This window comes from Oryza sativa, chromosome 1, assembly GCF_034140825.1.
Source record: "Oryza sativa Japonica Group chromosome 1, ASM3414082v1".
Taxonomy (NCBI): domain Eukaryota; kingdom Viridiplantae; phylum Streptophyta; class Magnoliopsida; order Poales; family Poaceae; genus Oryza; species Oryza sativa.
Genome location: NC_089035.1, coordinates 20,411,712 through 20,464,045, shown reverse-complemented (window position 1 = coordinate 20,464,045; position 52,334 = coordinate 20,411,712). Strand labels below are relative to the sequence as shown.

The window sequence follows — 52,334 nt, the reverse complement described above, 5'->3', positions numbered from 1 at the left end:
GTAACAAATGATTTTATTACTCATTAGACATCCGACGATCGAAAATATCCGATGACTCGAATCCAACGGCTCCCCACCACTCTCCGGATCCGATCCAGATCGGATTGCCTCCCCTCCTCCCCCAGCAAAATCACGCGCTCCATCTCGCCGCCGCCACCCCCTCCGCCCACCGCTCGCCGAGGCCACCCCCTATCCGCCCGCCGCCCCTCCGACCATCGCATCGGTCTGCGCCGCCGGGACAGTTACCGGCCGGTTCCCCGCTGCTCGCGCGCCTCCGCCCATCTAACCGATCAGCATCGCCACCGACGATGATCTCCTCCGCCGCAGAAAGGTACAGATCCCCTCACCCATCCCTAATATGTCACCTCTCTTCCCATATGTCCCCGACGCCGTCGATCTTTCAATTTTAATATGGTGCCAATATTCGGCGTCGTCACATTCAATAATATGGTGCTGACATAATTTACATGTTTAGGAAAAAAAACTAATGCAGTAAACACAATGATTCATTGTTATTGGCAACGATCGCCATCTCAGAATCAATGGTAATTTACCCTGAATGATTTGTCTCTGTTCTTCTATTTTTGGTGGTGCTGTTATAATTTACATGTTTAGAAAAATTTGTCTCTGTTCTTCTATTTTCGGCGACATAGTGCGTGCTTCGGAACTATCATAATAGAGCTATTCGGTTATCAGAACTATCATAATACATTTAGTCGTCCCATTTTCTGATGCTTGCTACATTTTGAATGTGAGCATCTCTATCACAGGTACTGTCAAGTTGCCAGGTTATAGCCGTGAGAGTGTATGAAATTTGAGATGAATGGCTGTCTTTAGTAACTATATCATGTTGGCAGTAACTGATCCTCGGCCGGCAGAGTGGATCGTCATCATCGTCACGGCTCACTGATCTCCTCCGACAACCAACCGCCTCCGCCTCCGCCTCCGATCCGTACTCACGCCACGATTCACCACCCACTGCCAAGTCCTTGCCCATCGTGCGTGCTGCCATCTCTCTCCAAGGTGAGGCATGGAAACATTCTCTTGTGTCAATAACTTTTAATTTCCTACGGTGCAATTCTATTGTCTTACTTAAATTTCCATGTTAGCAAACAAATGCCTGCGCGTTGGGTTGCAACATGTAAAAATTGTACACCAATTTAAACCCAAACAGTAAGATAATATTAAATAATTGTAGCGGAAATAATAATTATATCACATGTTTGTAGTTATCATATGATGTTAATACAAACAACGAAAAATGTATATAATAGCCTGTGACATTTGGCTTGAGGCAATTCACAGTGCTTCATACATGCAGAAGTGGCTACTAAATGGGCCATGCTAGCTAGGTAAATCCTAAATGCTAATAGATGAACAATGAATACCTTGTTTCATCTCAGAACACTGAATACCTTGTTTCATCTCCAAGGGAATATCAACATCACACTAAACCCTCAAACGATGCACTGATCCTGATCCGCCTAAACCCTAGCCGGTTTCTCTCCAAATTTGCTTTCATGGAATCTGCCTGTGCTCCTGTAAAGTTTAACTATTTACTGATGTTTTGCATTCTAAATGATTCATCCAGTACAGTAGATATTGTTGTTGTCGCTTGAAGAAAATTATGTTCAGCATATACCCGCACAACTCTCCCATTATGTTTGTCATTAGAGCCCACGCTAACTGCTGGTAGTATAAATCCAGCTATATGGTCAAATTACTGGACAGCAGGCCTGAAACTCTCTGGTATCACCGAACATTTTTGCTTTATGTGAACAACCTGAAATGGATCAACGTGCAGCACACGACAACACTAAATATTACTTCTAGGATTCTCTAATGACAACTGAATTCTGTTTGGATGGCAGTACCTAAAATTATGTACAAGTGTTCTTTTTGTTAAGTTTGTTGAAATTTAGATTTGAATTGGTCTATATGAACCATATAATAAGTGCATTAATTAACTCATTAACTACGCTATTTGGATTATGTATTTGCGTAACTTTGATGAGGGATGAGCTTCAGGGTGGTCTCAACTTGAGGTGAGGACGACCTTTAAATGGTTCTGCATTCCTGCATGTACTCAGTTTAATTCACATGATTGTTGTTTTTTAGAAATATAATTTTTGTTTGGCAAATATGTAAAAGAAAGTGGTCAAAATCCATGTCTGATTATACAAGTATTGGCGATATTCAGTTATATAAAAAATCACACGTGATAATTTTTGCGTACACGGCACAACGTATACTATACCTGGGGCGGATCCAGGAACAAAAAAATTGGGGGTGCTCAATTACATAGTTTATTCAATCTCCAGCCATCTAGAGACCTTTAGTTTATCATTTATGATGAAAAAATTGAAGGGGGTGCTCCAGAGGGTATCCATGGGTCTTGTGGGTGTAGGGGGGACTCGAGTCCCCCTCTGCACCCACGTTGGATCCGCCCTTGACTATACTCATATACATATAAAAAAATAAAATGGACTATCCGTTTTAATATGAATACAAAAAATTCCAAAATTAAACTATTTATCAAACGCGTGGCAAAAATTAAAAGATACGCGTGACATTATCCAGAAAACGTGCTTAACATGGCACAGGAAATCTCCATCAGAGCCCCATTCTTTATTTCCACTGTATAATAAAAAGATAAGACATATAGACTGTATAATCCATATTCATACGGTCTAGAGAACAAATTAAAGTTTAAACCATATATCGTCGTGGCAATGGAAAAATAATTGTTCTCGACAAATCCACTTTATAATGGTGTTGCCGGCCCACCCTCCGTTGACGACCACAGTGTTTCCATCCTTCGCTGACAACCACCTCGCTGTCATGCCGCCACTGGGAGTCCGGGACTCCTCGCCTCGCCCTAACTCTTCTCCCCCAACCTCTCCAACAATTTCATCAAACCCTATCCTCTCACAAGCGTCGCCGTCTTCGTGTCGCCTCACTGAGCCTCCACCGTCAGGTCGCCATGACTCCGTCTCTTCATTGTCTCGTGTGCCATGTTATCAGGATCCATACCGCCAGTCGTAGCCCAATGCCACTACGCTTCTGAATCAAAGTCGGCGACCCCAGTTCTCTTCTTCGCGTGCTCCCTGTCTCCGCTTGCGGCCTGACGCATCGCTATCCTGATCAAGATTGGCGACACCAATCCCCTTCGCGACCTCCCCCTGTCATCCTTGCGCCGCTCAGCCACAAGAGCCGCGTCCGGTAATCGATTCGGCAAATCCGCCATGGAGGCGACGACGGTTGGATTTGGTGGAATCAGGATCTAGGGCCTTGCCGCAAGCCACCTCCGACACACGCGATAATTTGTGCGTACACATCACAAAGTATACTATGCTCGTACATATATAAAAAAAAAATTAAAATGGACTATCCGTTTTAATATGAATACAAACAAATTCCAAAAATAAACTATTTATCAAACATGTGGCAAAAATTAAAAGAGACGCGTGACATTATCCAAAAAAAAGGTGCTTGACATCGCACAGAAAATCTCGATCCGAGCCCTCCTTTATTTCCACCGTATAATAAAAAGATAAGGCATATAGACCGCCAAAGAGAAATCAACTCTAGATGGGACATGAAGGAATCTAAAGTACGCTTGGCATCCAACGCTCACAAATATAGTTCCCTCTTCTCTGTAGTTTCTACGATGAGTCTACAGTAGTTGATAGACGGCCTAAGGCAACAATTTTTGTACATCTATTGATGTACTAGCAAAATGAGTGCGAAAGCAACATTCCTAGCGGCGCACGAGAATTTCTTAAGTGTACTGCAAATGCTAAACATTAGGATAGTTATTTACCTGCAGGGTATATTCTATATATGTATCATATGCTTTATTTTGTGGCTGCAACAAATAATGGAATAATTCTATATTTTTAACATATTTTTAAGCGTATATTGCCCTTTTATATTGTATACTGAACTGATTATATATAATTAAGTATTGTAAAGTTTTATGGTCCCCACGCAATATCATATAGAACTTTACATGAAATATATTTGATGTATGATATGAATTGAATTAAAGTTCAAATGCACATCATATAAAAATATTTTTTGCTAACATGAAATTTGAAAAATTATTAAAGACAAATATAATTGCACCGTAGAATTTAGCACAGGCATATTACTATTAGCATGGGCATATTACTTGTAAGAAACGAGAAGATTTCTTGTCAAGCATAACTTTAGCAACGCAGAGGCTGAAGGCTTATTTTCCACGGTTTGATATCATTGATATTATGACCAACTAATTTTCGCACAAATTTATGCGCAGTCAGATTGTTGTCTGTGCAAATCATATAGGGTAGTAGCTAGCAAGCAAAGTTATATTAAAGAGAAGCCCGCATCTTTTTTTTTCAAATGTTAAAATGTTAATAATCTTTATGATGCTTAAAGATTCTTTCTAACTATATACTTTTTTCCTAAAGAAAAAGCATCCGTAAGCCGTTTATGTCCTATCCCAAATCATCTAGGTGGTCCTTTAAGACTTGCTTGCATGGACAAAAGCCGAGGACTTTTATTTGCATGTTTGAACTTTGGGGTATAAAACTATACTGAGATCTTCGGTAACATATGGAATTAATTTTTCTATGAAATTTGATCTCCTTTTGTTTTTATTAATGACCAAATGTTTTTTCTCATGGGTGCTAGTTGTACTATTTGTTGCAATTATGGTTATCTCTTATATACTAAAAGTCCGATTAAACTTCAAGAAACAAAAACATCTAACCCTTGATTTTCATTTAAATTGGTAAACCTGCTATTTTAGGCCATTGGATTTATCTCATCAAAAGGGATCAACCAGAGCCTCCACGGTTAGTTTCGATTGATCTAACCAGAACCTCAAGCGGTACGTCGTCCTTGAGAGGAGCGTGGAAATGTACAAGATCTACATCTTAAGATTGAAGGCTAAGGAGGCCAGGGTCCTAGCTTGTCTTGGGACCCGGGCTCTCCTTTGCCCTTATAGATAACATGTCCCTCCTTGAAAGAAGTGTTGAAACTTACAAGATGTTCTTGTTGCAGCAGCACCGCCTCTTCCTCAAGCGCTCCAAGTGTTTTTTCGGCGTCACATCAGTGGCCTACCTGGGCCACACCATCTCCGGGGAATGCGTCTCCATGGACAAATAGAAAGTCCAAGCGGTATTGGACTGGCCGACCCCTCATTCGGTGCGGGCGTTCCGCGGTTTCCTCGGCCTTGGTAGATACTATCGGCGTTTCATCCAAGGGTTTGGCGTCATCGCGGCGTCCCTGACACGTGTCATGCCCAGAAATTCACGAACCAGAATTTCTAAGCTGAATGTGTATTAAACCCCTGTCCAGGGCCAGCCAGGGTACACAAACGACAATTGTTGACATACAGATCCACGTCTTACAAAAATATAAAAGATTACAAATGCAGCAGAAAAGATAAAAGCGAGCTAAGCCTGAAGACTTGACTCCTGCAGCGGGCGATTCCATTCCACAGGCATCCTTGACGGCAACGACGAAACCAACTTCTTCGAGACATCTCCAACTGAGAAGAACTTCAACTCTAGTGTGGGGGAAAAGAGAGCAAGACTGAGTACTACCCACTGTACTCAGCAAGTCATACCGGAAGAGGAGGTATGATACAGGATATATCCAAGGGAGGCTAAAGTTCTTTTGCATAAAACTAGCATTTAAAAACAGTAGTTGAAAGCAGTAAAATAGTTGTAGTAATTAATCAATATTAACCAATCACTGTCCAACGCTACACCACGTTGCAACAGGCCCAACCAACCACCTGAACTACACCAGTTCAATAGCTAACTAGGGTGAGACTAATCATGGTGAATCTGGTCGACCGCCCATAACCGCGGGCACGGCTATTCGAATAGTTTTACTCTAATCAGAGGTGTACAACTGTACCCACAAGATAGCCCCATGACACGTTTCCGTGCACCGACATGCCACCACGACATACCGGAAAGAGGCCGTGACAGGACCCTTCGCATAATCCCCTCTAACTGATCGCACCACACCTCAGGGTTCGCCCCGTCCCCAGCAGGCAACGGGCAGCCCCCCTCTCGTGCCGTGGTGAATCCGGAAGCCGATCAAACGGACGCCCCGGCCGACCCAACTCCATCACGCCCACCCTCGCCTGGGTACGTCGGCTAGAGGAAAGCTACACTACAAGCCCAGCCGTTGCCCACGTTGGCTTGTGGTAAGTACGATAAATTCTTCCAGGGCATCCCGCGAACCGGTCCTTAATCGCCATGGGCACGACTAGCAAAACCATGCACCCACAGCCCACCATGTAGTGTATATTAATTAACTAACACCATTGCGGTGGCACTAATCCAAAGCTATACCAATAATCAAAGTCTATGCATTAATGTAATTCCCCAATTGTGTACTAGTTGAACTAAGCATGGCTAAGCAATCCCTAATCCAACATCTAATCATTTTAATACCCAAGTTATCAATGGCATAAGGTAAACAATATATGGCTGAGTAGTAGGACCCATCCCACATGATATTGTAAAATAATGCAACATTTGTTAGAAATGCGGGACATTTGTAAATTGGGTACAGCATGATCAATTATAATGCATGACTTGCCTTGCTCTCGCACTGATGAGACCACAGCAACGTCTTCGAGGAACCGCGGGTCGACGAAACGGCCGAAATCTACGCGACAAACAAAGCACACAAGCAAAACATGCTATAAGTCTACTGAAACAGGAAACAAAACCATTTTTAATGGATTCTATGCATTTTTATGAATTTACTGAGACTTGAATGGACTTAATTGGAGCTCGGATGAATTAGATATGAATTTTAGAAGATTATGTGTGTTTTTACTAATAAAGAAAAGGCCTTCATAGATTTATCGCGCAATAAATAACCCCGGATGACATCAACAAGGGGAGGGGCGGCGCCGATATGCGGGCCCCACTCGGCAGTGGCTCAAAGGGGAGGAGGTGGCACCGGCTAGTGGGTGGGCCCCACCGGGCAGTGGCTCAAGGGGAGGGGGAGACGCCCGGTCGGCTCGGCGCGGCTTCAAACCGGCCGGCTGGTTAGGCGATGTGGCGGCGGCAATCGGCAACCGACGGCCATGACCGGCGAGAAGACGGCGGCGGCCGGCGACACGAGCGGCCGACGACACGGGCGGCCGGCGGCGAAGTGCCGGACGACGATGGCGGCGCGGCTCGGCGCTAGGAGGGAGAGGAAGAGGAAAAACGGGGGAGGGGGTGCCTCACCAGGGTTCGGCCGGCGCGGAAGGAGGCGACAACGAACGGCGACGGCGAGCGACGGACGGCGGGGTGCGCGGGGTGGACGAGGCGGCCCTTGACCTCGCAAGGCCAACGGCGGCAACGGAGCGGCGCGGCGACGGCACTAGCGATGGCTAGCGGTGGTTGGAGGCGGCGGTAAGCGGCAGCGTGTGGCTTGGCGTAGGGAGAGCGGTGCGGCGGCGGAGGGGGGCAACCGAGCGGCGGCCAGGATAGCTCCCACGACGGCGAAGCTAGCGGCGGCGAATGCACAGCGTGGCGGCCCTAGCTGCGACGGCGTGCGGCCGGAGCTCCGCAGCGAGCGGCGGACGGCAGGGTAAGCGACGCGGGCGCAGTGGAGAGCACGGGAGAGGGCGGCGAGTGGGGGAAAAGAGAGAGGAGTCTCAGGGGAGGCTTTTTATGGGCAAGGAAGGGACGGACGAGGCCGGGAGGCGGCCGGATTTCTCGCCGACGTGGGGGATGGAGAGAGAGAGTAGGGGGGATTCGAATTGAATCCCGCCCTTGCGGGCGCGCGCACGTGGGCGGGAGAAGGCGGGGCGTGGGGGTGGCGACGTGGGAGGCGTGTGGGCGCGGAGTGGGGGTGCGGGTGTGGAGGAAGTGGTGGCGTGGTGTGCGGGGTAGGCGGCGGCGGTTGCCGGCCGGCTGGAGGAGGAAGAAGGGGCCGACAGGTGGGCCCCACCTATCGGTGACCCAGAGGGAGGAGGGAGGGACGTGGGCCGGCGTGGGAGGAGTGGGCCGACGGCCCAAAGGAGGAAAAGAGGAAAAAGAAAAGAGGGGAAAAGGAAAAAAAGATTTTCATGGGATTTAAATAATGCACATGCTCATTTTTAATTGGTTAAAATTATTTCCAAGGCTCTGAAAATTCCACTAAAAATCATGTTAGCATATTTTGACATGTAGAACCCAAGAAAAATTCCACATGTCGATTCCGATTATTATTTGTATTTTTTTAATTTAGGGTTTCTCTCTTGCCTTTAAACAAATAATTTCTTGCAACAATTTATTAATTAAATTTTGGCTAGGGAGAATAACTTCAGGGCGTGACAACATGCCTCCTCAGGAAGGCAGCGTTCGCTTGGTCCGATGATGCGGAGCGCGCATTCCGGGCACTCCAACACACTATCACGTCTGCCCCAACACTGCAACTTCCAGATTTCGCGCAGCCCTTCATCATCGAGTGTGACGCGTCGAGTGCATGGTTTGGTGCCATCCTGCATCAAGGCGCTGGACCAGTGGCGTTTTTTAGTCGGCCGATAGCACCACGCCATCCTCGCCTTGCTGCTTATGAAAGGGAGCTCATTGGGTTGGTTCAAGCAGTTCGGCATTGGAGGCCATACGTCTGGTTGCCCATTTGTGGTACCTACCGACCAGCCAATGTGGTTCTATTGTGAGTGCATTATTTGTTCTCCAAAAATGCTCTCTTGTTGATCTATAGGCATTTTCCCAGATGTGCATCTCTTGTTCTCTTGTGGATGCATATTTGCAGGGAGCCATACTGTTTTCTTGCAGCAAGCCAAGTCTTGGTTGCAGACTTGCAGCAGAGGCAACGTGACTTGCAGCAGAGGCAACGTGATTATCTGAGTTTTGCCTAGAAACGGATAGGCGATGCAGTGATACACACCCCGCGGTTTTACCTGCACTAGATGCTGGGGCGCGCCATTGGCGCGCCGCCTGTGCACAATGCATCTGTGTAGGAACGACATGATGAGTTTTTTTTTTTTTTTTGTGCACCCTGCATATAATTGCACACGCATAGTATGTAACAGCGCGAAAATATCGAGCAGCTAGTGAACCATGGATGGTATAATACGAAGGACCGACGGGGCATTAAAGGGTATGGAACAGATACACATAGGCTGTCCATTGCATATAGCTACGACCAAAATAACTGATTACAGCACTGGAGATGTTGTTCGACCCTGGTGTCTAGTGAGAGGCACACATGCTAGCTTGGGTGCAATATTTACAAGGTAATTAGATGTCTATAGAAAGGCTATAAAGGGCGCTAATAATAAACATAGAAACAGGCTGGAGATATTTAGAAAGCCCTGGCAGAGTCACTTGGCGATAACAGGAGGATGACAGGTTGTAGCCGATGCATATTGCCTTCACAAGACATCTGCCGTTGCTTCCAGGCGATCTGTCTTGTAAAAGTGGAATATGCAAATTGTTCCAATCTGGAAGTTGTTGATTGTCACAAAACGGGTTCATCCCGATTTCAAGTTGTAGCATCTGTGGAGAACCATGGTGGATGAGGGGTGTCCAGGAATTCGTACCTTGATTTGTGCTGTCTTTTCATCGTGCAAGCGGTGCAATGTACTTCTTTGAAAATTCCTTTACTAAGTACTGGATAAAAACAGAACATTAGTTTTTAAGTGTATAGTGCAGAAAAGAGGAATGAGCTAGTGATTTTACCACTCTCCCTTCCTTCATGAATGTTGCATTTATGGCAGTCACATAAAATTTGTCTGAGGGCTGGAGGAATGGCGCAATATCTTTGATGTAGTTCTTGACTTCAGCTGATAACCTGATGTCCTTGGTGCAGAAACACATTTCGCTGATAGTGCGCCTGTTGTTGCCTGTTACAAGGGATGTGAATGAACATAGCAGTGTAGGTGAAAAGAGATGGTGATGAATATATTGAGAATATCAAGTGAACCATGTGTACTTGCAGAAGTGGATGTGCCATCATGTTTTAGCTTCCCTTTGATGCAGCATTGGATAGGCGAAGTAATTGTAGTGGCTTTCCCTGCAAGTGAAATAATGTTTTAAAAAAAAAGAAATTGACAAGAGTAGGTAATAAAGTTGATAGGCTAATGGATGCAGATATGGCAGTATACAGCAGGATGTTTTTTTTTTTTTTTGTTTTGCCAGGAGATGAGCTGTAAGATACGGTTCATTTACCTTGTGGGCTTGATGTGCGAAACGATTGTCTGGTCGGTTCAGAGTCTCTGGGTTTGTCTGGAACTGGGCATCTAAGATAACCGTCCTTTGCAAATATGATGAAATGCATCTTCGAGGTTGATAAAACCCTGAAAACGGCGGGCTCTTGAACCTGCAGACCAGTTGCTTCTATAAACTGGGCCCATCCTGCTGTCATGTACATGTTGTTAGATGCTTTCCTCAGTTCAATGTAGACCTTAAGGTGATGTGCTGTCACCAACTTTTTTGACCGTCCTTGAGTTCATATGCTTGCACAATTGCGGGTGGAATACACTGGCCAATAAAGAACATACATTAACATTGTTGTATATAGGATACTTTATATATTGAATAGGATAGTTTTGTCTTAGATTTTACCGCACAGTGCTGATTTGCCGCGGTCATCCAGATCGTGAAGAATGTTGGTGGATCCATAACTATGCAAAACAAGGTGCAGATTGAATCTGTGAATACATATTTATGTTGGGTTTTGTGTGTGTGTGTGTGTGTGTTTGCACGGGAAGATAAAGCAACGTCTGAGAAATCTAAGGATACAATAATAAGTAAAGGTGAAGAAGATTAGGCTAAGTGATGCATGCACTGCGGCTGACGATGAAGAAGAAGAGCCAATGGCTGCTATAGCAAGGTTTTAGGTACTTCTGATATATGTTTCTTTGTGAAGGTATTTAAACAGTAAGCATGATCTCTATGATATGAGGTTTAACAGAAGGAATAACTTTAAATTACAATTACACAGAGTGGGAACAAAATCATATATTGGTTAGAGGACTGGTCGGTAAGACCTTGCTATAAAGGTTGCAAACTGTGCTGTGATATTTTAAGATCCGTGTGGTATACTGATCATGTTTGGAGGACTTGAGCTTGTCTAAAAATAGTGATCACAGTAGAGGGGTAGCAACTGCTCTAATCGCCTCTGAGATTATTTTATTTATTCTAGCCTTAATTACTTTCGCATCGCTAGCTATAAACTATGTAATGATGGGCACCATAGTCTTTTGTGTTAACTTATAAGACATGTTAAATAGGCCTGCGTTACAATCGATGTATATGGATATGGTAATATATACGGTGATGTACCAGGAGAAATTTAATCAATATGTAAAACGATATTGATAGTGGAAAAAGATCGTATAGAACTTTGTGCATGACGAAGGCTGGGATCTAGAATAAATTTGCTAAGAAAAGGTATTAATATAACATATCCTTTTGTAGGCGCAAATAAAATAACAATTGATTTTGTTTGTTCTGGGTTTATAATTTTACACTTAGCAAGATTGTTTTCAGTTCATATCAGTATAGTATTTTTTTTTTATTGTCAGTGCCGTTATTCGTAGAAGACAACGGTAGTAAACTGTACCTGCAAATATGTTTGGTGATGAGAAACCGCGGGCAACTGCAGTGCATGGATTCCCTAATCCTGTGGCAGGAGAAATCATTTGGCAGTGAGTGAGGCCGTAAAAAACTGATAATTGCAAGAACCCAAAAATGTAATCAGAAGGGATCTTTATATTAGGCTAGGGTTCATATGGCAAAACATTTGTTTGCTCTATCTAGTGGATATGGATGGATTTGTGCATAGGAACCTAACAGTAAAGCTGGAGAACTCGGTTGACATGTGGGCACTTGGTGATGGCCGGCGTGTGGTGGTTGGAAATCGCAGAGCGAAGGGGTTGGAGGAGAAACAGCAAGCAATATAAACACAAATCAGAGGAAATGCTGTAGCTTTTTTTAGGGTTGGTGCGCCCCTCCCAGATGTCAGATCCAGTGGAGTAGCAGTAGCAACCCTACCAGAAAGACACCTTTTTAGATTGTGATCAGCCGTGAAGAAAGGAGATGACCGGAGAAGAGGACTCTGTTGAAACCAGCTAGGCAAATTTTCAGTAAAAAATCAAAGCAACAAATCAGCAGGGGAGAGGTTGTTAATGAGGTCCCTAAACCCTAGACCCTATGCAAATCTGAAATAGTTAAACTAAAAATCTTGCATGATAACTAAATGAATTGACCCTCCATTAGTTGGGTTTATTTAGCTACGCATAGTATATGCACATTCACGGATCATTGAACAAGTGGAAGTGGTCAAAAGGGGAAAATAGTGACGACATGTGACTCTCTTGTTAATATAAATTTGATACTATTTCGTGTGTCCTTTGGAGGTACTCAAAATGATTTTATTTTTAACATAAGAAGGTAGAGCAGCTCTACCCTATAGCCATTTTGTTGATAGAAATGAGAAGTTAGAATGTTACATGATTAAGGGGGAAATGGGAAAAGGAAAAAGAGATATAGAGGTGAGGGAACATACATTGATAGTAATTCATCCCGTTAGCATGCATTTCCATTGTTGTTTGGCCAGATTAAAACTGTTGATAAAACAGGAAAAGAAGAGAAAGCAAACAAGCTTGTAAGTGTAAAAATTATCAATAGGTCTCCCACCCTGGCCTATAGCATGTTGGAAGGCATTTCCAAAAACACCCTATTAGCATGTTAATGCACTGTAGTGAAGATCAGCATATAGCTGATTGCAATCCTGATATAATTTTTTCATCATACACAGCTTTTTCCCTTCGAAACACTTTGTTTTCTTTAGAAACTTATTATATACATGAACACGAATCTGCTCAACATAACAATTCCATAGGGAACCTAGCAACCCAATGAAAATAATACCAGCTTGTACAAAAACTGGTTATTATTGGATTAAGTTTAAATAAAGACCAATCCAGTACAACATTCAGTTCTGGTCTTTTCAATTATTTCTTATAGTTTTTTTTTTCTTTTGCACAATTCTGGAAATAATGGTACAAATCAAGGAAAAGAAACACATGGGATCCTCATGGTAAAATGGAAAATTAAGGTTCTAATTGAAATACATCAAGAACTACTGATTTGTTTGTTCTGACAGCTGGAAACATTAACCTATCAGCCTATAGGGCAGAAGAGAATACCTGAAAATAACTACAAAAATTGCAAAATAGGAGATGATGATTTTCAGTCTCAAGCATCTCATCATGTAACCAACACAAAGAACATCAACCTCACCTTTCATTGCCTCATTGGTGTCCTTATCCTAGCAACACAGAGACAATCCAAGTAAGATTATTTTAAGTTAGTCATAGTATAGTCAGAGGCTTCAGAGAATCAATTGAGAAGTTGCAACCTCAGAATTCAAGTAATAGGTTCAGCAGAATACTACAATGTTTATGTGGGTAACTGAGCCCGTAGAGTACAACAACATATATCAATAAATCCTGTATCTATTAACAGTCTGAATTTAACCTGTTTCTTTTTTAGCAAATTCAACTGATAAATAAATAGCTCTGCAAGTACTTCATGAAGGAAATCTTATGCCATCCCCCTTATCTAGAAAAAACATGTTAATTTTTTAAATCATGTACTACAAGCATTTTTAGGAACAGATAGTTGCAAATATTAAAGCTGAACATGATACACAGAGGAGAAACAATTTATGAACAACTATTACTCGATGCCCACTTCAAATTAGAATTGTGAATTTGGAAAGAACTTATTTGTAAGTCAAAATCATCTAAGCATTTTGCAACCCTGTGGAACAGTTGTACCATGCAGTTCTGAAACTGAACCTAGAGGCTTGTTTTTTCAGTTTTTCTTATCAGACAAAAAAAATTATACAGAAATCGAAAGCAGTTGCAAAGAGAGAATATCCAAAATCTACACCTTATCTGACAACTGCAGCAAACTGGTTTCATTATCATAAATACACACACACACACACACACACTCATTTCATCATTTGTCTGAAGCCCCAACTCCCTGTTCATATTTTCACATATTTATGTCAATTGTAGAATCCATTTATGTATTTATCAAATTGGAATTATGACAACAAATGTATTCAAACAAATTCCTGCTTCATAAATTCAGTTAACATAAAAAGGCAGCAGGAAGAGAAAAAGGAAAAATTGGTTCTACCTGTGTATAGGGAGGGGGATCAGATGTCCACACACGGTCATTGTTGACATCACTGCCGTTCAAGCGTGCTGGATCACCTCCACCAGAGAGCGATGAGAAGACCGCAAGGAGGCACGGTGGTCGTCCACGGAGAGTGGGGTCAGGAAGTTCATCAGGAATTTTTTTTAAAAACAATATGATTTTAATGGAAAATCGCAAAACTATAGATCAGTTAGGCGAAATCGCAAGTTTAGCACCCTGTCGAACAACCGCGGTTCGACAGGGATACCTATCGAACAACCACAGTTCGACAGGTACATGTCGAACTGCGTCAGTTCGACAGGGTAGGTGGTCCAAAAACAAATAAAAAATTACATGAACAGTATCACTACAATGCTAGGCAGGGACATATCGAACAGCCAAAGTTCGATAGGGTTGCGTGAACAGTGATGCTACAGTGCTCGCAGACACATATCGAACTGCCTTAGTTCGATAGGGTATTGTGAACAGTGTGCAACAGTGATTTTTCTCTTTTTTTGATTTTTTTAATCACCTGTCGAACTACCGCAGTTCGACAGGTACCCTATCGAACTGTGGTTGTTCGATAGGTACCTTGTCGAACCACGGTTGTTCGATAGGGTGCTAAACTTGCGATTTCGCCTAACTGACCTATAGTTTTGCGATTTTCCATTAAAATCATATTACTTTTAAAAAAAATTCCATCATCAGCTATAGCTGAAATAGATCATAAAAAAAGTAAGGTTATTGGCCAAGGCAACCCATAAATTGAACGCTGAAGATAAAGAACAATTGGTATTTATCATAACACATCTAGTTATTCTGTTCGTTCTGATGATGTAAACATCCAACCAAAACAATCTCATTCGTCCATTGGATCAAACTACATTATTCCTTAAAGACGAAGAGATAAGGAGGGGGCATGTACACAGATCATTGCGACAAAAAAGCAGATGGACCAGCTCCTTCATAGTTCGTATGCATCGATATGCTAAATGATCAAAGAGAAAAGCAGATGGAGCAGCTCCTTCAGTCAACTAACTGGTTTATCATGAGCCACCGGTTCAAATGTGCTATCAATGGGGCTCCTCCTATGTAATGGAAGCTGGAATAAACCGAGGACTTCACTTTGCAGGGACACCTCCACTTACCACACAAACTCAGGTCAATCTGCTTTTCAGACAAGCATGCTGAGAATCAGGCAAATGATTAAGCTCCAAGGCACCCATGGCAATACCGACCTTGATCATACAAGGAAACGTACATTAGCATGAAAAAGAATGAAGGAAGCATACATAACCAGTAATCATGAAGCATGGACACCCTATTTCCTCTCTCATCATCAACAAAAAAAAAACTCTTAACGCAAAGATTAATCCACTGAGATTAATCCAAGGTACCAATTTCAAGTTAAATAATCAATTGAGACCACATGAATCCTTCCACCCAAGTGCATGTATTATCCAGCTAATATAGTGGAGGTGTCAAGATTAACCAAATCAATTGGCAAGCTAATATGGAGAGAAGTCAATTGGCAATAAATAGAACCAGCTCATGAACATGAAAGGGCAAGCTCTGCTATGTAATTAACCAAATGAAGGCACACAAGCAAGAATCAACCTTACCTTGCTAGAATCGTCATAAGAAGGATATGCAACCTTTGTTTCATACAAGAATTACCTTCCCCTCTGAACCACCATCTTTTGCCTCAGTAAACAAACGGAATCCTAAATGTAAGTCGGATTCAGCGCAAAATCTAGTGATGTAAAGAAATGAGATTTTTTTTATACTTACCATTTTTACAGTCAAATATTGTCCATGGAGAAGGTGCAATAACATCAGATGCCATAGGATCGTTATGGACAGAAGAAAATACAGTCCAACCTGGTAGAATATTTTGCACAGAACAGTAAAAATAAGGAAAACAATGACAGTAAAGAGACACAGGTTTTATTGTTTGACATGTTAAAGAAATAAAGATAGTTAATTGAATCACTAAAAGTAGTACTATAATTTCGTCTTGCTCCCTTAATTTAAGAATATTTACTCAACTTTGCCATTTTACAGCCTCCAAGAAGAAACTTTTACTATCACTTTCAATATTCATATGTTGATTATTTTATGTGAAAATGATTAGAAAAACTTAACTATAACATTTCTAGAATTTTGTTTATTCTAGAGAGGGAGTACATTATAAGACGATAGTTACCTATTGAGTGCATGCGGTTACTGCAGCGGCTTAGCCTGCAAAGATATAGCCACAGATTAGCCAATAGAACAAGGACAGTTGGGTACTTTTTTATTATAATTAAACATCAACCCAAGTGATGAAGAAAATGAAACTTCTATCCAAATATGTACAACAGAGGATGGAGCATAGGACTGTAGAGGCTAGCAGTCAAACTCAGAACAAAGCATCAGTCATATGATTAATTATATTTTTACAAAAAAAGAAAAGAAAAGAAAAGGTGATGTATAAAATTACATATAGGCATCATTGTTCTCTTGTAACTTGAAAGCACGAGCATGTGCTGCATCCCATCTAAAAACAGTAAAAACTATTTAGTTCAATGATTCAATCTAAAGTAAATGATCTCATGGCATTTCATACAGCCATAACTACTGATTGTTTCCAGCACTAACAAGAGGAGGCCTTTCAAAAAAGAGGGCTAGCACAATGGTAGATAATTTGGAAATTTTATGAAATGTGTGCCAAACATTTGACAGTAGCCTTTAGAATCTACATACTGTTTTCAATGAAAAAGATACAAAAAGAGGAAAAACTTTATAAACTGAAAAAGAAAAGAAAAGGATGAGTCTAACAGTAAGAGCATTTCTCAATAAATAAACAGTGCATGAATCTCCAGTCCATTGCTAAGTAATTGACAAAATAAAGATTGATCTGCATAGCAGCTTACCTAAAAGCTTGCCATCTTGTATGTGAACAGCTAACAAGTTCATCCTTTCTTGGGGGCTGCTCACATGACAGACATCATGTTAGTGCTTTTTTGAACATAATGATTGTGTGAAATAAAATAAATAAGAAAAACTCCAACCTTTAAGGCAGATTCCATTGTCCTGATCCACCTAGCAGCTTTTTCTGAACTTCGAGCACCCAACTGAAAAGCATTGGCTGATGACAGTCAGGCTAGCTAACAATATTTTTAGGTCCATTTGGCACAGATGACATCGCACCCCACCAGCATGTGCCAAATAGAACAATAATTTACCTCCCTGGAAGTATCAGCACCAAAATTCATCTGTGGATCAGGCCATCGTCGATGACGGAGCAGCTGATCTTCTACTCGAACTCCAATACCGTAAAGTCAGTGACTTGCACTGAAAAACAAATAAATCTAGAAGTTGTAAAACAGCATGCTAAATTTTTTACCAGAAAGAGTTGTGACTTCTTAGGGACAAATGCAGTAGTACAATTTTATTAATTGCAACCTAAATCCTCCTTTACCTCACAGCAGAATAAATAATCAATGGCAATATATTTTGTTCCTCTGAATCAGTATGTGGGTAAATGCACTACCCGGTAATAATCCGCACATATTTACTAACCCACACGTCATGGTTACTGAAACATCCAGCAACTGATTTCACAGTAGATTACTTAAAAAGAGGACACTAAAGTGAAAATCCTCATCCAGTCCCAAGTCCCAAAAAAAAACTAAGACTGACATAGTCAACATAATGCAAAAAAAAAAAAACAGTGATAATCCTCATCCAGTCCCAAGTCCCAACTAAAGCGAATGAACTGAAAAAAGCTATGAAGCAGTTGCTACACTCATTGTTCCTGCTGATAAAAATAAGCTAATTGCTCTATTCCCATTTAGTATCACCTGATTCTACAGCTCCGCACGGCCAATCCACACAAGACAAGCCCAATTCGAAACAACACTAACCGTCGAATCCTAACTTACTAAGGGCAGTAGCAGTCGCAAGACCTGTGTACTGGGGAAAGGGGAACACGGGGCACATACCAGCTGGGGGATGGCCTTGGGGTTTGACATGTTGCTAGCGTCCGTTGGCAGCAGAGGGATGCGCAGAGGAGTGGAAGTGGGCCAGCGCGTTGCGATTGGGGAGTGGGTGCAGGAGCAGTTCCTTTGTGAATTCCTTCTCCTCAACTGAATAATCCAGAAATATGTAAGGAGCGAGATGAGGGAGCAAGAGGACTGACCTGAGATGCTATTCCTAGACGTCGTTGCTCAGCGCTGCCAGTCCTCCCTTGACCACATCCGCCTGGTGGCCGCCGCCATCCGCGATCTGCGACCACATCTAAATTCATGAAATTTATACATAATGAATCACGAAATCCCATGGATGTAGTTTGATTAAACTAACCTGAGAACCCCATGGAATGTTTCAAGGTTTGTTTCTTTGAAACACTGATTTTCGTGAAGCCCGTGGACTAAATGGCACCTTTTTCGACAACTCGATTCATATAGAGCAATCTAAAGCAAAGAACTTCTAGTAAACGATCAATTTAGGCACAATAAAAAAACCATCATCAGAATTTACTTGTGCTTTTGGTTATAGTACCTTGCTGAAAAGACATGATAATTTCCTGCAAGATCATCATGCTATAGTTGTATGTCCTTTTAATTCAGAGAACCAAGAGAGCAGATTTACCTTAAAAACACACAAACAAAGCAACATACTATCAGAAGAAGAGTAGCAATTAGTTTTTTTAGGTTACTAAAAGGATAAATATACATAAACAGTAGGAAAATAATTAAAAACCTTGCAACTACATTTTTTGTGCCTTTAAAATCACAACAGCATTTAGATAAGTACCGCACTTCATATATAGTAAAAATGAACTTGATCTTACCATAAACGAAAAGGAACAACTTTAATTAATATCCAAGGATAAGGCATGACTATTAATCCTACTGTTAAGATTACATGTATTCGTACCGAACCATTCAGTCAAGAAAAATGTAGCTAACCTATTGCTGGGTGCTCACTGCAGAAGCATAAGCAAGTCTAGAGAGCTGACTACAAAAGGCTTCCTTGCCCTAGCACATGGAAGATTCTTTTTCCATACTGCATAAGTGCATCAGCCATCAGGGGGAAAACAATTCAAATCAAAGGCAAAACACTATATCTTTAGAGGTAAAATTATCAAAGATCTAGCCCTAAACCAACACAAGGAGTTCTTTTACCTCTACCGGCAGGAAAAACCTTGACTGCCCGACGGCGGCAGCAGCAACAGAGACTTTTCACCGCCGAGGCCGACGCCGTCGCCCAATCCGCCGAGGTTGAGCTCCGTGTGGCGCGGCCGAGCTCCTCGTCACATCCGCCGGTCAGATCGACGTCTCCCGACCACATGGAGTCCGGATCCGGACGCCGGCGGCCGGAGGAGGCACTTGGCAGCGGCGGCGCTCGAGATGGCTGCTCGCCTCGATGATGGCGACGGCGCTCGGAGACAGCGTCGCGGCAGCGGCGGCGGAAATGGATGCGGCGGCAGCAGAGGTGGACGCGACCGAGGCGGCTGCGGTGGACGCGGCGGCGGCGGAGGTGGACGCGGCGAAGGCGGCTGCGGTGGACGCGGCGACGGCGGCGGAAGTGGACGCGGCGGTGGAGGAGAGGTGGACCCGCCCGAGGCGGCTGCGGTGGACGCGGCGGCGGCGGCGGCAGTAGACGCGGTGGCGCGAGGGGGAGACGGAGGTGGCAGCGCGTGGCGGCGACGGCGGCGAGAGAGCGGAGGGAGAGGGTGAGAGAGAGACAAGAGGGAGAAGGGGGCGACGGCGGACAGGGTTTGGCGAGTTAGGGTTAGGGGTATAGCAGGCCAAACGGGCGGCCCGGCCCAGCACGACACGGCACGCCGACGGCACGGCCCGTTAGGCACGGCTCCTGTAGCGGGCCGTGCCGTGCCGGCCCACGTGCCAAGGCCACGGCCCAAGCACGGCCCAAGAAGGTGCTGGGCCGTGCCGGGCCGGCACGGCTACTGTAGTGGCACGTGGGCTGGTAGCCGGCCCACTAGTACATGTGGCCCATAAAAATTGAAATTTGAGGGGAAAAAAAGAAAAAAGGCAGAAAAAACATAATATAAAGGAAAAAATGATAAATATAGGATAAATGTGAGGAAAATTTAGGAAATATATCATAAAATATATGGTACAAATAGGATAAAATGTGGAAAAAAATAAAAAATATGAGAAATATATGGGAAAAATTAGAAAATCGTAGGAAAAATAAATGGGCCGGTGGGCCGTGCCGTGCCGGCACGCTACAGTAAACGTGCCGTGCCGTGCCAGCCCACGGGCTGAGGCATCGGCCCAAACACGGCACGGGATAACGGGCCGTGCCGGCACGGCCCACAAGCTGGCGTGCCGTGCCGGGCCTGGGCCGGCTACAGTACTACCGTGCTCGGGCCGGCCCGGCTTGGCACGGCCCATTTGGCCAGGTATAGTTAGGGGCGTTATTTTTAGGAAAAAACCCTATACTTTTATCATTTTACATATAGGTCCCTATCCGCGATTTTTCCTATCTAAACACTGTCTGTGAGGGGCTCATATGTAATTACAGAAAAATGGAGGGCTTTTTAGAAAAAAATACCACCCCGCGCACTGTTCCAATCCGACGTGGCACGCGCATATGTCCCGATTTCGCTTAAGGCCTTCTTTGATTAGGCTTATAAGCCAACTTATCTATATCTATATCTATATCTATATCTATATCTATATATCTATACTAATATAAAAAGGAGGAGTTGCCCCCCTCCAATTCTACTGGTGAAATCACCCGGATCGATCCCTATCGTTCATCCGCATATTTCCTGATCCGTACCGTCCATCCGCATATCCTCCTCATCTCCACGCGCAAAGAGCCGAAGACCACGCGCGATGACCGCGCCGAAGACCACACAATTCGCGCGCGATGACCACGCGCGACTCGCGCTCCTCCTCCTCGCGTGTGCTATTTCCGCCACCACGCGCCGCTCTTCCTCGCTCCTCCCCCTCGCGTGTACTGCTGCCGCCGTCTCACTCCACAGCTGCCCCCGCCAACGCGAGTCGCTCCTCCTCCCTCCTCCTCGCATGTACTGCCGCCGCCGCTGGAGCCATGGATTCCCCATTTGCCGGAGGCGGAGCCAAGGTCGTCCCCCTTCTTCCACCGCCGTGGCACTCCACCGTTGCCCCCGCCGGAGCCCCGCCGAGGTGGTTCCCCCCTTCCGTCGGAGCCCCGCCCGGGATTGCCCCCGACGGCACCAGGGTGGTCTGCCCTTCCGCCAGACCCACTGTCTCACCCATATCGTCGTCGATGTCGGCTCGCCGGATTCCTTCACGACTGTGCGACCATGACTCCGGATTGGCCTCTGTCGTCTACCACGCTGCCCCTCCCCTCCCCCTCCCCCTCCCCCTCGCTCAACACCCATGCCCCCGTCTCTGCGAGAATGTCGTCTTGCCTTGTGGAGGGAGGGCAGCAATCTAATCCAAGCGAGATGGGATGGAATCCTGCCACAAGGGAGCCCCAGCGATGGTGATTGTTGGGAGGCCTAAACCCTAAGAAAAGCTTCAGAATGGATCTCCTTTCAGTGATGCAGGTACAAATACCTTCCTCCCTCCCTCCCAAATTCCGTGATAATCACTACTCCTGAGTTGAGTGATTTTCGGATTGCGAGTACGCACGCATGGCTACCTAGGACTATGCGACCGGGTGTCGTGCGGCGCCGCAACCACCCGCCAACTACACTCGCCTGACTACGCCTCTCCACCACGCGCGACGGCGCGACTCGGTCCTCATCTCCACCCCGCGTCGCTTGGTTTGGCAAAACAATATTGTCACGTCACCGGCACTTAGCGTGGCAGAAAGGTTCATATTTGAAAGTAAGTTTTGGGAAGGTTCATTTTTAAAATTAAAAATTAAAAGGTTCAATAAATGAAAAAAAACTCAGATTGGTCATAATATTTCTGACGAGCACTGAGCCTTCCAGTATGATTAGTCCAATTCCCTGTTGTAGTACCTTGGAGTTGTATGTCTGTGTCATGCTCAAGCAGCTTGACTGTTCAGCTCATCCAATTTTCAGATGATCTTAACGAATGACCGTTGCAGGGTAGAGGCATAAAAAGAACAAACAATAATTTTGTTTTTAAGATAACTCAAAAGAATATTTAGTGAAAATTTATTGCGGGTGAATATGTTAGGATCATGAGTTCCCCGTCTTAAATTCCCTCGCCGCACCAGGTGTGCCCCTTTTCAATCACTGGTACAAGGTGAGAAGAAGGATTATAAATCGTTCGCCGCGTACCTTCCCTTATACTGCTGGACTGAAATGACAGAAGTTGAACTCAATAGACATTTTTTTTTGCTTTCAGTTATATATTTATGTAATTAACAATCTTTTCAATTCAATAGTTGATAAAGAGCAAGAATGTTCATAAAATATGATTATGCACTGGTTCCGACATTTTATTACACTTCCTAATTTTTAAATGTAATTTATGTTTTATACGTGCCTTGCACGTACACAACTTCTAGTAAGCCAAAAAGTCTAAGTCTAAACAAACAAGCGGCTTTTTCGTTTGGCTTTTTTGAAGCCATAAGCCACTCTAACACTATTAAGCCAAAAGGTAGGTTGGAAAAACTTTTTTGGCTTATGTGAGGTAGATGCATGACTCCACCATTAAACTTAAGACATTAATCCACCGGCTTATAAATCATATAAGCCAATAAGCTGACTTAAAAGTCTAAGGGGCTGTTTGGTTCACATACTAACATTATCTAGACTTACCATACTTTCTTAGCTAAATTTGCTAAAGCTGAGGCCATCAAAATCCAAGCCACACTCTAGCCACCAAAATGAAACCATGCCACACTTTTTAGAGTCACTTACATGTGGGACCTAGATTACAAAAGAGGAATCTTACCACATTTGTGGGAGCTAACCAAACACTCACCTCACATGGTCAAACTTGTTTAACCTCAAGTGTGGCAAAGTGTGGTAACTTATGGCCATCAACCAAACAGCCCCTAAGCCAATAAACCTAAGCCTAAACAAATAGGGCCTAAACAAGGCAAAGCCATCATTCCTACACTGTTTCCTGGAAGGTGCAAAACCTGAGTTTCCTGCATGGTCATAAATTTTCTTGGCTCATGAACACGCTGTGAGCCTGTGAGTGTGAGATCGTGTTCTTTTCTGCCTATCACCAGATTAATAGATTATTGCCGTGTATTACTTGCTCCATGCCTCTAAAGATATATTTTCGAAAAGTTCTCTTTAGTACTCCCTCCATCCCAAAATGTTTGACGCCGTTGATTTTTTTAAATATGTTTAACCATTCGTCTTATTCAAAAATTTAAGTAATTATCAATTCTTTTCCTATCATTTGATTTATTGTTAAATATACTTTTATGTATACATATAGTTTTACATATTTCACAAAAGTTTTTAATAAGACGAACGGTCAAACATGTTTAAAAAAGTCAACGGCGTCAAATATTTAGGGAAGGAGGGAGTATATTGCTTGTTATTTCAAATCCTCGTGTTCACGAATAATCTATTAAGAATGTTACCACATGTTTTCTCAGAAATCAGCACTCACAAATTTAGTCATGTTTGTGATGGAGGAATTTTGGTGGCGAAAATTCGATTTTATTCCCTTGTTCCAAACAGAGGCTTTGGTGTGTGTCACTGCCTCTCGATCGAACGTCTTACCTAAAGGCTGATTCAATTAGGCCTTCTAAGCTAGTGAGATGATGCAAGATGCCATTTGCAATTTCAAGTATTACTCGAAGATAGTAAGCTTGCAAGGAGCGTGTAGAGAATTATGAGACGCCTCACAACCCAACATGGTTATGGGGCGACTGTATTTATATATCCAATACAATAAAGATTACAACAAACTCTTAAATAAGAGTCATGTACAAATATAAATGATATTTATACTATACAAATATAATCTAACTCTAATACTCGCCCCGCAGACGAAGCGGGAGATGTATCACGAACGCAAAGACTGGACCTAAACTTAGTGAGTAACTGAACTGGCAAGCCTTTGGTCATGATATCAGCAAACTGATTGGAGGACGGAACATGTAAAATACGAACTTGTCCCAAAGCAACCTTCTCTCGAACAAAATGAATATCAATCTCAATATGCTTCATTCGACGATGATGAACTGGATTAGCAGTCATATAGAAAGCATTAACATTGTCGCAATAAACGACAGTTAGCCGAAGCAAGAGGAATATGTAGTTCAAGAAGTTGTCGAAGCCAGCAACATTTGGCAACAGCATGTGCGACAACACGATACTCAGCTTCAGCAGTAGAGTGAGAGACAATGGTCTGACGCTTAGAAGACCATGAGATCAAGTTGTCACCCAGGAAAACACAATATCCTGATGTGGAATGACGAGAATCAGGACAACCCGCCCAGTCAGCATCAGAATAAGCGGTCAGAGAGTCAACGGGTGTAGCGCCGATGTGAAGACCAGTGTGTAGAGTACCCTTGATGTAACGCAAAATCCTTTTAACAAGAGCAAGATGAGGCTCACGAGGATCATGCATAAACAAGCATACCTGCTGAACTGCATAAGCTATCTCAAGCCGCGTGAGAGTAAGATACTGAAGAGCACCAGCTAGACTCATGTACTCCGTAGGATCAGAAACGGGAGCTCCATCTGTAGCAGACAGTTTACATTGAGCATCAACTGGGGTTGAAGTTGGATGACACACCGACATACCGGCTCGCCATAATAAGTCAACAGCATACTGTCGCTGAGAAATAAATAAACCATCTGCAGATCGAGTGACAGAAATTCCCAAAAAGAAGTGTACTCAGCAGGTTGAGAACAATTTGTGACTCAGAGACAGGGTGGCCGACGTCACGGAGGGCATCAGCAGCAGTCTTCACCTTCTGGCGGTAGTCGGCGATTGACAAATCACCCTGCGTCATCGAGTGGAACTCATGGCTGAGGTAGATGGCGTGAGGTTCTTTGTTTGCTTGAAAGAGATCATCGATGACGAGCCAGAGATCGCGAGCTGTTTGGTCGGGTTCCATGACGATGTTGAGGATTGAATCTGAGATGAAGCCGAAGAGCAAACCTCTAACGCAACAATCAGCTTGAGCCCAAGCCGAATCGTCGGGTCGAGAAGGGGCGGTGCCGTCGATGTGAGGAAGAAGACCAAACTTGCCACACATAGAAGTGAAGAACGTCTTCCACTTGTTGAAATTAGGGTTCTTGAGCTCCAGGGTTATGGGTACGTGGGTCTTGACATTGACTGTGGCATACGGGTTGGCGAAAATCACGCCGGTAGAATCTCCGACGTTGGCAGCAGAGGTTGAAGAGGAGCCGGAGGATGTAGATGCCATCGTTCCCGAGGTTGTAGAGGAAGAAGAGGATTCGGTGGACATGGCGGAGAGGCAGCGTGGTCACGACGGGGCGAGAGAGGCGCGACGCGGCGCCGGGGCGCGCGAGGGCGTGGCGTGGGAGCGCGACGCAGCGAGGAGGCGGGGGAGCGTGGCACAATGCGATGTGGACAGAACGCGACGCGGTGTGGAGAGCAGCGAGGGTGCGGCGAAAAAATTGCGGTGAGATTCTGGAAGGTAGGAGAAGGAAACCGGTATCCGATACCATGTAGAGAATTATGAGACGGCTCACAACCCAACGTGGGGGGGGGATTAGAGATTACAACAAAAACAAACTCTTAAATAAGATTCATATACAGATACAAACGATATTTATACTATACAAATCTAATTTAACTCTAATAGAACGATCCAATTATGCATGCCAGTGCTATTATATTACCAATAATGTGTCCTTCCTAATACACGCAGATCATCATTTAGGGATGTGTTTAGTTCCTTCAAAAGTTGGAAGTTTGGGTTGAAATTGGTACGATATGACTGAAAAGTTGTGTGTGTATGACAGGTTGATGTGATGGAAAAAGTTGGAAGTTTGGATCCGGCCTAGGTATATAGGGGCTGCTTGGTTGCTACCTTAAGAAGAGGACTTGGCCTGACACTAGCCTAGCATAATTTAGGTGTTGTTTGGTTGCCAGTTGCCACCCTGAAGGTTCGTTGCCCTTGCCTGATCGGATTTATGCTGTCTCGTGATTAGCCTGAGTCGCCTGAGCTTCAGGCGTAGCAGCGAATGAGGATTATCTCCTTTCATCTAGCATAAAGCCATCGCTATTTGCTGCCGCTGTCGTTGTCGTTGCGCAGAACCCCAGCTCCCGTTGTCGTCGTCGTCGCGCACGACCTTGCCTCCGCCACCGCCGCCACCATCGTCACGCGAAATCACAACCTCTGATGCCGTTGTTGTCGCGGACACGCGGAAACCTTGCCATCGCCGCGTTCTTCGCTCGAAGCCCCGTCTTTGCCGCCGCTGTCGTCATCAAATCCGGCGCAGCGTCACACAAGCTACTGTGTGGTCGCCACCCATCTTCCGCACAAAGCAGCGGCCGTCGCCGATGTACCCAGCGATTTGATGAATGCTTGGATTTGGGAATTTCTGTCCTTGTATTCTCTTCTCCTGCCCCATTCTTTACTTATGCGATTGATCTGTATATCTTATCTAATTATGTGATTGATATGTCTAAAGAAAGACATATAGTAGATGGATTTGGGGAATTTTTTTCCTTGTGCGTTCTCTGCTTTTTTTTTCCTCCTTGATATATGCAATTAGTTTGTTCATGAACTTGCTAATAGTGTTTCTTTCCTCTCAGGCAGCTGTGCAGAACCAAACAAGTAAAATGTTAGGCTGCCTGACCAGGCATTCTCATCAACTTTTCCTGTGCCTCTCAGGCATGCGAATTTCTCAGGCTAGAAGCTCAGGGCACGAACCAAACAAGTCCATAATCTTCCTATATATGTGCATTGCATATGAACCATTGAAAGTAATAAGCTCATTAGAGGTCCCTTAACTTTACACTGAATCCGATTTTCGTTCTTGAACCCAAAAACTAGATACAATCAGTCCCCGAACGGTTAAAACCAGTGCAAACGAGGTCCCTCGGCAGTTTAGAAGGCGGTTTTGTCTGATATGGTGCTAACATGGTTGGTTTGACTTGTTCTTCGTCCCACGTGGCATTTGACGTGGCGCTTACGTGGCAATTCGATCTTGAAAAAATAATAAAAACCGTGGCCCCACGTGTCAGCTACACAAAAATAATTAAAAATGGTGGGCCCACGTGAGCCCCACATGTCAGCCTCACCTCCCTTCTTCCCTCTCTCTTCTTCCTCATCCTCACTAGGAAAGTCATTTTAGCGCCTAGGTGCAGCAGCACGTAAGCTAGCCACCACAGGATTGCTTTAAGATTTGGACACCCACCTGTTAGAGACCCACTCAACAATGTAATTTCAGAAATAGCAGTGCCAAATCCAACACAGGGAACAACCAAGTCTGTTACAATAGTGGAGTGGTTTTGAGGTGGAAGATGGAAAGATACAAGGGCTAGAAGGTTCTAGTAGCTTCTAGACTAGTAGAGAAGAAGGGAGATAGAGGAGAGATCGACAAAGAGGCCAGCCAGCCTCCAGGTCGCCGCCGCCGCCATTCGCCGCCTTGGCCAAATGAATCTGTTCGATGCCTCTCGATATCCTGCTGATGCTGCCTTTGTATTGCTCTGGTTGGCTTGATTGGGCCTTGACTTGTGAGCCACTGAACCGGCCCACCATGTGCAGCCCATTGAGCTCATAACAATCTCCTCTCCTTGAAATTCGACTTGTCCCCAAGTCGATGACAAGTAAACTACTGAAATTTTAAACCTCCACCTTGATTTCTCAATATTTCTTTTTACTGTCCCAAAAGCTTCATAAATGCCCCCCTTCATTTTTCAGCTTGCTGAAATGTGGTTTGTTTTGATATAGCTTTGAACTTGAGGAACACAGACCCCCAGGGTCCCATGTCATGATCAATGAAATCTTAACTATCAACCCTGATGAATTAAGATGTTTGAAGAGTTGCCAGACTGAACAATCCTTCATGATCTTCTTGTTGTCAAGTTGTGCAAAAGTCCAAAGTTCAGGGTTCACTAGATCTTTTATTTCAGATTTACCAATGATTGCCTTGGATCGGATATGAACTTGTGTACAAGCTGAATATTTCGGAATAGGTGAATTCTTCTTGGGTATAGAAGCAACATAACTGCTGATCTTGCTTGCCTCTTGCAATAATTTTTTCATCTCAATGTTATCTTGTAAAGTCCAACAATGATGCCAACTAAACTTACTTGTGTGTTTGCCACTCAGCCATTCATCCAAACATAAGGGCAGGGACTCAACAGTGATAGGCCAACTTTCCTCCATAAAGTACACCATTGCCTAGTATTCCTTGACACCTCAAACAAATTCCTCACAGACCCATATCCAGTAGCAGTCTCTAAAATATTTAGGATGTGCAACACCCTTCCAATACCCAGCTCCAACATGACACATGCTTTTGTTTCTCTAGCAATTGTATGTCTATTTTGTTCAATGCACCCAATATCATTCCGTCCAAACTTATTCATGTTGACAGTAACCAAAATTACCAAAGCTCTAGGATAAATAAGACCAACAGTATGCTCCAATTGGTAGTTGTATAAGCAAAATTATGTCAAGCAAGTCCTTGTAGTCACCTCGATTCAAAGGCCCACATACATTTTGTTTCAGCCAACTGATATAGTTCTGCAAGCTAGAAGTTCCATTGAATGTGCAGCTTTCATGACTTGCCAAATTCCACAGCTCCTTCCAAGCATCTAAACTCATTTCCACTCTAATTTTCCGATACTTGCATCGCTGAAGCTGGACCATAATATTTCTGATATTGGTTTGGTTTGGTGGAGGCCACGGTTTCAACTTAGCCAGCTCATGTCTTAAAATCACTATCCCAATAACTAGAACTCCAACATCAAAGGGCTCCCATGCCAAGAAGCTTACTCGAGCCGGTGGTGACCATGGGGGCATCAATGGTATTCCTTCCCAATATAATTTGGATCCTAGCCAAGGCACAGGCTGCAACTTCCATCCTCTAATCACTCGACCCAACCAACGAGCTGGCCATGAATTTCTCTTAGCATTCCCCATTAGCAGCTTCTTGTCTTTGGGACATTTCATCGAACACCCAGTGGGCAGCAATGGGATAAGATCCGTTTCAACCATCAACCATGGCGAGAAGACTTTGGATGATGCATTAGATACTAGAACGCCCTCAGGCACACCCATCATGGTCTGGCATGTGAATTTGGTGTGGTCTGCGCCACCCTTGACATCAAGGCCAACAGTCGAACAGTTGGCAGGCATCGCCTTGGAACTATCAGGAGTGTCGATGTGGGTGTCGTTGGTGGTGCTGCCAGTAACTACTATCTCCAATGATGACTCCACAGAGGTGGCACAAGTAACCACAGCAGGCACAATGAGATCAGGCTTGGTGTCGGAGCTAGAACATATCATCGAACACATGGTGGGCGTGAACTCGGGAAGGTCCTTGATGACAATGAAGGGCATGTGATCCTTGCCCTCACCATCCTCATGCTCCAAGAAAACAGTCGGAGTAGTTCCCTCGTCGTCGTAGATGAATCTCGCTGTTGTGCTCGGGCTGCTGCCATTGGGGCACTCCGTCGAACAGGCGGTGGGCGTCACCTTGGACTGCTCGTCCCCAACCAAAAACTGCAGGTCTTCAGCATTCTTCTGGATTTCAGGCATCCACGATTCTAACGCCGCCTTGAGAGACTGGTATTCAGCTCTTCTTCTCTGATCTGCCTCCACCCGCCTCCGTTTGAACTCCTCCATCCGCCTCAAAATCAAATCCAACTTATCCTCACTTTCCATGGATGCTTGCTTGATGAATTTGGGAGGGGTTGGTGGCTCTGGTACCAAATTGTTAGAGACCCACTCAACAATGTAATTTCAGAAATAGCAGTGCCAAATCCAACACAGGGAACAACCAAGTCTGTTACAATAGTGGAGTGGTTTTGAGGTGGAAGATGGAAGGATATAAGGGCTAGAAGGTTCTAGTAGCTTCTAGACTAGTAGAGAAGAAGGGAGATAGAGGAGAGATCGACAAAGAGGCCAGCCAGCCTCCAGGTCGCCGCCGCCGCCGTTCGCCGCCTTGGCCAAATGAATCTGTTCGATGCCTCTCGATATCCTGCTGCTGCTGCCTTTGTATTGCTCTGGTTGGCTTGATTGGGCCTTGACTTGTGAGCCACTGAACCGGCCCACCATGTGCAGCCCATTGAGCTCATAGCACTACCCCACGTACACCAAGTATATCGATTATGCAGCTTTGTATTTCCCATTTTCTGGAGGTCGCACGAAATACATAGTGGCCCACTGGCAGTGTGTATAGGGGGAGCAGCTCTTTTATACGACCCAACCTTTTTTACGGTCCATCGCTCATATCCTACACTCATTTTGTGGATACATATCGAACCTTTTTCCCATGCCTCTGTCTCCAAATCTACCATAGCACAAACGCCGCCGCTGCTCTTCCACCCCAGCTCCAGCAGGTGAACTCCGGCGAGGTTGGTCGGCGATACACTGCCAGGCGACGCCGCTACGGCACTTCCACCCCCGACTCCGGCAGGCGAACTCCGGCGAGGTTGGCCGCCGACACGCCGCCAGGTGCCGCACCACTGCTCTTTTACCCCCCCCCCCCCCCGGCTCCGGCAGGTGAACTCCGGCTAGGTTGGTCACGCCGCCATCCGTGGTCACGCCGCCATCCGGGGAGAGCCACCAGGTCAGACCATCTTTCCCCTCCGACCGACCCCACTGTCTCACACCCCACACAGCCACACGCCGCAGCGACACTGTCTTTCCCCGGCGACCCGCGGTCACCCCCCCCCTAAAACACTCTGCATATGTGCATCCATTTTTTTCGATCCCCTCATCTTTGGCCCGTTTAGTCAGTTGGTGTTTTTTTTTCTGGAAGTGGATTTTGATCCCTCGAGGCGATATCCCCTTGTTATTTGTATGTCACTCAAATTGTTATGAAAAATTTTGAAAAAATTTGAGAATATGTATTAACATGGGATATATTACTCCACAAACATGCAAGTAAAAATTCAACTTCTACATCTCGCAATGAGAAAAACAAATTTGACTCTGAATATACGTTAATTAGCTGCGGTTTAATTTGTTTTTTTTCGTTACGAGATGTAGAAGTTGAATTTGAACTAGTATGTTTGTGGAGTGTTATATCACATGTTAATACACTTTCTCAATTGTTTTTAAATTTTTTCATATGTGAGACATGTAAAGAAGCAGGGGATATCCCCTCGAGGGATTAAAATAAAATAGTTTCCCGTTTTTTCTATAACATTCATTTGGTGTTTTATATTCCTCTTTCACAGCCATTCGGCGGTGCTATTTCGGACGGCCAAAACTGCTTCGACGATGAATCGCTCTCAGGGACCAGCTTCTTGGCCGGGGATGTCCAGTAAGGAGAAGGTCATCAAGACTACACTGGACACGGACCAACGGGGTCAAAGGCGTGGGGTGCAACCAACAGGAGTTCAGCCAAGCACACTGCTGATCTAATTGGGAAGTTTGATCAGGAGGAGAGATTTGGTATCCAGCATTGGATTTGGCGGGTTGCTGGGATTGCCGCAAATCGACGGATTCGACAGAAGATTCACAACATGGCTGCTAAGCAGAGTAAATTGTGATGGTTGGCAAAAATCTAGAGGTGAAAATTAGCCCAAGAAATGTACACAGAATCCTGGACATTCCGTTCGAAGGCCTGGATGATGTCTGGGTGTGACTATGAGCACGTGTGAGATGTGCTTCTATGCTCCTATAAATAAAAAAAGCTGCACGAAAATCAAAGCTCATCGGTGGCTGAGATTAGAGCAGGTACAATAGCAGGCTATAAGCCAGCTGCAAACATATTTTAAGAAGATAAATGAGGAGAGAGAAGGGCAGCGGGTTACAGATTTATAGCCAGCTGTAGCACGGACTCTAAGACGCAGTGTGTGTATGACAGGTAGGACCAGGTATTAATAGTGTAGTATGTAACTATTGTATGAATGAGCTATTAGATTGACTATAGATGAATTGGAGCTAGTAGTTGGCTATACTATTAAACTTGCTCTTAAAAGCAGGATTAACATTTAATCCTCATTAGCGAGGGGTATTTTTGTCCATAGGATTAACTCTGAAGCGATCCCCACCACGAGGACGGTTACGTGACGCTCTTTCCTCGGGCAGCACCGCTCCTCAGCCGCGGAAGCACTGCCCGCGCTTCCCTCACCTCGCCGCCCGATAAACAGCGCCGCCCTCTTCTTCCCCTCGCCTCGCCGCTTCCAGGCCCCAGCGCCGCCCGGCTTCCTCCTGCAAGCAGTGCCACCTCTCCGTCCTCTTCTTCCATGGAAATAATGTTATGAGAACACAATTAGGAATCGTCATGTAAATGTGTACAGATGCTTTCGTTAGGAACATACTCATAAACAAGCATCTGCGTGCCATTCTACCTTCCCCCATTCATTTATATAGCTCACCACCAATATATCCACCATCACAATTTCACATGATCACATCAAACTTGCTACAAACTGGCCATTGCAGACAGAGATCAAACAAGCCAAAAGGCATAAGTTGGAATGGCGACTTGGCCTTGGATGATGAGGGGTAGATCACGGCGCCGAAAAATCTGCTGCTACAGCTGTTGCTGGGGCCGCCTGACTGTTGCCGGCACGGCGGCGTGCTCGACGTCCACGTTACTGTAGTCATCGGCTCCTTGCGCTCAAGGCGAATCTTGTTGCGCAAATAGTGGCGACGGCCGGAGGTCATCAGGGGCGGGGCTAACCAGACCAGATGGAGTGAGGCGGCGGTGCTCCATCAGCATCGGCATCACCCGTTCCCCACAACAGTGCCAGCCGACCGTCTACTCTGGTTCCCCGGCGCCGCACGTATCCATGGGTGCTAGGTCTAGGCGGCGGCGCCGCAAGACAGGGGAAGGTGGCGGAAGGGTGAGGGGGCTGTGGCATAGAGGCAGCATGCATGGCGAGGGGAGGGAGCCGGGCGGCGCTGCTCACCGTGGGTGGGGAAGCCCGCGTTGCGAGAGGAAGTCGAGGGTGGAGCAGCGGCGAGGAAGAGGGAGTGGAGGCGGCGAGGCGAGTGAAAAGCGGACGGTGCGCGTGGTGAGGAGTGGCACTGCCGAGGAGGAATCGACGTCTCGGTCGTGGTTACGGTGGAGTTGGACTGGACTCCAAATTTTATGGACGAAAATACCCCTCATTAATTACACTGTTAATCCCGCTTTTAATCTCAGCCACTGATGAACTTTGATTTCCGTGCAACCTTTTTTAAGGAGTACAGAAGCACACCTCGAAACGAGATGTGCCACCTAGAGCATGTACAATAGCAGAGCTGCAAACATATTTTAAGAAGATAAATAAGGAGAGAGAAGGGCAGCGGGCTACAGATTTATAGCCAGCTATAGCACAGACTTCAAGACGCAGTGTGTACATGACAGGTGGGACCAGATATTAATAATGTAGTATGTAACTATTGTATGAATGAGTTATTAGATTGGCTATATATGAATTGGAGCTAGTAGTTGGCTATACTATTAAACTTGCTCTTAACAGTTCCATTGTCATTATGCATTACAGCACAGAAATTCATGTCATCTTGGCATCCTACATCTACATGCTAGATCAAACATTTGAACATGACAATCAATATCAAATCAGAGGAGCTACAGCTAATCTCCAACATGAGAATTTGATAATGTTTGCTACATACGACTCCTCCCATCCAAACATAGTACAACATGTGGACCCCCACACATCCTTTTACGGGCGTATTGTGTATGCTGTGTACAACCGAAATACCTAATACGCGAACGTTCGCGTTAACTTTAATTCGCGATCAGCTCGGATAGGTTGATATGCAAAGGCTGAAAAGGCTAACGCGTACGTACAGCTGGAGCCTCGAATGCATGCAATCGCTTTCCTTGTAGTATAGCTAAACGTAATTAGTTTTTATTTTTTTAATCACCGATTTTTAGGACTAATCACGTATGTGATTTTTGTTGTTGTTTGCTGCACAATGCACGCATAAGACTATGAAGATTTATGGGAATTCTTAATGTGTACCCAGTCTACTACTTTATATTTGGCCTAGTTTTGGCTCAAATTGAAATTTAATAGTTTTTATTTTTTGAATTTATTTTAATTTCATTTTGAAATTCATCTGTGTATAAATTTTGTATATCGAAAGTTTTTATATATAAAGTTTCCATGTGAAAAGTATATATATATATAAAGTTTCCATATCAAAAGTTTGTACGTATAAAGTTTGAATTCGTGTTTAAAGTTTGTGAGTACATGCTAATTAAGTGGCGGTATGCATGGATGCATGCTACTCCAGTTCTGATCTCTAGCCGCAAGATGCGTGCATGCAGTTGCTTGCAAATTGTGCAGATAATTAAGCACGTAAGCATAGAGAGTTAGAGACATAAGGTAATGATACTAAACGATAAAGTGAATTTGTGATCTGAGTGTGATCGCGGCCCGCGAACGTTCGCGTATTAGCCCCACCCGTGTACAACGCGGTATAGAACATATAGCGCCAAATCTAACACCGTATTCCTGGCCGACGCTAAATACAGCACGAATCTAGGGGAGGATCGGACGGCATCCGCGCTAGGTGCAGAAAAGCCGCCTCCCGTATCTAATCCTTTTGCGTTGTACACCACACAAATGACCGGACTCCACTCCGTGAGGTTTTTACCTGTGTGCCATTAAAAAAGATGACCCCTGCCTCTGTGCCACTAAAAAGTTCGAGCCTCCCAGAATGTCATCGTCGAACTTTTTCGCGCCCTACACACCCTTCCGTCCGTTTTTGGTCGTAACGGTGTCAAATAACGCAGCGAAATGACTATTTTGCCCTTAGGGTGGACAGGCCATTTTAGTATCCTTGTGTGCCATTCGGACGGCACCCACAGGCGTTTTTTTTTTGGCGCCAAAGACAGGGCTGGTTGGCGCCAAAGGCAAGGCCCTTCTCCTTCTATATATAACTCTTCCCAATCCATCTCCATCTCATTGTCCTCTCTTCTTCTCTTATCTTCTTCTCACCTCTCTTCTTCTGTAGCCATGTCCCAAGCATCCAGTAGCTATGGTGGTAGGGTGAAGCGGGTGCTTTGCCCCAACTGCGGTGTGCTTGCAAACCGGTTCATGTCGACAACAGTGAAGAATAACAACCGTGTCTTTCACAAGTGCCCTTATTTTGCAGTTTGTGCTTCATTCTTTGCTGACATCTTGTATTTTGGTTGTTTTTTTTTTTTGCTCTTTGCTCACAATGTTTTGATGGTCTGGCTTTCAGATTGGGGATGTCAGTATTATCAGTGGGAGGATGAGATGGTGGACAGTGCAGTGCATGCACTTCATGCCCCTGCTTCAATGCATGCTGTTCCCATACAGGCAGTGGCACCACCTGGTGCTTTTCCTACTACACTGACTGGAGGCAATGCTCAAGTGGACAATAGGGTGATGCAGCAGATTAAGTGGCTTGAAAAGCTGGTATATGTTTGCATTTTTCTTGCTATGTATGCTATTTTCAAGAAGTAGTTGGCTCAGTAGTCATGGATGGATGTATGGATGTATGGATGTATGAATGAATGAATGAATCAATGAATCAATGAATGAATTTGCAATGATAGTGTAATTGCCTAGAATGTAAGAAAATATCATAATTAGTTGTTTCATCACATGACAGCACCAAATGTTAGCAACAGACATTACATAGTAACTACTTAAGTGGTGGTTTGCAATGTTACAGACCAAAAGTACAGAACAAAAGATGTTTGACATCACAGAACAAAAGATGACATAAGTTTTTCACCATCACAGAACAAAAGAGCCCACAGAATGTTCAGAATGCTTTACTGCAGCTGGAGCTTCCTGCTCCTGGTATTTCTAGCAGGGCTGTCTGGGCTTGATGGAGTGGCTGCAACTTGCTTCTTTCTTGGGGTAAGTTTCCTTGTGATGCATACCTTCTGTCTTGGTGAAATCTAGGGTGGCAGCACAACCTGCAGTGGCTGGGTATCCTGTTCAATGGTCTCATCAGGGCAAGGTGCCACACATTGCAGTAGAACTGGATCATTTGAACCAGTTGCAGACCTTGTGCTAAAACAAAAGCATGATGATGCATTAGGTGACATGGATGGATTATTTGTTCTTGTGAGTTGAAGACTTGTGGCAAAAAGAAAACAAACATGTTGGACACACTGATTGGTTCTGAGGTTGTGGTTGTGGTTGTAGTTGTAGTAATGGTAGATGATCCCTTTTTCTTCTTGTTGGCACCAGATGAAGAAGAAGTCTTCCTTTTTTTGTGGGTTGCATTGGCCACTGCTTCATTGGCTGGGAAGACCATCTGGGAGGGATTAGCCAACACTATACTGGTCTCAGTGTTACATGGTAGAGCTTTCTTCAACCTCTTCTTTGGTAGACCCCTACATAGCAAATGTTTGCAGTCAACAAAGTTATTGATGATGTACATTTACATGCAAAATAAGTTAGGCAGAAAATAATACCTTTCTGCCTCCATTGCAGCTATATCTTCTGGGTTGCCATTCTTACATGTGTACCGGTGATGGCCTAACAGATGGCAGATTGGGCACTCATGTTTTTTTGATGATTTCTTCTGGCTGCTGCTTCCTCCCTCAAGTGCTGACTTCATCCTGTTCTTATGCCTACCTCCAGCTGTGGACTTAAGCAAGGGAGGGTGCATGAAGAAGTCATGAGTAGATTTGGGCCACATGCTCTTGTCTGGTATGCTAGGGATGGAACCCTCATATGCAGCTCTAAATCTATTGACAGAGAAGTAGTCATCCACATGGTCTTCTAGCTTTTCACCAGCAATAGATGTAATGAAAGCTATGGCATGCTTGCATGGGATGCCTGAGCCCTGCCAAACTCTACAAGAACAGGTTCTATCTTTTAGTCTGACCACATACCTAAACCCAGAGCCATTGCTGCCTTTTGCACACAGTTCCGCCACACCTTCTGGAGAGGCTGTGATCACTTCAATATCCAAGTTGTAGCTCTCTTCCTTAAGCCTTTGCAAGATGTGAGGTAGAATTTTTTCATTGAACTTCTTGGCTACCTTCTTCCTTTGGTTCCATTTTATCAAAATTTTCTGCCTTATAGTGTCCAACAAGTCATCCAAGTGCTTTCCCTTCTCTAGCTTGATCCAGTTATTGAATGATTCAGCCAGGTTGTTAGTCACATAATCCACCTTTGATGCAGTCCTGTATTGGCTCCTGGTCCACAACTTCTTGTGAGTTTCCTGCAAGTACTTCATTGCTTCTGGTTTAGCGGCAGCCATTGCTTGATAGTGCTTCTCAAACATGTATGGGCTCCATGAATAAGAAGAAGCCCATAAATGTTCATCAAATACCTTCCCACTGTACCTCTTCTTAAAATTCTGAACTAGGTGGTACATACATTCTCTATGTTCAGCACGTGGAAAAACTTCACTAACCCCCTTCATGATTGCCTGCCCACAATCTGTGCTAAATGTCAGCCCATCTGGGGTACCTATTGCTTCCTTCAATCTCTCCATAAACCAGATCCAATTCTCATTTGTCTCTGACTCAATCACTCCAACAGCTACTGGATACATCCAGTTGTGCCCATCTATTGCACAAGCTATGCACAAATGTCCCCTAAACCTGCTTGTCAAGAAAGTGCTATCTACTGCAAGATATGGTCTACAGCCTCTAAGAAAACCATCAACACATGCTCTCAGTGCAAAGAATAGTCTACAAAATCTGATTTTCATGTTTATGGTGTGATGGTCAATAACAAGAAAGGATCCAGGACTGGATTCTTCTAACTGAGCCTTAAGCCTATACAGGTTATTGAAACTCTTGTCCTAGGGCCCATAAATCTTATCCATGGCAAGATATTTACCTTTGTACACTCTCTTGTAGGGCACCACAATTTTATGGTGCTCCTTCAACCTCCTCTGCAGTTCTGTTGGGCCAATATTTCCATCTTCCTTCAGCCAATCAATGACCTGACTGCACACCCAGAATTGAGTGACCCCAACACATATTCCTTGCCTCCTAGTGCTCTGACATTCATGAGGGAAGGGGACTTTTTTCACCTGCAAACCAGAGAAGCAACACATCAATGTCAGAGTTCAATGAAAATTGTGAGCAATCAAAGAAAACAATGCACTACATCACCTTCACAGTGTTTCCATTATGTCCAGTTGAGGCATGAAGTCTCCACTTGCAGCCATCACTCCTTTGTGCGCATTTCACCCTATATCTCCCTGTATCACTCTTCTCAATGTCATAGTTGAACTCATGTTTGACAGCATGGCTAGCTAAAGCAATCTTAAAAGCATCCATATCAGAATAAACAGTTCCTACTGTCATAGGAGGGTCATTCTTATCATAAAAAGCATCAGGCATATTTTCTGGCTCCTTGTCTTTAATTTCATCATCTATGTCTTCTACTTCCTCATCAGATGATTCATAATCAGTCAGTCTCATTGCAATCATCATCACCAGAACTTTCACCTTCCCTTTCTTCAGTCCCACCTTGGTTCTGAGGATTAGTAGGAGGAGGGGGCTGGTTTGGACCCATATCAATGTACAAACCTTCATCATCAACACCCACATGCTCATACATTGGTTACAAAGGTATTCAATTTCATCACAATGTGGTTCAACAGATTGGTGTTCAGCAGATTGATTGAGTGTGCCACTTGTTGCTTCAACTAAGCTTGGACATGCAATAGAAGGGGTGAATGGGGGTTGAACTGGGTTCACAGTGCTTTGGTTAGAACAATCCCAATCAGGAATCACAGGAGGCTCACTACTTGGGCTATGATACGCAACATTCAACAAACATGTTTTTATAGCCCTATGTTTCGCAAACATTTCAACCAAATCTTGGTCATTGCAAACTGGGATGTGAGATTTAGTCTCAGTGCAGAAAAAGAACAAACTGACTTTGTCACCGTATTCATGAGGATACTTCTCGACCAAATTAGCAAGCAGGTCCCTGAACTGAGTGCGGTCTGCATCCACTACTTGGTTCAAAGAAAACCACCGCGCACGACAATTTCGAGCAACAATCCGGATTTCTAAGTTGAAGCTACTGTCCGGGTCCATCCTACAGATGAACAAGTAGCACGCAATCATTAAACCCTAACACGGATTGGAAGCGCTTGGCACTAAGCATCAATGCATCATGGGAGGCAATCCGGGCGAAATCAGCGAAAACAAAGGGAAAGCAAAGAGGGAAGCAAAGAACTCACCCGTCCAGGAACCAATCCGGGCACCCGCCGGCGCCGTTCCACGCCATGACTGCTCCTCCCCCTTCCTCTGGACGCACTGTCCTCCCCCTTCCTCTCGATGCACGGTCAGATCCACGCTCCCATGCTCCTCCAAGCCCCCGGATCCGTCGCCGCTAGGGTTTCCCGGCCGCGGAGAGAGGGGAATCGAGTGGGAGGAAGAGAGAGAGAGAGCGGACTTCACCGCATCGGTCAACGGGTAACCCTTATGCCAGCGACTGAAAGGGCAAGATGGACAATTTTCCTACCCGGGCCCACATGTCGGAGCTGTCAAACGGCTCAACCCTAACAGAACAGCGACGGAAGGGTGTGTAGGGCGCAAAAAAGTTCGACGATGGCATTCTGGGAGGCTCGAACTTTTTAGTGGCACGGAGGCAGGGGTCATCTTTTTTAATGGCACACAGGTAAAAAACTCCCACTCCGTTGGGGAAAAAAGAACAGATCGCCGCCGTGTTCTCCCTCGGTTTTCCCCTCCCATCGTCGCCGGTGGCGATGGAGGATAAACCGGTAGAGTTGCCTGAACACACCGGAGCTGGCCTCGGGCGGTGCTGCGAGCCGGCGGAGGTGGACGAGGTCGTATCCCGTGGCGACGTTCAGTGCCCGGGGGCCGTGGTGTTCAACGGCGATGTCCATGTTGATTTCCGGCCGGTCGCTCCATTGTCCTACACAGAGCTCCTTCGCTCCACATGTTGTTCTTGACCACGCCGGAAGGTACCTTTAGTCTGCCTCCATCCCCTCCCCGCCCCCCCCCCCCCCCCCCAAATCTTTGTGTGTTCGTCGCCGGTGACATCCATTCCGCCTTGTTGGTGCCTCGCCCTATGACAGAAGAGGCGGTCGGCTGCCTGAATACCATGGTGTAACCTGCGGATGATTCATGTTGCCAGCATTCCACACCGTGGTGAGTTTTCTCTTGTTTGTGCCTTCTCCTTTGTTTGTGACTCTGCAAGTCATTTTATCTTTGCTTGCCTTCTCGGAGAAGACAAATCTACTGTAGCTGCTTGTCTCTGTTCGCTGGTGGTGAAGGTGAGAGGAGGTAGTAGTAGTAGTAGGAGAGATGAGCAGCGCCACCAAGTTCATCAAGTGCATCACCGTCGGCAAGACCTGCATGCTCACCTGCTACACCAGCAACAAGTTCCCCACCGTACGTTCTCCTCTCTCTCTCTCTCTCTCGCCGTTGTTCTTGCTGTTGTCCATGGTGGCTTTTTGCTTCTTTTGCTCCTCTTTGTTTGTAATCAGAGAGAGAAAAAAGATATACGGTGCTAGTCTTGCAATGTTCAGAGAGTATGTGTGTGTGCGCGCGCGCGCGCTTTTCTTGGTAGCGTTTGTGATGCTGTTTCTTGGCTATGCAGGATTACATCCCCACCGTGTTCGACAACTTCAGTGCTAATGTTTCAGTGGATGGGGACATCGTCAACTTGGGATTATGGGACACTGCTGGTAAAATCGATTCTTCCATTGCTCTACTCTCTTCTGCTGAGATTTTCTTTTTTTACCCCTGCAACTGTCCAATATCTGAACCTCTTGTGTTCTTTTGGTTGATTCATCCAGGACAAGAGGATTACAGGCAGACTGAGGCTACTGAGCTACAGGGGAGCGGATATATTTGTGCTGGCATTCTCATTGATCAGCAGAGCAAGCTATGAGAATGCTCTCAAGAAGGTACTCCCTCCGTCCCACCGTCCCAGTATAAGTACAATTTTGCACTATTCACCTCCAACGTTTGACCATTCGTTTTATTTAATTTTTTTTTTATGATTACTATTTTTATTGTTATTAGATGATGTGACTAACTTTTTTTAAATTTTTCATAAAATTTTCAAATAAGACGGACGGTCAAACGTTGGACACGGATTTTCATTGCTGCATTTATTTTGGGACGGAGGTAGTAGGTACCAGTACTCCATTTAGTTCAGTTTGGACTCAAAATGTCTGAATATCTGACAACATGAGGATAGTGACCACGGATACTGTACCAAAAACTTTACCTTTCCTTGTGACAATGACATTTTTCGACCACCTTTGACCAATATTCTTCACATTTTTCTTCTTTACAGATATATACTATGTGCATATGATTTTCACTGGAATATTCTGAGCTAATGTTATCTTTTTCTGTTTCTGATCATGCAGGGGATGCCGGAGCTTCGCCGGTTCGCACCGAATGCTCCAATTGTTCTTGTTGGGACTAAGTTAGGTCTGTACCGGATGCAACATTAACTCAATAAAGCTCAGTGCCACTTTCTTTTGCAGGCTTGTTTCAATGCTCTTAAGTTCTAACCGTGCTTGGTTGCAATTGTTCAGATCTACGTGACCACAAATCTTACCTTGCGGACCATCCTGCTGCTTCCTCAATTACGACTGCACAGGTTTGTTCTTTTATTTACCGAATCTTCTGTTCAACATGAAAACACATTTATTGGCGAATTCGATGACCGTTTTAAGTTTATGCTCAGGGTGAAGAACTTAGAAAGCAGATAGGCGACGCGGCTTACATTTAATGCAGTTCAAAAACACAGCAGGTACAAAACTGCAAACAATGGATTCAATCGATTAGTTCTGTCATAGTTTGAAGAGTTCCTTGCTATATACTGTAGCAATTCAAGTTGGACACTGTTGCTTTAATGAACCATTTATGTTGAGATATGATAATGTTGTTGGCCATGCTAGAACATCAAGGCCCTGTTTGATACTGCCATCAAGGTGGTCCTTGAGCCTCCTCGGAGAAGGGGGGAGACGACAATGGCGAGGAAGAAGACAAGGCGAAGCACCGGCTGCTCGTTAAAGTAACAGCGCACCTCAAAAAAGCTTAGAATTACATGGTTGGATCTTGTAATCATGGGCTGGCTATTATAATGTTGTGCCTAGAAAACATGAGTGCGCATCATAGGAGTTAAAAAGAACTTTTCTACTTTGTGAATGAAACTGCGTTCGGCACAAGCAGAAAGAAAGAAAGTTTGTTTCGTTTTCTAAACGCACGCTTCTCGAACTACTAAATGGTGTATTTTTTGTAAAAAGTTTTTATAGGAAAGTTGCTTTAAAAAATCATATGAATCCATTTTTGAAATTTAAAATAGTTAATACTGAATTAATCATATGGTAATGGCTCACCTTGTTTTGCGTTTCTTCTCAATCTTCCAATCTTCTCTTCTCTCAAACAAAGCCTTAAGTTTAGAGCATGAATTATGCAATGGCTGATGTAACCTTTTTTTTTTTTACTGCAGGAACTTGATGTGTGGCAGTGCATGTGTTGTTTAGGACCTGTCTGAATTCTTGAAGTTGTATAAGCGTTGTGTAATGGCAAGTGAATTTGCTGACTGTTCTGCTGCTTCCATTTACTACTACTAAGCTCTTTCGTGTGCTTGAATTACTACATCTAGAACTAGAGCATCAGGCTCACAGACTGACTTGATATCAGGTGTTTGTATCATTAATATTATCATGTAAGAAGGTTGTGGTTTGTGGAACAGCTAAATACAACAATGCAGGCTATGTTGTAGTATGCTCTGCTACTGGTGTATGTTATAAATATAAAATTCTGCTATATACTTGTGTGCATTGAGCCGCTTTTTCCTGTTGTTTCTTGCACAATGGCATGTATCTTTTTTTTTTTTTGGTCAGTTTAAAAACGAGAAACGCTTATAACCATTTTCAAAACAAGGGCAGAAACTATAATTGAGATGATAATGCCATCGTTTGACACCCCACAGTGCCGGGCTGTTCAAACTATGAGCTGTTTATTCTGTATTTCTGGCAACACTAATGAAACCAGAGAAAACGCTTCTGGATTTCTGCATCAGCTATGCGATGAAACCCTTTGAAATCAGGGCACTTGCTCATTTTGTCAACATGCTTTTGAGCTTCTCGTTGGCGGATGCCAGTTCGGCAGCAACACCAACCTCGTCGAGGGAACATCTCTTCTTCTCTCTCCCTCTCTTCTTTCCTCTCCCCTATCCATCTTCTCTTCCTGCAGGCGAGCGAGGCCGGCGACGACCTCGGCGACCTTGGCGAGGCGGCGACCTCTCGCGCCACCGCCGAACTCCACCTCCGAGCCACCGCCTTCCTCTCCCCTCCTCCCCCGCCCTCGCCGCCACCGGTCCCGGGGGTGAGGTTGAGAACGTGAGATGTTCGGACCTGGAGGACGCGGGCACGCGGCGGAGCAGGCGCACTGGGCCCTTGGCGGCGTGGGCGCCGAGCCACGGTGTGTGGTGCCAGATGAGACCTTCGTTGGATCCCACGTGCACCTTGCTGCCGCCGACGGGGAGCTCGACGTACCACATGTCGGGCGCCATCTGCCAGAGGACGAAGCCTCCCTGCCAGGGTTCACTCTATCGGTTCGGAGGTTCATATCGGGGGTCACCGAAATCCCGAAATTTCGGAAATTTCGGAAATTTCGGTCCGAAATTTCCGAAATTTTGAACAAAATTTAGTTGAATTTGAACAAATATTATCCAAATTCATGAAAAAAATTGAAAAATTCAAAAATTTCGGCCGAATTAATATCGTATCGGGGGTCACCGAAATGACCGAAATTTAACTCGGACGCCACCATCCGCACCTTGCCCATGGCGTACACGTTCCGCACCGACTGCAGCAGCCGGTAGTCGCCCGACGCCGCCATCTACTGCTGCAGAATATACTGCACCGACGACGACTCCTGCATTTTTCACTGCGAGTGAGTACCAGATGTACCCAAGACCGAGCACCATGAGGCTTCTGATGTATGGATGTATGGCCATGATGCTATCGATGCTGTCGGCCACGCCATCATCGACGGCAAGGAAAGAGTCGTCGTCGAATCCGTCCTCGTCTTCCGGGAGACGGCGCCGCGTCGCGGAACTCCCTGAACACGCTGCTTACGGGTGCCGGCAACGAATAGCTCTTGATGGGGACGGGGCACCGCGAGCCGACGACGACGTGTCGTGGAGGAGTTAAGCGGCAGCGACGCCACTGACGAGGTGGCGACGACGAGTTGGATGCCTCTGAGAGAGTCGATGACGCCAAGGAGTGCGCCGCCGCCGCGCAACCGGGTGGCGCCGCCGCCTTCACCATCTCCAGGTCCAGCCGGAGGGCGGTCGGGACGGATAGAATTGACCATAAATTGAATGCGTTAAGCATATTAAAGTACAATACTAAACTATTAATTAACAAAACATTTCAAATTTATGGAGCATACAAAATGATAAAATGATAAAAAATCTCACAATTTAGAGAAGAACTTTTCGTTTATTGATATTTTGAAAATGATTGATGATGTCTTTATCCTACAATACAACAATATACTATATTCAACCATGAATCATTAATGGATCAAATTCTAAATAAAAAATGTTTAACCATGAACAATATCCTAGAGGCTAGATTCAACTATGAATTAAATCCTAATATCCTATATTCCTATTTCCTAATCCAAAATGTTCCTACTTCCTAAATCCTAACCATATGACATCTAGGTGACTAGACATGAAGGGAAAACTTAGTTATTATTGCTATTTATATGTGGTAAACTGGTAATGTAGAAGTAGTAAGTTCCTATGGTACTCCATTACTCCAAGACAACTTACCATCAGCGCGCTGGCGGCCAGTGGCGGTGGCGGGCTGGCGCGGCGCCGTGGCATGGTATTCTGGCGTCGGCGTGTCGCTGGACCAGGGAGGCGACGAGGCGGGACGCCGGGACGGCCGGACGGGCGACGGCAGGCGGCGGCACGGCGTGAGATCGCGAGTCGGCGAGTGCACGGCGGGCCGCACAGCCGTGCGCAAGGGGACGGGGTGATGGCCGACGGGCGACGGGGCGGGCCGGAGAACGACAGGCGGTCGGGCGCCGGGCGGGCGCAGGGCGACCGCCGACCGGCGACGGCGAGGCAACTGGCGCTGGCGGCCTAGCGCAGCGCCGCGGGCTTCCTCTCCCTGGCTGCCTTGCGGCTGGCGGCTGGGTGCTGGCTGCTGGAGAGGGTTGGGAGGAAAGGGAGATGAGGATAGGGTTCCAATCCATTTTGGGCCTTCTTTTCCTATTGGGCCAGTGGGCTGAAATGGTGAGGAGAGAAAAATGGTGGGAGGGTGAGTTCAGTCACACACACACACAAATATGAAATATATACTTCATATATGTATTTTTTCTGCAAAAATCTTGGGTATTCATTTGAATACCCATGAATAACTGTGGGCCCGCCCCTGACAACGACCCCATCAACGCAACACCAGGGCGGGGGAGGAGGGGAGAGGAAGGCGGCGGCTCAGAGGTGGAGTGCGGCGGTGGCGCGTGAGGTCGCCGCCTCGCCAAGTTCGCCGAGGGCGCTGCCTCGCCGAGGTCGCCGCCGGCCTCGCTCGCCTGCAGGAAGAGAAGATGAAGAGAGGGGAGAGGAAAGAAGAGAGGGAGAGAGAAGAAGAAAGGAGTGAGGATGAGGAAGAAGAGAAGAGGGAAGAAGGGAGGTTAGCCCCACTATTTTTAATTAATTTTTTTTTGTGTAGCTGACCAGTGCGGTCATGGTTTTTATTATTTTTTCGGATCGAATTGCTACGTAAGCGCCACGTGGGATGAAGAACAAATCAAACCAGCCACATTGGCGCCACGTAAGCTAAAACTGCCTTCCAAACCATCGAGGGACCTCGTTTGCATCAGTTTTGACCGTTCAAGGACCGATTGTATCTGGTTTTTCGGTTAAGGGCGAAAATCGGATTCGTTGTAAAGTTAAGGGACCACCAATGAACTTATTCCCCATTGAAAATCAAGCTAGCGCAGCCCACCCCAACCGGAGGCCCCGCTCCCCACTGGTCCAGTGGCCCCGCCGTATAAATACGCTGGTGTGTTTAGTCTCCTCGACGCGACGCCGCCTCCGCCCTCTCTCAAACCCTAGCATCCGCCTCCGCCTCCGCCTCCCCCTCCCCGTCGCGAGCGCCTCCGCCGCCGCCACCGCCGCCGCCGCGTCCCCCGTCCCCGTCCCCATCCCCATCCTCCGTCCAGGTCGCGCCACCCCGTCCGCCGGCGCGTCGTACGCCTCCACCAGCTGCCGGTCCTCCGCCTCCCGGTCAAGATCCGGCACCGCGCCGCCTTCCTCCGTCGCCTCCGCCTCCCGTCTGAGATCCGCAGCCCCTTCTCTGCACGTCGGTTTCTGCGCTGCCGCCAAGAAGGTCCTCCTCCTCTCTTAGCACCTAGGGTTTCGGTATGGAAGTTGTTGTGTAGATAATTGGTGTTGAAATCTTGCAATTCCAGATGAGATGTATGTTCTTGCAATGTTTTCTTATTTACATGTACTGGCTGCGGTTTCAATTTTGGTAGGAACACCATCTTCAAGTGGTTATTTAGCAAACATTTGCTTGTGGAGAGCCAGAAATTGGCCCTATTTGTGCAACTAATTCCTTTCTTGTGTAACTAAGGTTTGCTTTCTTTGCTACAGGCATTTGTATTCCTGTTCTTGGTTTCGGTGCAGCTGATTAGATTGCTCTGCTAACATCTGAGTGAAACAAATCTTGATCACATGTTGAAATTGTTAATCCAGCTAGGGATTGTTTATTAGTTTGCCGATTCACAGTACAAACTTGGAAAGAGCTATTGGGATTAGATTAGACATTGAATATAATGTATAAGCTTGTATCTCTGATCATAGGATTCTCTTAAATAAGAATAGGATTCTCTTAAATAAGAAGTATATCCAGAGGAACGAATATTGTTTCAAGGCATTGTTATTCTTGCTAGTCCCTCTTTGTATCAAAAGCCTTCTTTGCCACTTTCAGTTTTACTTCTGACACTGAATGATTTTTTTTAACGAATATCATGTTTTAGATTATTAGTTCTTTGTGATGATTATCCTGAGAAGTTAACTGTAACTCATTGAATTTTAGGAATCTGTAATAAAGAAAATTCTGGGCATAATTTGTACTTCTGCAACTTGTAATATGATAAGTTGTATATATCTTGGATTTTAAATAAACACACATATATAATCTGAAACTGTGTTGGTTGAACTAGCTGCTCTTCTATTTGAGATTAACTGAAAGCTGGTGGCCATCATTTGCAATGCTGTTGGCCATGTGTTGATCTGAATTTGAGGATACAATGATCTGATATTCTGTGAATTTGAGGATAGAGTGCTGAATATACATTTTTTTTCATGCCACTTAGGTAGATCGCGCATTGTGTTTTGATTTGTGGTTGTTCGTGTAGATGTATCACCTGTGAAATTCTTGATTTGAAATCTGTACTTTTTTCTAACTAACAGTTCAGTTATCTGATTGTACTGAATTGGATTAGTCTGTCTTCTACTGGTTTTTAGCTGCTATAATAAATCAGTAAAATTAAATAAATTGTTGCTTATACAGGATATCCTGTCATCCGTCACCATGAATAGCATCAGAACCGTCGCTAGCCTCGATGAGGTCAACGGTGTCCTGCAAGAGATGGGCATCAATGCGATTGGTCAAGCACATCAAGTTCAATTTTGCTTGCATGAGCAGACATCCCTTAAAGAAGCAACAGAAATAAAGGTGATTACTCGACCTGGAAGGCATGGCTTTAAATTGGTTAACCCTGAGTTGTTGAATTGTAAGTTTAAAGCCAAGGTCAAGCTAGATGTGTGCTACAAGACCATGTTCAACGCATGCATGGTGCAATGTGATCAGGAGCTATTACCACTGGAAGCCCGCATTGCGCAGCTGAAGAACCTCATTCTTTCCACAGACGACCAGATCCCACATAGGGGACCCGAAGTTGATCAAAGGAATCGTGGAGTGCAACTCATGCTCTACCCGGAACCCCCCAGTATGTTTATTTTCGTTTTCTTCTTTTATTGTGTTTTTCTCATTTTTTTCTGAATATATTTTTTTTCTTAGTTCCCAGACGATCCTGATTATGAGTTCGGTAGTGCAAACCAACGAGTCCCATATCAAGCAGCATACGCAAATGATGCACAGAGAAATGCCGCAGTTGCTCGTGACAAGCGTGCTCAGAGGGCAGTTTGGAATACTAATCTCCGTCTTTTGGAGGTGAAGAAATCCGTCCTGGAGAAGAAGAAGATTGAATTGGAGAGAGTTCTGAGGGAAGAGTTCGACAAAATGATTGAGGAGCAATCTGACCTGGGGGTCGGATATGCGAACTACCAGTTTCCTCATCTGGCATAGGTAAGCTGTGCTAAAATCTGCATACAGCTTGTTAACACTAGTACGGTAGTAGTTTTATACACACCTTAGTAAAATCTGTGAAACTTGATGTATTTGATTACAAAATGTTACAATGAAATTACAAATTCTACACCTTAGTGCAATACTTCATGCCATGCAACATTCTTTCTGCCTGAAAATTTATAACTGGACACTAATTGGATTGGAATAATGCAGGTTTTCAAAGAGCATGAAACGGAGAATCTTTTGGAAGTGCTGAATGCTCGTTAATGGTAGGCTCAGGCTGAATGTATCAGCATATTGTAGTAGCTTATCATGTCACTGTTTTGTCTCACTGTTTGTAATCTAAGTGAGTAGTCATATCTGTTGCTGTTTTAAATCTCAGATCTCAGTAGATGGTGCCATCTGTGTTTGGTGCTGAAGAGGAAAAGGATATTATAACAAGTATCTTGCTTTCTGTTTAATGATGCATCCGGATCTGTTAGTTCGTTTACTTGCTTTGCATTGTGATGTCTCGCTTCTGAAATCTCTTTCAATGTCCTTTTGCTGTGAGCAATTATCTATAGGCAGTGGTTTGTTGTGAATGGTTTAGTTAATGGATTTAATGTTCAGTACTGAATGTTCGTGGTGCATCTACTAACCTGTGTATAGTAACTACCACTGTTCGATCTTGTGTAGTAATATTTGATCGATGATCTTATTTTGGCCATTCACAAACACAAACACCTCCTTCAGTATGCAATAAATTCCATTGAAGTGCACAACCTTCCTGTTTATCTTTCCCCAATGATCTTTCAAGTGCTTGGCTTTACGTTTGCGGTCCACTGGACTGTTGCTGTTGTAGTCCTTCGTCACCTGTTTTGTGGTTGTGAACATGAATCTGGAACCTCATTTGCTGAATGAGGGAGAGGGAGTGGCGTGCGGCGGCGCCGACAGGGGAGGAGGGAGCGGCGCACGCCCTCTGCCGCAACCAGCCTCCGGGTGTTCTCCCTCCGATCCAACCGCCTCTTCAGCGACGGCCCCGGCGACCTCTTCTCCCTCCCCCGACCTCCGCTCCCTCTATCTCCAGGGTCATTGTCGTAGGCGGCGGGGCGGCGGCTCTACTGGCTCCAGAGGTGGTCGACCCAGAGCAGGCCGCGGGGGCGCAACACCCTGTCGACGTCGTACCAGAGGAACTCCAGCGCCGCCTCCGGGATCATCCACCGGTTCACTGTCGTCCCCGACCGGGAACCACTGCTGTAGCGGCGCGTGCAGCGGCACGTGCAACAGCACCACCCCGTGTGTGGGCAGGTTGTGGGAAGATGAAGAAGATGGGGTCGGGGAGAAGCACCTTTGCCTTGGGAGCGGGTGGTAGCCGCGGAAGAGGGGCTCGGCGAGGGAGAGGGCGTTTGACATTAATCAGTTGCTTGTTTTTGCATCTATTTCAGAATATTTTGCAGGCTAACGTTTTCCAAACGTATGACTGCAGATTGTAGAAAAAATGATGGCCGGATGATTAATTCATAACCGTTCACCGAATTAACAATCATGCTTCCACTTGGAGCAGCTAACTGTACCTGCATGATTCCTTTCAGACATTGTTGTTTATCCCTTCATTTGCATCTTGCTAGTGGGAATTGATCCTGACAGTTTAGCTTTGACCATCAAATCAATTGTTGTTTCAGCAAATTGAGCTTGGAGTGCAGCGACGTCGTCCAAGTTGAGCTTGGAGTGCAGCGACGCGCCGAAGTCGCCGTCTGACACCGGCTCGGGGTCGTCCGCCGCCGCTTCGCCGCGCGGGCGCTTGGGGTCTCGGTGGTAGTCGGCGTAGTCATCGACAAGGCGGCCGGTCGAGCACGTGGTGTGCCTCGCGGAGCTTCTTGGTGAAGGCGAGGATCGATGCGTCTTTGGCGTGCGCCTCGCGGGTTGCAGCAGAGGGCTGCGCCGCTCCCTCCTCTCCCGTCGGCGCCGCCGCACGTCGCTCCCTCTCCGTCGCGGGGAGAGGGAATGAGAGATGAAGAGATGGGGAGAGACCGAAAGAGGAGGAAGAAGAGAAGGGGTGAGAATAATTATGTGGGGTCCACGCGGGTCCCACCATTTTTTAATTAATTTGTGTGTGAAACTGACATGTGGGTCCCACAAGGTTTATTAATTTTCTTAGATCGAAATGCCACGTCAGATGAAGACCGAGTCAAATTAGCCACGTAGGCGCCACGTCAGCCAAAACCACCGTCCAAACCGCCGAGGGACTTTATGTGCACTGGTTTTGACAGTTGAGGGACGCGTTGTATCTGGTTTTTCGGTTGGAGGACGAAAATCGAATTTGTTGACAAATTAAGGGGCCTCAGGTGAACTTATTCCTTTCCGTGAAGGCATACGTATTTGTTTTTGGTAGAGTTAGAGATAAACTTTTGTTAGATTTGATTATGTATTTGGTAGGAGTAGTATATGCGTTGCCGTATATGTTTGCTAAAAGACCGGAGCATGCCTGTATATATATATCAGGTGCATGGCCGATTGGAAGGGGACCAATCGAACAAAATCAATCTACTTATTTAGTTTTTCATCTATTTCGTTTTCTCTTTCCCGTGCTTTTTCTCTCTACTGCCAAGCTCTAGGGTTTATTAGATCTTTGCCGTTTTGCGCTGGAAAACGGTCGGTTCTCCTCCACGAAAGTGAGGAATCTTTGTTGCTTTGCTCGAAAAGCATCCGGTGATCATCATGTAAGCACGGTCAGTATCGTGTTATTGCGCGGATCAATTCCGCGTGCCAACATATTTGGCGACTCCACTGGGGAACGAGAAGTTTCGGCCCTGTTCATCGGCCGAAATCAATTGTTTCACAGTGCGACATGGCTGGTGAAGAAAAGAGCGATGGAAGCGCTGTTGACCCAAAGAACATCATCGCTGTCACGCTTGATTTATCTGAGGATCAACGGCAGGAGGTACTGCGGCAACACGACGAGGAGTTGAAAAAACTACTCGCTGCCTACCAAAAGACACGGAATGGTGTCGTTAAAAAGATAATTCCTGAGGTGAGTAAACCTACTTCCGCCGAAGAAATTGCTCATTTAATTGACATATCAGTAGCTAGTAAATATGGTGCAGATATGAGTCACATGTCACGAGAATTTGCTCAATCTATGTCTGATAAATTTCAAAATTTTGAGAATAGTTTGCCTCGTCAAATTCGTTCTATAGTGCGCCAAATTAATGATGGACATCACGAAAAACAGCCATTGTCTTCTGATAATGTTAATTCGGCTAGTTTGCCGGATACAGTACTCCAATCCAGTACATCGGCTGGTATTCTGCAAACTCCTTCGTTTCCAAACGTCAATCAAGATGGCCGAAATTCCAATGCTGTTTCGGCTGGTAGTTCTGTACCTAGTGTTTCAACTAGCACTACTAATTCTATTATTCCAGTGTTAAGTCCACAAAACCTTAATAGCAACAGCTGTAGTGTTGGTTTTAATTCTAATTTACAGCATCCATATTTTCAATCCACATACAGTAATCATCCTTTGCCGCAAGCGAGTATCGGGGTTCCTCGTGGGCCGGTACCAAATGCATGTGTTGATGCAGTACCGTTACAAACATATGTTGCACCTACACATCCAGTTAATTCGATGCAACCTTCTGCAAATTTCAGAGATCAATTGGCTAGTGTGCTTAGGGAGTTTGGTTTAGAACCTAAGGGCAGAGCACGAGCATATCAAAAACCATACCCTGATTATTTTGATACAACTCCATACCCTCAGGGTTTTAGAGTTCCTGAATTTGTTAAATTTACTGGGGAGGATGGTAGGTCTACATTTGAGCATGTTGGACA

At 45.2% G+C, this 52,334-nt stretch overlaps 4 protein-coding genes and 1 pseudogene across 9 annotated transcripts; 2 read left to right on the top strand and 3 right to left on the bottom strand.

The window, feature by feature from the left end:
- Positions 1 to 9,081: 9,081 nt before the first annotated feature.
- On the bottom strand, positions 9,082 to 12,051 carry LOC112936101 (putative B3 domain-containing protein LOC_Os07g12820). The gene is made up of 9 exons (XM_066311653.1): positions 12,009 to 12,051; positions 11,578 to 11,637; positions 10,578 to 10,636; positions 10,442 to 10,493; positions 10,182 to 10,367; positions 9,937 to 10,026; positions 9,693 to 9,856; positions 9,554 to 9,623; positions 9,082 to 9,454 (listed from the first exon to the last, which is right to left on the bottom strand). Exons 3-8 carry the CDS (start codon positions 10,632 to 10,634, stop codon positions 9,573 to 9,575), a joined length of 600 nt encoding a protein of 199 aa, XP_066167750.1. The 5' UTR covers positions 10,635 to 10,636; positions 11,578 to 11,637; positions 12,009 to 12,051; the 3' UTR covers positions 9,082 to 9,454; positions 9,554 to 9,572.
- Positions 12,052 to 14,729: 2,678 nt separating this feature from the next.
- On the bottom strand, positions 14,730 to 19,903 carry LOC9270848 (uncharacterized). 6 transcript variants are annotated; one of them, XM_066311655.1, is made up of 13 exons: positions 19,340 to 19,903; positions 19,124 to 19,220; positions 18,714 to 18,803; positions 18,516 to 18,625; positions 18,155 to 18,437; positions 17,396 to 17,504; positions 17,222 to 17,284; positions 17,084 to 17,139; positions 16,651 to 16,707; positions 16,375 to 16,409; positions 15,960 to 16,049; positions 15,791 to 15,872; positions 14,730 to 14,882 (listed from the first exon to the last, which is right to left on the bottom strand). In XM_066311655.1, exons 6-13 carry the CDS (start codon positions 17,423 to 17,425, stop codon positions 14,873 to 14,875), a joined length of 423 nt encoding a protein of 140 aa, XP_066167752.1. In that variant the 5' UTR covers positions 17,426 to 17,504; positions 18,155 to 18,437; positions 18,516 to 18,625; positions 18,714 to 18,803; positions 19,124 to 19,220; positions 19,340 to 19,903; the 3' UTR covers positions 14,730 to 14,872. The 6 variants fall into 6 exon arrangements, with proteins under 6 accessions (XP_066167752.1, XP_066167762.1, XP_066167764.1 ...); XM_066311665.1 differs by having other exon boundaries at positions 14,739 to 14,882; positions 15,791 to 15,892; XM_066311667.1 differs by having other exon boundaries at positions 14,739 to 14,882; positions 15,791 to 15,865.
- A 4,375-nt stretch (positions 19,904 to 24,278) lies between these two features.
- LOC136355370 (uncharacterized) lies at positions 24,279 to 25,490 on the bottom strand. Its single transcript, XM_066307886.1, has 3 exons — positions 24,956 to 25,490; positions 24,698 to 24,798; positions 24,279 to 24,296 (listed from the first exon to the last, which is right to left on the bottom strand). Exons 1-3 carry the CDS (start codon positions 25,488 to 25,490, stop codon positions 24,279 to 24,281), a joined length of 654 nt encoding a protein of 217 aa, XP_066163983.1.
- Positions 25,491 to 39,860: 14,370 nt separating this feature from the next.
- Positions 39,861 to 42,813, top strand: LOC9268411 (rac-like GTP-binding protein 2; annotated as a pseudogene).
- Positions 42,814 to 46,237: 3,424 nt separating this feature from the next.
- LOC4326426 (uncharacterized) lies at positions 46,238 to 49,017 on the top strand. Its single transcript, XM_015791647.3, has 4 exons — positions 46,238 to 46,538; positions 47,727 to 48,165; positions 48,244 to 48,524; positions 48,741 to 49,017. The coding sequence occupies exons 2-3, from the start codon at positions 47,748 to 47,750 to the stop codon at positions 48,522 to 48,524; spliced, it is 699 nt and encodes a 232-aa protein (XP_015647133.1). The 5' UTR covers positions 46,238 to 46,538; positions 47,727 to 47,747; the 3' UTR covers positions 48,741 to 49,017.
- Positions 49,018 to 52,334: the final 3,317 nt, after the last annotated feature.

Bases quoted from the DNA above. Each gene is read 5' to 3' on its own strand.
- LOC112936101 (XM_066311653.1), bottom strand. From the start codon at position 10,634: ATGGATCCACCAACATTCTTCACGATCTGGATGACCGCGGCAAATCAG. The intron at 10,368-10,441 runs GTTGGTGACAGC...ACATGACAGCAG, and splicing joins ACTCAAGGACGGTCAAAAAA to GATGGGCCCAGTTTATAGAA. The intron at 10,027-10,181 runs GTAAATGAACCG...TTTCACTTGCAG, and splicing joins TCGCACATCAAGCCCACAAG to GGAAAGCCACTACAATTACT.
- LOC9270848 (XM_066311654.1), bottom strand. From the start codon at position 17,425: ATGAATTTTGGTGCTGATACTTCCAGGGAG. The intron at 17,140-17,221 runs GTTGGAGTTTTT...TCATGTGAGCAG, and splicing joins CAATGGAATCTGCCTTAAAG to CCCCCAAGAAAGGATGAACT. The intron at 15,873-15,959 runs GTAAGTATAAAA...TTGTTTACTGAG, and splicing joins AATATTTGACTGTAAAAATG to GCAAAAGATGGTGGTTCAGA.
- LOC136355370 (XM_066307886.1), bottom strand. From the start codon at position 25,490: ATGGCATCTACATCCTCCGGCTCCTCTTCAACCTCTGCTGCCAACGTC. The intron at 24,799-24,955 runs GTACACTTCTTT...TGTCTGCTACAG, and splicing joins AATTGTTCTCAACCTGCTGA to ATGGAGCTCCCGTTTCTGAT.
- LOC4326426 (XM_015791647.3), top strand. From the start codon at position 47,748: ATGAATAGCATCAGAACCGTCGCTAGCCTCGATGAGGTCAACGGTGTC. The intron at 48,166-48,243 runs GTATGTTTATTT...CTTAGTTCCCAG, and splicing joins GCTCTACCCGGAACCCCCCA to ACGATCCTGATTATGAGTTC.